The sequence below is a fragment of the Pyrus communis genome, chromosome 7 (genome assembly GCF_963583255.1).
Source record: "Pyrus communis chromosome 7, drPyrComm1.1, whole genome shotgun sequence".
Lineage (NCBI taxonomy): Eukaryota > Viridiplantae > Streptophyta > Magnoliopsida > Rosales > Rosaceae > Pyrus > Pyrus communis.
In genome coordinates this window covers 25,368,195-25,440,283 of record NC_084809.1, presented here as the reverse complement: position 1 = coordinate 25,440,283, position 72,089 = coordinate 25,368,195, and the positions used below count along the sequence as shown (strand labels likewise).

The window sequence follows — 72,089 nt, the reverse complement described above, 5'->3', positions numbered from 1 at the left end:
CATCATGTAAAATGACATGTCCCCATGTAGAAACTTGACAATTTCATTTTCATTAGCAGAACGTGGGTAATCAATTGCATCCGCTTAATAAATACTGATGCTAAACCATTTTGAGTATGGATATAAGGAACTTCTGGTCCTTATTTAATAGTTTGTAGACTGAGACTCTTAGGCTTTTATTGCAATTAAGTTGAGGCACTGCAGCACTTCAAACTTACTGTACTCATCAAGGAACTTTATGTCATGATCTTGAGGATCAAGGAACTTCATGCCCGATCTTTTTGTACGATGGAACTTCGGGTCCAATCATTTTATATGATGAGGATCAAGAAACTGCAGGTTGTGATCTAATCAAGGAACTTCGGGTCCTGTATTTACTCATTGTAACAAAAGATAATTACAATATGTAAATTAAAGCAATAGGCGGTAATTCCAGCCATAATAAATAAATTGCATATAAGTAAATAAAGTTTGTGACAAGGGCTTTAATTCAGCACCAAGATAAATAAATTGCTTTAAAGTAAATAGAACTTGTGAAAAGATTTTAAACTAACACCATTCACATAAATAAATTGTAGTAAAGAGCTTGTAATGTTGTGGTTGGTGGAGTTTGACAATTCCACTTATGGATGTGTTCGAAATTTGTTGCCCTCACAACAACCTTTCTATCTCCTTTTTCTTTTATTATTTCTTCTTATTCATTTACATGCTATCATTCCAAAAACTTTTGCTTTTTTTTCTTTCAATTTTTTAATTTATTTGTTTTCTTCCTTGGTTTCCACATGGTGCCTGATGCAACATTATTTTTCCTTTTATTTTATTATTTATTTTCTTTGTTATATTTTCAAAAGGTCTCATTGCTTTTGCCTTATCATCCAGCTCCTCCACATAATACTTCTTCCTTTGCTTAGAAAGCTAAGCACTTTCTTTGTTTGTCTCTACCAGTCTCGAAACCCAGGACCAGCTGGGTTGTTGTGGAGGTCACACATAACCAATTCAATCCAATAAGGTTACCAGAGATTGGTGTTATTCTTGCATGGCCTAGAGAACATGGCATCGCAAAGCAAGAACTTCCCTATAGGAACATAGATGATAGCGAAGTTGATGGAGGTACAAGAGAGGGAGACTTGTGTGGAGTCAGTCCTGCCATCACCATTTCAGACAACCGAGTATTCATGGGAGTTCTCGAAATCCGTCGAAAATGACGTGATCTGGGTTTTCAAGTCTGATGAGATTCTTTTGGATCTTTGTAAACCAGTTGTCAGGTACGAGTTTTCTTATCTCGTGACGACTATAGGTCGTTGTAAATTTCAATTCTCACCAGAATTCGGTGGGGCCCTTCTGGCGCGGTGGGAGAGACGAAAAAATGGACATACCTTTGCTTGTTTTGCTGTACCTTTGTTTGTCCGAATTTATGGCGTTATGCTTTCCACTAACATGAGAGCTTCTTGTGCTGATAACATGTTGTAAAATCGACGGTGTGTGCAGTGGAATAAATAAAACATGACACAAAATTTACGAGGTTCCTCTACAGTCAGTGTGACTGGAGTACGTCCTTGGGGCAGCGGTAGTGCTTCCATTATAATTTAGAATAATAAGAGTACAAAATAACTCTTTCTTTATTATCCCCTCTCTTATTCCTTTCTTTTCTCTCTTACTCTTCTTCTCTTTTCTCTCTTCCTCTTTCTTCTTTCACAATCTCTTCCGTAAACCTCTTCTTAATCTCTCATTCATTTTATAAGCAAATAGAACACTATTCACTTTACAAATTTTCCACAAATGAATAGTGAAAATACTATGCATAAATAGTAACAGACTATTCATGTGGGCCATCCACATTATTCACAACAACATTAAATAATTTAGGAACATTTTCGTCATGTAAACATTATTTTTTAAATAATTATGATTTGGGGTTAATATCCGTTAGGGTGATTGGAATACCCTCGAGCTCAATTGGGTTACCCTCTTTTTCTTCTGCTTCATTTCCTTTGCTCCGTTTGTATCGGCTTCCTCTGCCTCTGTTTCTTTTGGTTCTGCTGCTAATGCTGCTTCTTCTTCCTCTGCTGCGTGCAGATCTTCTTCTCCTCCTCCTTAATTCTTCTACTCGAAAAACTTCATTTCATCATAACTTTTTCATACGGCAGCGAAATCGCGCAAGGTCGGAGCTTATAAATTTGTATCAGAACCCTCTTCCATCTAATATGATGCCCACACCTCAAAATCAACTATGCTCAAAGATTGGAGCCTAGAACAGTGACTGTTTTTGGCGGAATTTGTTCTCGGCCCAAGAGAGAAAGTTGATCCTCTCCTGACAATCTTTCTACTTATACTTGAGTTCGTTGAGTGAATTAATTTTTATTTTTTTTGTAGTTTTTGGTTTGTGGGTTTTTAATTTTTTTTCTGCACGTAAAGGAAGAACCCAGAAGAGATATGTTCACTAAAGGACTTGATAGGAGCGCCCTTAATTGGGTTAGAGAGGTTTGTGAAGAAAATTCACTACCCTCTTTCTTTTTTCGAATTAAAAAAAAGGGTAAATGACAAAAAACTACCTCAATTATTGATCTCACGACACTTTCATACCTCATCTTTTAAAATTGACAATGTCATACCACATCTTTAGAATTTGGTCCAATGTTATACCTCCGTTAGCTTGGCCGTGAATTTCTTAATTAAGTGCTGACGCGGCTTGATTCGGATCCCACTTTCTATTAAAAAATTAATAAAAAATTAAAAATAATATTTTACCATTAAAAAAAAAAAAAAAACCTAAACATCCATCTTCCCCGACCCTTTCCCCTTCCCCACAACCCAAATCCAAAACCCAGATCCTTTCTCCTTCCCCTTCCCTGCAACCCCCGACCCCTTTCCCACCCATGCCAACATCTCCCCAACCAGGCCAACATCTCCCCCCCAGACCCACCTCCCGCCAACCCCGTTTGAAAGCCCGTACTCACAATCTCGTTTTCCAACAAAACTGAGTGGATCCAGTTCGCCAACTCAGACCAGGCCGCCGTGAAGCAGATGGCGGTTCAAAAAGTGAGTTCAAACGAAGAGAAGAAGAAGCATTACCGAGGGGCCCGACAAAGACCATGGGGCAAGTACGCGGTGGAGATCCGGGATCCAAACCGCAGAAGCTTCCGGGTCTGGCTAGGGATCTTCAACATGGCGATTGGAGTAACTAATGCTTATGATTGAACAACGTTCAAGCTCCGGGGTGCCAAAGCAATCCTCAACTTCCCGCATAACCAGCTGTCCCAATTTTGATCTCAAACACACGCTAGCTTCCCTCGCACCCTTCAACCACCCACTTATCTTCACTGTCGTCGTCGTCTTTCTCTTCGACCGCTACCACTTCATTGGTCCCCGTTAGTAGGTCAATGTAGTGTCGCTGGAAATGTTTCGGAGAAGGGATGATCGACTGATGTACCTGCAGATCCTAATCCATCTCATTTTCTCTGTTTTCCCCAATTTTGAAATCTCAAGACACTTGTGATCGACGCCGTGAGCTCAGGCCTCTTTGTTGTTGTCGTTTGTACAAACCCTACAAACGGTTTCAGATTGCAGGCGAGGGTCCTTGACGAAATTGACTTGTGAGTCGGGGAGGCGATTTTAGAAAGAGAGAGGGGATGGGGGAAGAAATTACGATTGTCGTCGGTGGAGGAAGGTTAGAGGAGACTGGTAAAAGGATTTAATTTAAAATTTGGGTGAAAAAGGGTTGGTGTGGGTCGAAGGGAAGGCCGGATCCCTTAGGCCATTTTTTATTTATTTTTTATTTTTTAATTTTTAATTTTTAAAAAATATATTATTATTTTTTTAATCTAGTTGGATTAGTGAGTGAGTCCCGTCTCTAGCCACGTCAGCATTTAACAGAAAAAGTAACAGAAAAACTGACGGAGGTCTGACATTGACACAAATTCGTAAGATGAGGTATGACATTGTCATTTTTAAAAGATGAGGTATGAAAGTGTCGTGAGACCAATATTTGAGGTAGTTTTTTGTAATTTACCCTAAAAAAAAAAAAATATAAAGTAGGGTTTAATTTTTATTGTTGTTTGATTTAGTCCTCAGCAGTATTCGTGGTATTTTAGTTCTCTAGTGCAAGGCAAATGGATCAAGGTTTGTTCCCTTTCACTAATTTCGTTTCAACTTCTGTTTAATTTAGATCATCAGCTTAATTTCAAGGATTAATTACTCAAAATTTGATGAAACCCTACTTGTAGTTGTGCTATATTTCATCGTCAAATGTTTATACAATCTCTGTGTGGTGCATATATATTTAATTTCTCTCTTCTCCTTTGTAATTTTGGTAGGGTTTAGGGTTTGGATTGTTTGGTTAAAGATTGGATCTTTTTACATGTTCAGCTTGCACTACTTCTTTCTTTGCGTCGATCGTCTGTCGTGTGAAGAGTTTCTTTTTCTGGCTGATTGCACTGTTTCAAATGGTTTTTTTTTTTTTTTTTTTTTTTTTTTTTTTTTTGGTCTTTTCTTTGAATGGGAAGAAAATTTTCAGATCGATGGCAAATAAGTACAGGCAAAAGTTGCTTGCTGTTCTTACCAATTGCAAGTTAGTGAACAGACTAATAAAAAGTCAAAAGTTAGCTAGAGTTGTTGTAGTAATAATTCTTTTACTTTTCCTTTGTGGTAACTTCAGTTAGGTGTTGTTATATATACTCTATAAAATTATTATCTTGAGTTAATGAGAAAAGATTTCATTTTCCTCAATATGGTATCTCTCGCCACAGTCTAACAACCTCGATCCTTTTCCCCAAAATTTTCCCACCTACCAAACAGTCATTTTCTCACCTATCAAGTAGCTCGACTTCAGCTATCATTTTCTCAATTCTTGCTCCGATTTTTGTATCTATGATCTTTAATGGCGGAACACTCTGGCTCATCTTCTCCGGCGATCGCACCTCCTCGATCTCCTCCTGCGATCGTAAATCTGAATTCTTCTTCGCTTCTCTTAAACCCTAATTCTTCATTTCAGGCTTCGATCAATTGGATTACGATCCAAAACATTGGTAGTATGGCTCAAACAAAGCTTAAACGCCACAATTATCTTGTCTGAAAATCTCTTTTCGATCCGATCTTCCGCCGCTACAAGCTTACCAGAATTGTTAATGGATCTGAGCCACCACCGCCTCAATTTCTTGCTGATCTATCTAGTAATCTCACCTCTATTCCAAATCCAGCCTTCGAGCAGTGGTATGAGAAAGACCAAAACATTATCATTTGGATAAATTCTACTATCTCAGAAGATCTCATTCCGTTCATTGTTGGAGTCCAATCTGTCCGTGAGCTTTGGCAAAATCTTGAACGTCGCTTTGGTGGAGTCTCTCGATCACACATTCATCAACTTCGTTCTAGTCTTCAATCCATGACAAAAGGATCATCTTTAATCTCTGAATATTTGTAGCGTATCAAGGAAGTTACAGATGCTTTTGCTGCTGCTGAAGCACCAGTTGATGACAATGATCTTCTACTCATAATTCTCAATGGCCTTCCTGATAAATATCTCATTTGTGGACTCTGTTCAATTCTGTTTGGCTGATACCACCATTGATGATCTTCATGGCTTTCTTCTCAGTAAAGAGATGGCTCTTTCCAGAAAGAAGTAAAATCATGGTTCTTTTTCCAATTATCAGTATCAAGCTTTCAATTCCATCCAGGCATCCACTCAACCTCTACTGCTGCCTACACAAAATGTTCCTCAGGTGCAAGCTTACAATGCTCAAACTCAGCCAAACAAAAATAATTTTCAGAGGAATAACTCACAGCGCAATTATTCCAATTGCAACAAATTCAATCGCTACATTAATACCAATCGCGGAGGAAATCGTGGTGGCAATCGTGGTGGACATTACTACAACAATAATTACAATTCTCCATGCCCTGTTCCTTGTCAAATTTGTGAGGATCCTGGTCATCGTGCTATCGATTGTGTTAATCGTATGAATCCAAACTTCAAAGGGCGCATTCCACCTGCCAAACTTGCAATGTGTGCCAACACCACCACCTCTTCTTTTCCACCATGGTTGCTTGACTCTGGTGCAAGCTCTCACATGACAAACAATGTTCACAATCTGCAAAACCCTCAGCCATACACTGGTCCTGACAAAGTCTACATTGGAGATGGCCAAGGTTTGCCAATTCTCCACTCAGGTTCTTCGTTTATTCAAACACCTTCTGCTACCTTTAAATTGAACAATGTTTTGCATGTTCCTCATCTGCAACATGATCTCATCTCTGCCAAAATGTTGGATAATTGGTGTTCCTTAACACTAAATCCTTTTGACTTTAATGTCAAGGATCTTACTACGGGGATGATGCTTTTTAGAGGTCCTGTTCGCAGTGGTCTTTATCCCTTCTCTGTGTCTTCTCTTTCTACATGAAGATTCTCTGCAAATCCTGCAATAAAAGCAACTACTCAAATCTGGCATCAATGTTTGAGGCATCCAACGTTCAAGACTTTTCGATTTGTTGTATCAAAGTCTATCTTGCCTATTACTAATAATGTTACTCAGTTTCATTGTTCAAATTGCATCTTGGGCAAATGTGCTAGATTACCTTTTCATGATTCTATATGTACTACTTCTAGAGCTTTAGAACTGGTACATGCTGATGTTTGGGGACCAGCACCCTTACTCTCTGTGAGTGGTTATCGGTTCTATGTAATTTTCGTTGATGATTTCACGAAATATACTTGGTTGTATCCTTTGAAGCATAAATCAGATGTCTTTCATACATTTGTACAGTTTCATGCTCTTGTAGAGAACTTGTGTGGAACCAAAATTGGTACTTTACGATCTGATTCAGGGGGTGAATTCCTCAGTTTTGCCTTCAAAACACATCTTGCTACACATGGTATTCAACAACATCTTAGTTGTCCCTACACTTCTCAGCAAAATGGATGTGCTAAAAAGAAGCATATACATTTTGTAGAGACAGCTAGAACTTTATTGGTTGCATCAAACATTCCTCATCAATTTTGGGTCGAAGCCTTTCTCGCTGCAGTCTATTTAATCAATAGACCTCCACTTGTCTCCAAACCTTCACTATGGGAACAACTCTTCAACAAGTCACCAGATTACACTCACCTTAAGGTTTTTGGGTGTGCATGCTACCCTTGGCTAAAACCTTATACTAACTCCAAACTTGAGGCTAAGAGCAAGGTGTGTGTGTTCATTGGTTATAGTCTAGTCCACAAAGGATATAGATGTTTAGATCTTTTAACCAACAGAGTCTACATTTCTCGACATATTTACTTTGATGAAAGCTCATTCCTCTTTCATCAATCTACCTCTATGTCAACGTCTACATTCCCTTCCACAACCACCACTTCATTATCTTCATTCTTTCTTACTTTTCCAAATTTAAATCCTTCATCAACCTACCAGTCTCCCTCCTCTTACCCTTCCACCCACAAAAGTCACTCATGTTCCTTCACCCTCCATTAGTACTTCTCCTACAGTACCCTTACCATCACATCCACCACTTCCCATTACCTCTACTCATCCTATGCAAACTAGATCCAAATCTGGAATTTATAAACCAAAAGCATACACTGCAACCAAACATCCCTTGCCATTTACCCTGAATCTTGAGTATGTCATTTCTACCTATTTGCAAGCCTCTAAATTTCCCCATTAGAGGATAGCTATGCAAGAAGAATTCAATGCCTTGCAAAGTGCTAGAACTTGGGCATTGGTTCCATCTAACCCATCTCAAAATCTAGTTAGGTGTAAATGGGTATTTCGAATTAAAAGAAAGCTTGATGGCTTTGTGGATAGGTACAAGGCCAGATTAGTGGCCAAAGGGTATAATCAGTAGGAAGGAATCGATTATAGTGATACTTTTTGTCCAGTGGCAAAGCCAGTCACCATCAGAATCCTACTCACTTTGGCAGTTCAATCTAATTGGTTTCTGCATCAATTGGATGTTAACAATGCTTTCTTACATGGCAATTTGAAGGAAAATGTGTTCACGACTCAACCATCTGGATTCATTGATCAAGATCACCCCAATCATGTCTGTCATTTAAAGAAATCTCTCTATGGATTGAAACAAGCTCCACGAGCTTGGTTTGAGAAACTATAGTCTGCATTAATTTCTATAGGATTTCAAGCCTCTCAATCAGATCACAGTTTATTTGTCAGATCACAGTTTATTTGTCATTCACAAACCAGTTCTAGTTCTTGTCCTTATCTATGTGGATGATATACTTGTGACTGGACCTTCTTCAACTGCTTGCAGTGATGTGATATCTCAGTTAAGTGTTCAATTTCATGTCAAAGACTTAGGAGATCTTCATTACTTCCTTGGGCTAGAAGTACAAAGGTCTTCTGCAGGCATCAGTCTAAATATGTATTAAACTTGCTTAAAAAGACAAAAATGGATGGAGCAAAGCCCTATGTTACTCCTCTCGGTTCTGCCAAACTTGACCACACTAGTGCATTGCTTGAAGATCCCGCAGAATATAGACAAATTGTTGGGGCTCTTCAATATCTCACTTGGACAAGGCCTGATCTTTCCTTTGCTGTTAACCTTGTTTGCCAATTTATGCATTCTCCAAGGGATCAACATCTTCAAGCTGTAAATGGATATTGAGATATTTCAAAGGCTCTTTTGGACATGGTTTGTGGTTTCCCCAAGTTTCTTCCTCTCTTACACTCAAAGCCTTTTTTGATGCTGACTGGGCCGGTTGCTCTTGAGATAGACGATCAACTGGTGGTTTCTGTATCTTTCTTAGTCTTTCACTTAGTAGTTGGAGTGCCAATCAACATGTTGTTGCCCGTTCCTCCACAGAAGCTGAGTATAGGTCTTTAGCTCTTACAGCTGCCAAAATCACTTTGATATGTCAATTGTTTACTGATATTGGTTTTCAGTTATCTAGTTTACCTCAGATTTGGTGTGACAACATCTCTGCGATTGCTTTAGCCTCAAATCCTGTTTTCCATGCTTAGACCAAACATGTCGAAATTGACTACCATTTTATTAGGGAGCTTGTTCTTGCCAAGCTTTTCACAGTTTAGTTTGTATGTAGTCAAGATCAGCTAGTGGACATTCACACCAAATCTCTTCCTCGACAATGGTTTCTTGATCTAAGATCCAAGCTTTCACTTCAACCTTCTCTGTTTAGCTTGAGGAGGTGTGAAGAGACTAATAGAGAGTCAAAAGTTATTTAGAGTTACTATAGTAATAATTCTTTTACTTTTCCTCTGTGGTAACTTCAGTTAGGTGTTGTTATATATACTCTGTAAAATTATTATCTTGAGTTAATGAAAAAAGATTTCATTTTCCTTAATAGTTAGGATCCCCTGAAAACGATGCTCTGCCTTTCGACAAATTAAGCATTTATGCAAATTGGAAGTGGTTCAAATTCGAAAAGTAATAAGAATCAAAATGATACTTAAGGTTGCCCTGCGATACTGCTAGTTTGAAAGAGCGCTATTTAACCTTCCCATCCATCTCAAAGCAGACATTCCTCGAGAGTTGACAGGTAAGGAAACAAATTATTTTGTTTTGTGATGAGTCTTAGATTAGGGAATTTACCTCATTATCCATTAGAAAATATGTAGTCTGAAAAGGAACAAGCATAAGATGGTTGCAGTACATCATTTTTCACATGGCATTCTGTTTAAAGATTCCAAAAGAACTGGAACCAAACATATTTGTTCGGAAATCAGAGTCTCATTTGTTAGTTGGTCATTGCTTTCACTTCTTCGATCTTCATCTGTAATTGAACTCAACCTCATGTCCTAATTATTTGTGCAATCCATGTATTCATCACCTAACTATTTTCCAAAGCTTGGTTTGTGTTATTTTTCTCTTACAATGCTACAATGCATCATATGTCATGTCCTAATTAGTATGCATCTTTTAAAAAATCGAATCCATACCGTTTTGTACCAAAACAAAACCAATTCTGAAAAGTTTGGTACAACTTCGGCACACCCTTACATACTGAACTGAACCCTACCAAATTGTAATTTGGTTTGTGTTTAGACAGAGTAATGATTGAGATAAAGGAAGGATGTGGCTCAAGATTTCTTGATTTTATGTTAAATGGTACATTTGGTATTTTAGATCTATTTGGGCTATATTGATTATTGTCACCGCTTTCAGGAATGACGTTCTCATTGCAGGATTTGGTCGTAAAGGTACAGTACATTTGGGACTCCACAATCCGTGTGTTCAGCTTCCGGACTTCCAGTCCATATTGAGAGAGAACGAATTTTCAAAAGATCCAATGTTTGGAATTTTTTTTTGGCCATCATTGACGATGTAAAGATAACTCCATTCTGGATTTCAACATTTGTGGTTTCATTTATATTTATGGATCTTCACAATGACAGACATTACCAAATGTGGGTATTTATCTACCATACTACGTCTTCAGTCATGGACAATTGCACGTGGCTTTATCAAGGGGAGTATTGTCGCCTTCAACAAAAATCTTGATGAAGAAAGGAGAATTACATGGTCACGAAGGAGACTTCACAAGAAATGTTGTGCACAAAGATATTTTGCTTCCATCAAATATGTGATAAGGTTACATGATTCTTTTAATATTTAATTCACTTTTTAAATGCACGTAGATAAATACTTTTAAATTGTATAAATCACTGTGAACACGGAAAATTCCTGAAACAAGAAACAAGAATACGTGTACAAAATAATATTTTTGGTGTTTAATGATTTTGGGGTTACGATCTCTCTCAAATTTGGTCATCTGATTCTATCTTCATAGGGTGTAGGTTTGTGGATGAGTTGTTGATCCAAAGGGCCGTCGGGGCTTGATCTAAGGATGAACAGTTGATGAACGGATCTTCAAGGGGCGTTGGGCTTGATCTTGAAGAATGGGTGTATGGGTTTGTTGAGGTTGTTGATCCAAAGGGCCGTTGGGGCATGATCTTAGGATGAACAGTTGATGAATGGATCTTCAAGGGGCGTTGGGCTTGATCTTGAAGAATGGGTGTATGGATTTCTTCAAGGGCTTTTGGGCTTGATCTTGAAGGTTGATGGATGAGCAGATCTTCAAGGGCTTTTGGGCTTAGTCTTGAAGAACGATTGGATGTGTGGATTTGTTGAGGTTGTTGATCCAAAGGGCCGTTGGGGCTTGGGGCCGTCGGGGCTTGATCTTGAGTTGGTGGGAGTTCTTCAAGGGCCGTTGGGGCTTGATCTTGAAGGAGGATTTGACGAAGAACGAAGAGTGCTTTCTTGATCCTTCGGGATTTTCTTGAGAGCTTTAGAACTTTAAGGCTTCAAGGTTTTGGTCCCCCCCCGTGGGGAGTATTCTCTTCCATTTTGGGAGTAGAGAAATGTATTTGTGAATTGGTTCCCATTCCTCTTGATGGAGAAGCCTATTTATAGGTTTTGAGAGTGAATCACCACCATTCATTTTTTTGGTGAAGTGAGTGGAGGTTGTAGGTGAAGTAAGTGGAGGTTGTAGGTGAAGTGAGTGGAGGTTGTAGGTGAAGTAAGTGGATGTTGTAGGTGAAGTAAGTGTGTGAGGTTGGTGAAGTAAATAAATGTTGTAATTTTAATACATTGGTTAACATTTATTTTACTGAAATTTCGATGTCTACAATCACGCGTAAAACAACATCATTATAAAAGAGTCTTCCGCACGCGTTTGAGCGCGTGCAGGGAGGCTAGTGCTATATGATAAGCTATGCGTGGATGAAGTAATTTATGCTTTACTGTGCTATCACTTGATATGCTCAAGGGGCGGACTATCGTGCTTCATGTAGCCCTACCCCTACCACCATTTTGTAAAGTTGGAGACTACATTCCCATCCTTGAAAAAAATTTATTTTTAATTAAGCCTCTTGAAACTCGATTTTGATCTCATTTTGCCCATTATAACTCAAAAGTCACTACTTTATTTTTTGAAACTCAAAGTTCGCTTGACCTTACTATGTCTTCATTTCTTTTGTCAAATTCGCTCAATTTTGGTTCCACTTTGCCCTTGTAACTTGATTTTGATCTCACTTTGTCACTTGAAACTTAAAGTCGTTATTTTACTCCATAAAACTCAAAATTCGCTCCACTTTGCTTTGCTATCCATGGAATTGGAGCAAATTTTATTATGTGGGTCTGATTTGAATGCACCAGACTAATCAAATTTTTTTTTAATTTTTTTTTCCAGATCTCTGCAACTCAAGCACAACAAGCCAAAAAAAATCACAATCCTTAATTTCTTCTTTTAAACATTATTTTATGACTAATGGATTTTATCACATTGTGGAAATTTATAATCAAATTCATCTCTACTATGTGTTAAAATTCAACAATTTATACTGGAGATAAAATGACGACTTTTGAGTTTCATGGGACAAAGAGGGATGAAAATTGAGTTCCAGGGGACAAAGTGAGATCCAAATGGAGTTCCAGGGAGCGTAGCTAAAAATAAGCCTATAATATTACATTTTTACCCATTCATATCAATAACTTTAACAGCTATTTGTTAGAAGAAACGAAAGCATGATAAAATAGAACAAATTTTATGTTTCAGAGAGTAAAGTGGTTAATTTTGAGTTACAAGAAGTAAAGTAGAATCAAAATTGAATTTTAGAGTCACAGACTCACCGCTGAAAATAAGCCTTATACAAATACCAAAATTGTAAGTATCTGTCGCTTGTGCTACAAAAATTTGATGATGCACTAACTAGATGGTGAGGAAGAAGAGGGGTGTACCGTGTACGTGAGAACGAAGGAGGAAAAAGGGGGATCTAGATTCTAGATGGCGAGGAAGATGAAATGTTGTCTTTAATTTTTTTTAATCTTCTTATTATTATTTTTAAATTGTTTTTAATGGTTTTTATTATTTTAAAACAATTTTTTTTAAAATTTTTTTTATCATTATTAACGTGGCATTGTGGAACTCTCATGTCTGTCATGTCAGTGCAGTAGCAAAATAATGGACGAAAATAGTAATGGACTAATCAAATTCATTTGCAACAACCAATTCCAAGGATTTTTGACTAATTTTAAAATTAAGAGATCAAAATGAGGAGTTAAGTTAATTTCAGGAGCATTTGTGATAAAAATTATTTTCTTTTTAATGTTACTTTTTAGGTTTTAAAATAGTCATTTTATTTAGAGTATATAAGTAATTAATATGAAATTTTTATGCGAGTTGTAATCAACAAAATGTGCGAGGTAAATACAATAACACTAAAAATAAAATGATGAAACAATACTATAACATTTTTTGTCCAATATCATTTGTATGTATATGTTCGTAATCAAATAAATGGAACAATGTATAGATGTGATTAAAATATCATTGAAATTTAACTACACCATACATGATATATTATACAACAAATTATTGATCAAAACCAAGTAGCAAAGGGGCAACCCGCAACAAAGGTTCCAATGTATTAGGTAAGAATTTTCTAGCAAACAGGAAACACACTGAAGTTGTATTGCCATTGTACGTGCATTTTGATCCGAACCGAATCCGATTCAAAAGCTCATTCGAAATATCAATCCATCCAAATTTTCCAGGATGAGGACCACCTCTTGACCAATCCACCCAAGTAACGCTTCTCTTCGAACTCAACTCAGTGTACAACAAGTTCACAAGTGTTGGAATATAGTGCTCATCAATGTAACAGGGAGGGTTGCAGTACTGTTGAAAGATCGGATAATATTTCCGATCCGAAACAATGTGGACGGCAAGCTCACGGTGCACTTCGAACCACTGAGACCCCTTTCTCCAATTTGTGATGTTTATCATGGGGTACATTTGAGGGTTGTATCGACCCCGGCCTGGCTTTCTAGGGTCATCAAATGAGTTCAGGAAGCTTTGGTTTGAGTTGATGAGGTAGTCATATGCTGTTGAGAAGTTGAATAAAGGAATGCAGGATTCAGAAAGCAGCACAAATCTTTGGTTGGAGATGTCAAGAAGTCCATTTGCTAAGAGGCGTCTCTCGGCATCTAACATTGATGATGTTCCCCAATAGACCGGCTGCAACCAAATGAATAGTATTGATCTCAAATGATTGTTACTTGGATAATCCAATGTGATGTATGTATAGCAAAGATTGTTTAATTTCTTTCTTCTATCTTAGTCAGACTTCAGAATACAGAAACTTAATCTTCACCACAATAATCTAGAATATGAGTTCATAGTGGCGAGTTTGGGTTAATTGTAACTTTCAACAAGATGACACATTATGACTTGAAAATGACATGAAGTTTGTAGGTTTGGGTTGATTTTTGCTTTACACAGAGACAAATATATGACACTATCCACACTCTGAACAACAATAATTCATGAAGATCTCTCTTTTTTAAAACAAAAATGACACAGAATTATGCATTTTTATGATATGTGAATGTCTAGTAATTTAATCTGAGTGATTTTTTGAAAAAGAAAACACTAGCTAGAAACATGTCTGATACCAATATCTAAAATGAAAAATGTTTGCAATATACATTACTATCAATCACAAGCATGACATGTTGACAGGACTTGGATATATGAATGCTACAGTTCGAAAATAATATCGATGTTAGATCAATGAGTAGTAATTGCATAAATGATCTGTATGCATATTAATTTGATCAAACATGTTAAAAAACTTCAGTTACAGAAACAGAATCTTTACCACGATGGTGGTTTAAGTTTTCTTGCCAGTTGGGGGATTTTAGGTTCAACTCACATAAACGGCGAGTTTGAAACCAAAGTTAATGTTAGCTCATTGTGTACTTAGCCCAAGCCCTCTCCAATATAATTGTATGAGAAATAATGAAAGGAGCTAACCTGGCTATGAATTCTTCTACCGTGGAAGACAGAATCTTCAGGCACTGATTCATTGAAATCAGGGTGTGCGTGCACATAAATGGAGTATAGTCCTTCATGTCCCTTGAAAAACTTCTCCCACAAGGGAGACAAAGGTAGAGGTCCCTTTGTCAAGAACATGAAAGCGACTTTCGGAACAAGCTTGTAAGGAAAATATTGAATTCTAGGAACCATTGATGCTCTCCGAAACAACTCCTCGTCACTCATATTGTGTACGAGGAGGTTTTGTTCTGTCAGTGAAACACTTGTATAGTTAGATGTCCCATTCATGGAGAAAGATGGTATTAGAAATGGTGGTGGTGGTGGTAGAGGCGGCGAGGGGAGCAGTTTTGGTGATGGTGGAGGAGGCAGCGGTGGGAACAGTTCTGGTGATGGTGGAGGAGGTGGCGGTGGGATCAGTTTTGGTAATGGTGGTGGCAACAATTGAGGTGGGAACAGTTTTGGTGATGGTGGTGGAGGCGGCGGTGGGATCAATTTTGGTAATGGTGGTGGCAACAATTGAGCTTGATGTGATGATGATTGTAAGGGAAAGATATTGTTAATGGAATTTAGGGAGGCTTGAAAAGTAGTGAGTGAGAAGCTCTGGAAATATAAGGTAACTATTATACCTAGTGACAAACCTATACCAAAGAATAGGAAATGAAGGACATGGTTTGACTGGATTAGGGTTCGAAAGGGCTGGAAAGTTGATTTAATTTGGGGTTGCTCGTGACTCGCCATTGTCATTGGGCAGATAGGAAAGAAAGAGATCGATCGAGGAAGGAGTTTCCTGACTAGCTCATCAAACTGCTAATAACAAAGTCAAGCTGAACGCTCTTGCAAGTAGGCTTTGTGGGGATATATAGCATGTTCTTAGTGGACTTTCTACATCGTGCTTCAAAGTTAATTAAGCAGGAGATTAATAACAAATTAGCCGTAAGTAATCAGTAAAGACCCTTTCGGAGTTTATATCAGTTGGAAATTAAGTTGTCCAAGAACTTGAAGCAACTTCTAACTTGTGTAATCTATGGGTGTTGACAAACCATTCCTTCAACACCAGGCAAAGTAATCAGATAATTTTTTTTTAAATAACCTATGCTTGTTTTTGAATTGACGTCCCATGAAACACCAAATGATACTTGGTTTTGTCCAGAGGTTTATGCCACCTAGCCCCATATAACAAACAAAAGAGAAGCATAGAGAGGACCAGCAATTTGTTGCTAATCCAAATTATAAATTATAATTAAAAGTTAAAATCCGCCAAATATTAACAGGGGCCGGGACCGAAAACCTATTGGCAAATGTTAATCTCTTTGTATTTTGAAAGGTCGAACACGTTGGTTGGAGTTGACAAATTACAATGGGTTTGGTCGTGGTCCAGCAATTCACTATAAATAGTGGAAATCACCAAACAATATGGCACACATCACCCAGAACGACAAGGATTGTTTGCCCTCACACTTCTGGTGTCCTCTCGTGCCCTCCTGTTTGTGTGGTCACGGCTAAGCTACGTCAACATTTTATATTACTAATAATTTTTGTCTTATTATCTCTACAAAATATATATATATATATATATATATAAAATGTTGACGTGACTTAACCGTGACCACACAAAACAGAAGGGCACGGAAGGACACCGAAAGTGGGAGGGCAGAGAATCCTTGTCCCACCCCGAAAGCACTGCTTAAATTAAGCAGCCTCTTTTCTGCTCTTTCTTTTGAAGGGTGACCGGGTTTTAGGTTCTCAATCTTACTTCTTATTCTACAAGTGGGATTTGGTCAACGTCCAACAATTCACTATAAAATATTGAATTAGCTACTATATGTTTATATTGACTAATTAATATACATGCATAATTTTAGGCAAGTGATAAAATAATTATACTAATTTCATTTAAATTTTAAAGAGGGGAGAGCTTTTCATATCTGTAAGTTTGTAACGCATTTTGTTTGAAAATGAAGATTTTTACTTCAGAGTATTCTACCATTTTTGCATATGCATTCAAGAAGCACAAAAAGGAGTTACTACATTTGTAGTCAGATGCAACATTATGTAAACCATAGAAATGATTATATTAAAGGGTAAATTACGTTTTACACCCTTAGGTTTGGAGTCGATTTCAATTTCTTACAATATCTTTAAAACATTTCACTTTCATACCTCATCTACTATTTTATTTCAATATATTACATCCGTTACATTTTTCATCCATTGATCCGTTAAGAGTTGACGTGGTTGCCAAATTTGTGCCACATGACAAATATTTTTTTATTCATTAAAAATATTATAATAATTTACCTTATTTATATATATATATATATAAAAAAAAAAAACCCCAACCCAGAACCCAACTTCCCCCACCCCACCTCCCTTTCCTCCACCATCTTCACCTCCCTCGCAACCCCCCACCCCACCCCCACCTCCCCCATAACCCCCCACATTCTCCCTCTCCTCCCTCTTCACCTCCCTGACCTTCGTCCCCTCCCTTCACCACCAAAACCTCAACTTCTCCCTCTTCGTCACTTTCCCCGACCGCAAGCCCCTCCTCGAAGTAAAACCAAAGACGCACGACGAAGATTGAGAACTCAATTCGAAATCATGTGAGGCGTGTGTGTTGATCTGCCATCGAGTTGTAGGAGGGCTATGGTTGTCATGGTGGTAGGTAGGCTGGGGAGTGCGATAGAGAAATGGGTTATGGTGGGTCGGGTCAGGAGGGAAACCAAGGATCTGGAAGAGCTGGTGGTAGGGTCACCGGAAAGTGGTGTAGCATATCCAGACACGCTCGTGGATCATGACGTCGTAGGGCAGGCAGAGAATGAATTAGGAAGGGGAGATCTTGCAGGAGTCACAAAGCTTGGAGGGAGGAAAGGGAGGGGACGAAGGTTAGGGAAGATGGGTTGTCGACGAGTTCGCGATGGAGTGGGGGGGGGGGTTGCGGGGGCGTCGGCCTTGGAGAGAGGAGGGAGAGAGGGTTGTTTAGGGGTTGCAGGGGAGGTAGGGGTAGGGGGATAGGGTGTTAGGGTTGCAGGGAAGGGGAAAGGCTTAGGAAGAATATAGGTTTTTATTTATTTATTTTATTTATAATTATTTTTTTTAATGTTAATTTTAATAAATAGGATAAATTATTATAATATTTTAAATAAATAAAAAATTATTTTTTATGCCATGTAGCACAAATTTGGCAGCCACGTCAGCTCTTAACGGATCAATGGATGAAAAATGTAACAGATGTACTATATTGAAATAAAATAATAGGTGAGATATGAAAGTCAAATGTTTTAAAGATGTTGTAAGGAATTAAAATCAATCCCAAACTTGAGGGGGGTAAAATGTAATTTACCCTATATTAAAATTCCACTCTCTTAATATGATGGTTTGCTTGAAGCACAAAGTAACAAGTTTTTTCAATTAATTAAACATCTCTTCAAAGTTATTTAGTACTATTGTGCTATCTTCCGCATTACTTAATCCCACATGTTTATGATTCTTGTCAAGCTGTTAATCCAATTTTTGTAAACTAAACTAGTAAGAGGGCCGGTAATGGTGTGACAATATGTCCCTAATTTTAAAATTTCATTAATTTTAAGAGAGTGAATTGACGAAAGTACTCCTAGAGGTGAAATTGTTGACTTTCATTGACTGTCTTTTCGTGACCCATACGAGTTATTATGTTATCATATTCTCGAAGTACTCGATGGTATCAATGTGTAGGCGCAAGCAGAATCGAAACTAGAGTTACGGTTAACGTTTTATGGATTTACGATGTTCAATGGCATTTTGGTAAATTCATTATTCTAGATAAATACCCTTTATTATTTTAATAATTTTCGTGTAGAATTTTGTGCATGGTAGGACCCACCCATGTGGGTCTCCTATTCCCTTTGTCCCCGTGCCATTTCTTCTCCCATACTCTCTCAGATTCCCTCACTCGCATCTCTCTCATCTCTCTTCCCTCGCTTCTCATTTCAAACTCCCTCCCTTTGTGCTCTCTATGCAATGTAGGGCAAGCGAGCCCATCGCTGCTTACTACGTTCTCCGGTGAGCCCTCAGGTTACCATACCATTCTATCTCTCTCGTCTGTTCTCTCTCTTTCTTGACCTCTCTCCTTAACCCTCTTTTCTCTATATGAAACACCGAGGAGTTGCAGTGGCCACACCACCGCCAGCCACTCACGAGGATGGCCATTCTGGCGAGCCAGATCACACCACCTTGTCGTTTTCCCTCACAAAATCTCTCCCTCATCATTTTCCTTCTTGGTTCACTGATGCACATCACCACCGCCATCCAATATCGCGAACTCCGGTGAGATTTCCAGTCCTCCCATCAACGTAAGCCTCGGATCACCTCTTCCCTTCCTCCTATAATGATTTAGAAGTAATGTTGACGTTGGATGTCTGATTTGGTAAGGTTGATGCAAAAACATCTCGGGGAAGAACTTCCCCAGATTTTGGAAAATTTGGACCATGGTCGTCAAGCCACTTTCAGGCTACTTTTCCAGCCAATGCCGACCACGTCTTGGCCTACTCTTGCTATGGATTTGTTTCTCTCGTGCTGAGCTTCATTTTCATATAAATTATGTTGTTTTTTATGGAGAATCGAGCTCGAAATGAGCTCCTAAAGTTGGAGGAAAAACACGAAAAAGTCTGGAAAACTTACGATGAAGGTGCGTGAGGTGTGCGTGGGTTGCCACTTTCTTCGGCACGTGTGGCGCGTGAGGCGGTGCGTGGAGAAACCCGAGGTCCGTCTATAGGTTTCTCGACGTGCTGAATCTGAATCCGCTGTCCCTTTTTTTGAAATTCGACCGTTTTAAAATAGTTTCGTTATTAGTCGTACTTTGTACGAAAATGCGTAATTACGTTAGAACATTATATTTACGTAAATGGTTTTGTTTCTAAGGGAAACGCATTGCAAGGATCTTCGATGCCTACGAGGTGGTTTCGACCGACAACATAATCTGTGAGTGGATCTTTTCTTTGATATATATTTGTTTAGTTTTCATATATACATCTAATAATGAATTTTCTATATGACTGCCATAATTAAATTAACGTTTATGGAAATTGACATAACGATGAGAATTGGAAAATCATTATAAATCTTACGGGATGCCTTAATTAAATTTATGGTTATGAATAGTATTATGTAGACTAGAATTATCGAATCACTGTGGCATGACTATATTTATGTTATATGCTCATCGTTTGCTGCACCGGTGTTAGTACTCGCCCGGACCAGGGCCAGTCTTTCATGTGTATGTTCACATCGCACTGTACGCTCACTTTGGATCCATTGTAGGTGCCAATCTTGTCCTAGATTGCTATAGGCAATTAAGACTCGTGTGTGATGTACATAAATCTTCACGTGATTGTAGTACTAGAACGTAAATCATTATTTCACCCAATCATGTTCATGTTAGAATACCTTTGCATGAACTCGTGTGTCAACACGTGTCGATGAGCACTCGATATGATATGTTTATTTATGCGAGAATATGTGATTACGGACGTTATGTGTTTATTTATGAAAGTTTCTTACAAAAGTTTATTTACGAAAGTTTGGAAACTATACTTGTTTTACGGTGAGGGGTTATTAGGTTTTCAAAAAGGTTTCTATAAAACTTTATTTTTAGGCCCACTCACCCTTATTTTTCGCCCTTCTAGGTTTTAGTGCTGAGCTTTCCTGTCGGTGATGATTCTTGGCAAATCTTGGTATAGGTGGTTACCTTCAATGGTATAATTCTCATCCTACATTACTGTACTTTACTTATGCTCTGACATTACGTGTGAAATGGGTTCATTCCTGCTCACAAACGCACTCTTACATTTAGGCACTTTTAGTTAAATTCACTCATATTTTTTCACATCACTACACATTATGGCTTCGTCATTCTCTTGGTGACGACCAGCACAGCTCGATTCCGAATCTAGATGAAAAGAAATAATATGAAGTATTATAGGATTCGCGATTTAAGTATCTAGCCACAATTCTCTAATCATTTTAAGTGATATATAATTAATTCTTGTTCTTGGAATGATATGCACAAATGTCAGAAAGAAATAATATGAAGTATTATAGGATTCGCGATTTAAGTATCTTGCCACAATTCTCTAATCATTTTAAGTGATATATAATTACTTCTTGTTCTTGGAATGATCTGCACAAATGTCGAAAGAAATAATATGTAGTATTATAGGATTCGCGATTTTACATATTTGTAAGACTTAATTTTAAATTATAGTCTGCTCGGATACCATTTTAAATTGTAAGCATTCAAACTAATAACAATTAGAGGAAGTGACTGAAGATTATTTAAACCACCTAGGTAGAACTTTCTAAGTCCACTAGAAATTCCCCGGCAAACCACAAATCCTGTTCCTCCTTGCTCTCCAGGGAGTCCACCCCACTTACTCAATCCAAGTGCCCATTCCATATCTACTTCATTAGTATCGGCTGCCCGCGGTGGCTTGGGTCCCAAAGGCACATCTTGAGCACATCAGCAACATTCACCCCACCAACATTTTGATCAGGTGACTCAGTGAAACTCGGCTCCTTGGCCCTCCAGCCCCTGATGGGACTCCTCCTTTCTATCTTCCTCTTCTTCTTCTTCTTCTTCTTCTTCTTTTTTTTTATTTATTTTTTATTTATTTTTTACCTCCTCCTCCTCCACCTTATCTTCCCTTACCTCCTCCTTCTTCATTTGAAGCTCTTTTGCCATTCACCGGGTCAAAACTCCATGCCCACTTTGGAATCCGTCGGCCTTCATCATCATCGTCATCTTTCTTTCTGAGCTTTTTTTGTTTCCTCCTTTGCTTGATGATCTCACTGTCTCCTTATATTCATTTTCTTTTGTTTGTCACAGAGAGAGAGAGAGAGAGAGAGAGAGAGAGAGAGAGAGAGACGACAGAGACAGCGACAGAGTGATTGAGTCTGGATGAGTTTGCTGGGTATGTAGCAGCTATATAGAGAAGACGATAGCTTAATTTGAGCTTCTTTGAGCACAAAAGGGAGTGAAAAGGATTCCTCTCTTATATACACGACTCGCCTTGTCAAAACTGCATGGCCACTATGGAAACCATTAGCATTCAACATCATCCTTCTTTCTGAGCTATTTTTGTTTCCGGCCTTGCTTGAAGCTCTCTTTCCATTCTCCTCCTTCATTTGAAGCTCTCTTGCCATTCTTCTTGATGAGCTGCGTTGATCTTCCTCTTTGCACTTCCTCGCCCAAATGTGTTTCCTTCTGCTGACTGACCTGTAATGCATTTGCGACAAAACAATGAAGTACATGCATAATCAAAGTATTTATAAAATGTTTCGCAGACCTAAAAAAAAAAAAAATGAAACACATAAAACTTGATGAGATATATTGGTCATACCATACGATCAAGTAATCTGGTAAATCATCGATTCGATAGAAGATGGATGCCATCATTCTTAATATGCACATCTTTTGAAATAAAGCTTCATCTCGATGATCAAAAGGTCTTCCTGAAATTTTCTGCAACAAAAACAAAAATAAACTAGATATACATAGTGATGATTGTTTAACTCGTATTCTGAATGGCCTCGTTGTTATTAAATCATTAGTTTCTAATATTCTATAAGTAGATACAGTAGCCTAATTAACTTATTCAGAGGGTGAAACATGGCTAGCATTTCCGTAATGTTATGGACATATATAATGAATCATATCAGCTATTGAGATATGCGTTTCACAACATTTTATAAATTTGGTAAAATTAGCTAGGTACGGAATTTATTATGTTGGTCTGGCGTTGAGCGTGGTTCTTTGTTTCGTTTTTGGATTCTTGACCCTTTTTTGTCACAAAAATGATAATAATTAATGATATGAGTACTATGAAGAAAATCTAATTAGTTTGTATAAAAAAAGTTCCATGAAACATTCAACTTACCTACAAATATCACGAGCAACAAACTAAAACCGACCACAGACCAAGGGTGAAAGATTTGAGGGATGAGTGACTTTCAGAGAGCAAGCTTTTCCAGATGTGAACGGCATGAGGGAAGAACGTCAGAGACTATGACCCAGTTTGTGTTGGTATTTTACAGTTTACTAACTCAATACCAAAATATGTGGGTGATAAGTTTACAAACTCTATCACACCTCTTGCACTTTGCACTCTCAAATAAAATTGGACAAAGAAAGAAATAGAGAAAGGAGGGAAGCAACAAGCTTTGGCAAAACACTTGGACTTTGATATATGAAAAAGGTTTACAAACTATTGGAATAAGAAAGCTTACAAGCTTCTTCACAATTGGAAGTGGGATTTGGATGGGATGGGATGATTTACAATGCTTGAGAGCTTGGGTATTTATAGCAAACCAAATGATTAAACTAAGATTATTTATTACCACACAAAACACATTAATTGCACCTAATAATTTTTATTCAACCATACCTAACATTGCCTAACTTTCCATGCCTAACTTTGACATTGATTTTCAACAATAGCAACCTGTTTTGATTTGAATTTCCAACACACCTCCTCAAATCAAAACGCCTTCATTCCTAGCATTTCACGCAGTAGCCGGAATGTTTCAATTGGCAATGGCTTTGTGAAGATGTCTGCCACTTGTTCCTTGGTGTGACAGTAGACAAGTTCAATTGTCTTTTGCTTCACATGGTCCCTTAGAAAATGGAACCTGGTATCAATGTGCTTGCTCCTTCCATGTTGAACAGGATTCTTTGCAAGTTTGATTGCAGACACGTTATCTACGTGAATCACAGTCGATTCCACTTGTGGATGACACACTGACTTCAACAGATTTCTTAACCAAATTGCCTCACACACGGTTGAGGCTACAGCAACATACTCGGCTTCACATGATGACAAAGCAACAATTGATTGCTTCTTTGAAGTCCATGAGAAAGCTGTTGATCCTAGAAAAAACACATAGCCAGTTGTGCTTTTCATCTTGGTCACCTCCCCAATCACTATCTGAATAACCAAATAATTTTGCATCTTCACCAAAATTATAAAATAGACCATAGTTTAGAGTACCTCTTATGTACCTCAAAATTCTCTTGGCGGCCAGCCAATGAGACTCCCTTGGTGTTTCCATGTATCGACTCACGAGTCCAACACCATAAACTATATCAGGTCTTGTGATTGTAAGGTACCTTAGGCTTCCAACGAGGCTTTTGTACACTGTTGAGTTTACAAACTCACCCTCTCTTCCTTTGGACAGCTTCAATCCAGTTGCGACTGGGGTATTGACAGTGTTGCACTTGTCCATATTGAACTTCTTCAATATGTCTCTCATGTACCTTTGTTGAGAGATGTAGATACCATCACTTTCTTGCTTCACTTCTATGCCAAGAAAGTATGACATTAATCCATTGTCAGTCATCTCAAATTCACTGAACATGGATTGCTTGAACTCATGGAACATTGCCTCATTGTTTCCTGTAAACAATAAATCATCTACATAGAGACAAATAATTAAGAACTCCCCTTTTTCACCATTCTTCATGTAAACTGAATGCTCGTATGGACATTTCTGAAATCCATTTTGGTGAAGGTAGTTGTCGATCCTTGAGTTCCAAGCTCGTGGTGCTTGCTTGAGGCCGTACAAAGCCTTCTTCAAACGATACACCTTATCTTCTTCTCCTTGTACTTGGAAGCCTTCCGGTTGTTCCACGTACACTTCTTCCTCAAGTACTCCATTAAGGAAGGCTGACTTGACATCTAGTTGATAAATTTTCCATTTATGATGTGCGGCAAGAGAGATTAGCAATCTTACCGTGTCAAGTCTCGCAACTGGAGCATAGACTTCATCATAGTCCACTCCATACTTCTGTTTGTAGCCCTTTGCTATAAGCCTTGATTTGTATCGATCCACACTCCCATCTGCAGTGCGTTTGATCTTGTAAACCCACTTGACACCAATAGCCTTCTGATTTGGTGGGAGCTTTGTCAGCTCCCAAGTGTCATTCTTCTCGATGGCATGGATCTCTTCTTCCATGGCTTTCTTCCAACAATCTTCTTCCACAACTTCATTGAATGAGAAAGGCTCGTGGTCTGCATACAAGCAGAAAAGGTTGGTTTCTTCTTCTTCTTCTTCTTGTCCATAAATCTCTGTGAGACTCCTTAACCTCACTGGAGTTGAGGAGCTGCTTTCCTCACTAGATGTAGGACCACTCCTTGCAATTCTGTGCACTGGAGTTGTTGTGATTGTTTGAGCAGGCTGTTGCTCAATCGGTGGTACAACTTCTGGTTCTTCAAAATCAGTGGAGACGATCTTCTCTTTACTGACTTCTTTGTTGTTCCACGTCCATGTCTCTTCCTCACTGAAGATGACATCTCTACTAACCACTAGTTTGCCAGTTAGTGGGTTGTAGAGCTTGTATGCCTTGGACTCTTCACTATAGCCCACAAACACACACTTCTCACCTCTATCATCAAGTTTCCTCCTCTTGGCTTCTGGAACTTGAGCATATGCAACACACCCAAAAATTCTTAGGTGTGTAACATTCGGCTTGTATCCACTCCAAGCCTCTTGTGGTGTCATCCTCTTGACACTTTTTGTTGGACATCGATTCAACAAATAAATCGAACAAGCTACAGCTTCTGCCCATAACTCTTTTGGCAAATTCTTCTCCTTAAGCATGGACCTTGTCATGTCAAGGATGGTTCGATTCTTTCTTTCGGTTATCCCATTTTGCTGTGGGGTATAGGCAGCAGTAAGTTGATGCCTAATTCCTTGCTCCTTGCAGTATGCTTGGAAAGCATTGGAGGTGTACTCTCCACCTCTATCTGATCTCACAACCATAAGCTTGTGGTTACTTTCTGCCTCTGTGAGTGCCTTGAACTCCTTGAAAATTTTTAGGGCAGCCGACTTCTCCTTGAGAAAATAGACCCAAGTCTTTCTACTGAAATCATCAATGAAGGTAATAAAATACCTATTACCTCCATAAGACATGGGATCCAATGGACCACATATATCTGTGTGCACCAACTGCAGTGGTGCCTTTGCTCTCCATGTATCACCAACAGGGAACGATAGTCGTGCTTGCTTGCCAAGCACACAACCTTCACATACTTGGCGTGTGGCTTCAATCTGGGGTAGACCACGAACCATTCCTCCACTTGACAGCAACTTTAGGCCATTGAAATTAAGATGGCCAAATCGAAGATGCCATTTCCATGACTCATCTTCCATTACATCGATGTTGCAGCTTCCAATCTTTGTGTTCAAATTCAACGGAAACATCCGGTTCTTTGACATTCGAACACGTGCAATAAGCTTTCTCCTTGCATTCCTGAGAGTGAGAAGCATGTTCTCCATATGTATAATGTACCTTTTCTGGAGCAGTTGACCAATGCTCAGAATGTTGCTCTTCATACCTGGTATGTAGTAGGTATCGGAGATGTATTCTTCTCTTCCATCCTTCTGGATGATCTTGATCTTCCCTTTGCCTTCAACTGGCAACTTTGAGGAGTCACCAAGACTTACAGATCCATAGGCCCCTTCTTTAAGTTCGGCAAAAAACTCATTCTTTCCACACATGTGATTGCTTGCACCAGAGTCCAAATACCAAACATCTTGTTGGCTACTGGAATCATGGTGTGCTAGTAAGACTGTAAGTTCTTCATCAGTATTTCCACTTGATTCTGCCATGTTGACATGCTCACCATTTTTATGTGAACATTCATTGGCATAATGTCCATATTGCTTACAGTTGTGACACTGGATATGCGCCTTTCCTCGAGTAGATCTCCACTCCTGAGACTGACCTTGATTTTGTGCATAGCCTCGACCTCTTCCTCGGGCTCGTCCTCGGCTACGGTTGGATGAGCTCCCACGACGTGAGTTCCACTGCCCACGACCTTTATTTGGTTTGTCAATATTCAACTTTGACTCCAAAGCTTGCTCTAGCGTTGTGGGGCTTGCATTCTTCTGAATGCGTTGCTCGTGAACTAGGAGGGATCCTAGTAGCTCTTCTGCGCTCATCACCTCAAAATCCTTGGATTCCTCAATGGCAGTCACCACATGCTCAAACTTAGATGTGAGTGACCGGAGTATCTTCTCCACAACTCGTACTTCATCGAGTCTCTCGCCATTTCTCCTCATCTGATTTACTATCACAATGAGCCTTGAGTGATAGTCGGAGATGCTCTCTCCTTCATTCATATGAGCAGTTTCAAAATCTGCTCGAAGTGATTGTAACCTCACTTTCTTGACTCGATCTACTCCTTTGTAGATTGTACTGAGTGTATCCCATACTTGCTTGCTCGTTGTTGCTTCTGCAACCTTCTCGAACGTTGAATCTTCCAAACCCTGGTATAGAAGATACAGCGCCTTTTGGTCCTTCTTTCGTAAGTCCTTGAGAGTGTTCCTTTGATCCGCAGTATATACGGCTTCTTGCTCGGCAGTGGGTACAACATACCCACTACTGACAACTTCCCATAGCTCCTGTGATCCAAACAATGCTTTGAATTGGATGCACCATCTTTCATAATTTTCTTTCTTCAATGTGGGAACTTGGAGTTGCACTAAGTTGGACGCCATAACTGCTGCACCTGCCAGAGTGGTATTCTGGCTCTGATACCAATTGTTGGTATTTTACAGTTTACTAACTCAATACCAAAATATGTGGGTGATAAGTTTACAAACTCTATCACACCTCTTGCACTTTGCACTCTCAAATAAAATTGGACAAAGAAAGAAATAGAGAAAGGAGGGAAGCAACAAGCTTTGGCAAAACACTTGGACTTTGATATATGAAAAAGGTTTACAAACTATTGGAATAAGAAAGCTTACAAGCTTCTTCACAATTGGAAGTGGGATTTGGATGGGATGGGATGATTTACAATGCTTGAGAGCTTGGGTATTTATAGCAAACCAAATGATTAAACTAAGATTATTTATTACCACACAAAACACATTAATTGCACCTAATAATTTTTATTCAACCATACCTAACATTGCATAACTTTCCATGCCTAACTTTGACATTGATTTTCAACAATAGCAACCTGTTTTGATTTGAATTTCCAACAGTTTGGTACTGTGAGGTAAAATAATCAGATTTAGAGCAAACCTGTTAAGTGTTTGGTAAATTGTAATCAGCTTTGGGCCAAATGCCCATATAGGTGTTTGGCAAATATGTTATTGTAGAAGTGATTGAAAATATGAAGCTTACCTACATATACCATGAGGAACAAAAGCAACAAACTGCAATCGTCTAACCACAGGTCAAGAGTGAAAGATCTGAATGATGAATGATAAAAGGAATGAAGATTAAGGATTGGTAGGAAGCAGAGATGATGACTTAATGGAGCGAGCTTTGCTAGAAATCTTCAGTGGCGGAAATGAAGTGGATGAGGAGATAGACTAAGACGAATGCGAGCATTATATTTATAGGCCTGTATGCACATTGTTCACTCTTCGGTTTCTAAACATATTATTTTTCACGTGAAGTATCAGTGACGAAATAATTCACGATATGATAATTTAGTTTAACTAATCGTACTGTACGTGCCCTAATCTCGGCGAGGTAAAGTCTATATATGTAGCTACTAGCTGAGAGATTTTGAATACAGTGCAACATATATGACAACTTCCATTTCTAGCAAGTTATTGTTAAAGCACTTAGGGCTTCTTTAATTTGATAACTTTTGGTAATGCCAAAAAAGATAATAAAAGCAAGATATGTGCTAGAATGGTGGGTTTATATATAGTATGATTAGTATCTGGAGGCATGGAGAAGTGATATATATTTTTTTAACAAATGATATTATCTACACTAAGGGGAGGGGGTGGGCTTAGCCTCACAATAGCTAGTAATAGCATGGTTCAAATTCGTCTTTGGCGATAATTGAACCTAACACCTCTCACTTGCAAGTGAAGAGGAATACCTAAGTGATATGGAGAAACGATATTTGTGCTGATTGGATTGCCAAAATTACCTGTTTTGCAGCATTGTTATGGGTTTATACATGAGCTTGATGGCCCTCTTGATGGTATCAGTAATGATCTAAAGGACCACCGGTTGGAGGCGAAATGTTTTCAATTTTCAAGTTAATTAGAAATCTCATTAATAACTATTAAATTTCTATACTTAAACATGATGTCTAAAATGTAACTAATTCTGTATGAAGTCTGGTGCTTACAAAAATATGAGTTTCTTAATTATTGTATGATTATTAAGTAATCATGTACTTAATTATAAATAAAAATAAAAACCATTTCATCATCACACACATAGTACACAATGAAATGATGTATTTTGGTTTGGTCTACTATGAATCTATGATATTCAAATTTTTTACTCAAGTGGTGACCGCGTGTAAATGGTGCAATTAGCCTAGCTAACTTGCAAAGCGTTGTATTGAGAAATGTAACTTGCAACGCACGTAAGTTGCTTTCGTGGTAAGGTTGTTTAAAATTTGATTGTTGGAAGACCAAATTAATGTGTTCGGGAATATTTAGCCTGCTATGCTATTATAGTTTTGATTAATGGATGATTTAGGTGTCGTAGATCTACCTATCGGTCGGGTATTAACATTTTCTTGTAGATAAACAGCAGCATATAGGAGGATGATGCAACACTAACACTAAGAAAATACTGAAACAAGTAATTGAATAACTAATAGTCATTTGACAACAAGGTAATAAATCAAAAGCATTGATAATAAACCACCAGCACAACATATCTTTAGCCTCTTACGGCCTGGGTTTCGGGGACGAATTATCTCCAAAATTCCAAAGGCTTCCGTCCCATGCGTTATTGTGCCCTAGATCATCCCCCGCATCATCATTATTTACAGAAGGAAAAGATAGATTGTCAAAAAAATCACCGTATGGATTCCCAAGTCCACTAGAAAAGTCCCCGTCAAACCACAAATACTGCTCCTCCTTGCTTCTCCAGGGAGTCCACCCATACTGACTCAAATTAAGTACCGATGCCATGTCTTCTTCACTAGTATCGGCCGCTGGTGGTGGCTGTGGTCCGACAGGCACATCTTCAGCAGCAGCATTCACCCCATCAGCATTTTGATCAGGTGATTCAATGACTGTCGGCTCCTTGGCCTCCACCCCCTCCTGGGTCTCCTCCTTTTTCTCTTCCTCTTGCTCATCTTTTTTCTTCAACTCCTCCTCAACCTTATCTGCCATCACCTCCTCCTTCTTCAGGCGAAGCTCTCTTGCCATTCGCCTTGTCAAAACTCCATGACGACTATGGAGTCCATCAGCATTCGTCATTTTTCTTTCTGAGCTCATTGTCTTCTTATTCATTTTCTGTTTATCACAGAGAGAGAGAGAGAGTCTGGATGAGTTTACTGCGTATAAAGTAGCTATGGAGAGAAGATAGCGTAATCTGAGCTTCTTTGAGCAGAGAAGGGAGTGAAAGTGATTGCTCTCTTATACACACACAGCTCACCTAGCTGTTAGGGTTTTAAAAAGATATATTTCTTACTGGAGTTTCTAGAGTAAGTCTTTTCTCGAGAAAATGATATCCCTTATCCAAATATGTCGCGATACTTTAGACTGGATATGTAGCTGTTTAATTGCTTAAGTTCTCCGATTCAAATTCCTACGAAGCAATAGTATTATCTCGAGATATAACGTGATAAAAACAGTGGACATGCAGCAATGCCACGCGGACTTTCTCCATGCAGAAAATTACAGTTTCTCTTTTCAACATTTCAGTTTCTTTGGGTTGTAGTGAGTGCTTTAAATGTTCACGTTTCCCCCCCTCTTTTTCTTGTCTTTTTTTCCCATCTGTGCGTGTTTTGCATGCAGCCACACTGTAATTACGTTTCAAATGGCAGTTTCATTGTGTATTTAATTGCATCAGTGTCACTAGGAGTTAAAAAAAAAAAAAAAAGTAACGTTCTCATCTTCCGTTAATTGATTTGAGTTTTGGCTTCTTTTTTTCACTTCTCTGGAGGATGAATTCCAAAGCAGACAGAAATTTCTGTCTCACCTTCAATGGAAAACATCTATCAACTAAATGGATTTGTAAAGTGATATGACTTGCTGGTAAATATAATTTGTCAATGGGATTTAAGTGTTGGATACCTAATAATCATTAAATCTAATACTGTGGAATACAACTTACATGGAATGAGTTCACTGTCACTGTTTCATATATGTCATTCTCTAGACTATGGTTCCCAAGTCCGAGTTATGGAAGCCGGGGTTCTGGGGCCTGATCCTGGGGGCCAAGGTCCCAAATTCGAATCGATCAATGAGTTTTGTCTAGGTCGAGAGCATAGGAGTCCCATTCTGAGTCAAGCCAGAAATCCACGTTACTATTATGGTGCAACTTAGAAATGGAACTTTGACATCTCCAAATTTTATGCATAATCCCCTCTCCGTTGTAAATCCCATTTTAAACTCGTCAAACAAGATAGTACGTGAACTAATTGATCGATTCTGCTTGAAGCAATTTAGAACTACTTGCAGTGATGTATGTCTTTAGTGACTTAAGATGTCAAATCTGGAACATTAGATTTAGCTAGTCTTGATCTAAATTTTTTTTTAAATTTTTTTGGACAAAGCGATGTCGAATTTGTACAAATGTTGTGGTATTCAGACGTAAAATCACAAGGAATACATATTAGTACTTGAAAGGGGACATATTACAGAAGAAAAAAAAAACGACCGAACTATCATTTACGTCAGGATTTTCTCTCCCAACTAAAGATCCTTCCGAACGAACGACAGAAAACTTAAAGGTCAGCTTGGCAGACCGAAACAAATAAGGCAGCAAAACAAGTGCCATATGATATGGTAAGGCAGCAAAGAAACTCAAGCTCAAACATTTCTGACCAGGACTGGAGAATTAGAAATCAAATGAAAAGGTAAGAGACTTGTAGCTTAGTTGATTAAAAGTATTCTCGCTTACACCATTTGCAAAACATTGAGAATTATCCTCAATTTCTCCAAAAGTTACCAATGTCATGAAATGCCAAATCAGAAAAAAGAATACAAAAGGGTTCACTCCTTCCTAGAAATACCAACGTCAAAGTGTTTTCAGTGCACTTCAACAGTATTTTCAATTTAATTAAAATTCCAACAACCCACAACCAATTCTAATCAGAATACAAACCAAAATTTAGCATCGCGAGAATCAAAATTCCATCTGTAATCCCAAAAAATTGCAGTACAAGACCACCAAATAAAAACTTGCATCAGGAAACTGAAACAAAAAAAATACAGAGACGAGTTGAAGGGAGAGAGCCTAGATAGAGAGTGACCATAGCCAAAAGTTGCAGAGAAACATTTCCCATTTGGGCGTTTTGGTGTTAGATAGAGCCCACTACCAAGCAAAAACGAATGCACACAAAATCAACCCGAATTCCATAAGAACAGAATTTGGTCATGACACAAAATAAATGACACCAAATAAGCTTTATCCATACCAACACGATACAACATAATTGACACCGTATAAGCTTTACTGCAGAACATAACACTTATATCCATAAAATTAATGTTAATCCGCAAAAGATATAACACAATCTCTCAAGACTAGTGGCCAAAGAACAGATTGTTTTGACATTAAAAATCTAGCAAAAATGCTTGAGACATTTTTCACACCTTTCATAGTGTGAAACCAATGCCCAACTCCCAGTTATTCAAGTGGCATAGAGTTTCCCACCTTAAGATCAGTTCTACTTTTCGATTGCAGATGGGGATGGAGGGTGAAGAAGAGCAGCAGCATAACATGATTGTACGGTACCAGCATGGTGTCGTCGAAGAAAATTACAACATCAAATTCTTCTCCAAATTTGAAAAAATATTAGCTTACCATTTCATGTTTGCTACTTTACAATTTACAAGAGGTACTTGGATAATTCTAAGAAATGGACATCAAAATAATAACTACCATGATAACATTTGTAAGGTGGATGCTCTTTGAAAGTGTAACATGATCACCCAAGTCAAGCACCTTCGGGCACATCTTCGAAATTAATAGAAAGATTCGAGAGGCATTTGCGAAATGTTGCCACGGATCCTCTACATGTTTGCTTTCCTTTCCCACCTTTCCTTTGTGTCAAGCCTAGCAACACAGTAGCATTAGATAAAAATTCCAATATACGAAATAATATCTTTGGTGAATGATAACATTTATTACTACTTTTGTTATATATATGGATATTACTAAGCATGCATATCATACCCCCAATGTAACTTGTGCCTCTTCTTTTGAGCCCGGACTGCTATATCCTCATGCTGTACAACAGAACTGGTTTCATTCTTGTGGTTCTCAGAGTCACAGACGGTTGAAGTTTCAAGTGTTATGACTGAATCTTGGTTTGCAGTATCTCTAGCAGTCAGGTCTATGCTGTGAGATTTTCCTCTACTATCTGTAATTCCTCTAAAATTAGACACAAAAAATAAACTTGTACAGGAGAGATAACAAACATGACTGAGGAAACCAAGGAACCTTTTGGTTTCTTTCCCATCTTTGATTTTGATTTGATCTGTAACCTCCTCTGGTGCAGCTCCTATAATGTTCATGAGTTTAAGTATGTAGAAGCAATTCAAGTGCTAAACAAAGATAAACGAAAGAATACCGGATAAGTGGAGAAAGTAATTAATGCCCCTTCAGCATCGTAAGTTCCCTCCAGCGTCTATTGTTACTACCCCAAAGGCTGAGGATCTTTTAATAAGCAGTCCAAAACCTCAGGTGACAAGATAGGAAACCAGAGACCAGAAAGTATCATGAACTTTTAGCAGATACATAAATACTTGCAGTTTCCTAACTTGTGAGGTTGTAAATGGGTCCTGTCTAATTGTGCGCGCTAATTCAGGAGATAATTTTACTTGTACCACGAACACTCTGCCACATTTTGTACTATTGAGTTCTAGGGTAGTTAAGTTAAAACAAATACATGTGAAATAATTTGAGTGGAATGGTAGGACCACATGGTAATGTTCCTGGCACACCGAAAAATCTCTCCTAGTTAAGGCTTGTGCCCCCTCACCCGTCTTCCCACCCAAGACAGACACGAGGGACCCAAATGAAGGGAGGCTTTACCCCTTGTGTCGGTCTTGGGTGAGCGAATGGTGACTAGGCACAGCTGCCAGCACCCAAGAATCCTTCCTAGTTCAGAGGTGGTCAGCACCCACTGATTTCCGTTAGACGTGTCTGATTTAATCATTCTACAACACAAATATTGAGATTCAAACTCATTGACGGCAATCAATGGGTGGTGAGTATACCACCACCACTAAAGAGTGGTGAACAAAAATTCATCTTTTAATGAAGATTATAACATATTCAGGAGCGGTTAAATCAACAATTACCCGACCCAATGAAAGCTCAGAGGCAGCCTAACAATCAAAACAAACTAAAACGGTGAAAAGATGGTAGAACTAGCAGCAGTCTCAAGGACCCAATTAAACTGATTGTTCGATCAGAGCTTCAAACAACAGAACAAACAATGCACAAACAAAACAGAGACCAAAGTGGCCGTCTTCCCACCCAAGATAGACACAGGGGACCCGAATGAAGGGAGGGTTTATCCCTTGTGTCGGTCTTGGGTGAGCAAATGGTGACTTGGCACAGCTGCCAGCACCCAAGAATCTTTCCTAGTTCAGAGGTGGTCAGCACCCACTGATTTCCGTGAGGCGTGTCTGATTTAATCATTCTACTACAAAAATATTGAGATTCAAACTCATCGATGGCAATCAATGGGTGGTGAGTATACCACCACCACCAAAGAGTGGTGAGCAAAAAATCATCTTTTAATGAAGATTATAACATATTAAGGAGCGGTTAAATCAACAATTACCCAACCTAATGAAAGCTCAGAGGCAGCCTAACAATCAAAACAAACTAAAATGGTGAAATGATGATAGAACTAGCAGCAGCTACAGGGACCCAATTAAACTGATTGTTCGATCAGAGCTTCAAATAATAGAACAAAAAATGCACAAACAAAACAGAGACCAAAGTGGCGGTGGTGGCGGTGGTGGCGAGAGTACCTGGAACTTGGATAGCTGGGTTTGGGTGAGGGATTTGGGCTTGTAATTGGGCTGCAGACACGGCGTGGATGCGATTGCTGCTTCCTTTCTCTCGTCTTCCTTGTCTCCTTCCTTTCCCATCCCCGCTTTTCTTCCGCTTCCTTATTTTCTTTGGGTTTCGTACGCCCTTCCTGTAATACGCGGATGCTTATTACATTTTCCGGGTAATCGGAGTACTTGAACCACCCGTTAGAGTCCTTTTTGGGTATTTATGTTGCCCAAAATTAGTCTGTAATTATAAAAATGTTAGTTTTTATAAAAATTTTCATATACATCTATATTCCACTTACATGGACATAAATAGCTTCAGTTTATATGAATAATTAATTTTTTTTTTTTTGACAGATGATATCATTAGGCCTGGCAAATGGGTCGTGTCTGTCGTGTTCGTGTCGTTTTCGTGTAACATCTGTTATCTTAACGGGTCGTGTCGTGTCACACCCGTTATCTTAACGGGTCCTTAACAGGTCGTGTCACTTTACCCAACGGGTAAAGTGACCTGACCCGTTATGACCCGTTATGACCCGTTAAAAAAAAAATATTTTTTTAAAATTTGCACATACCACACATTGCGACATAAATATTACTTGAAAACATTAAAACATTTCTCGTTCAAGTACTATATCTACACTCGAAAATGAAAGCCTAATAAAAAAAATAATACATACACTACTAATCTATTACAAATATTAATGTGCAAGGATAAAGAGTTTTTGTTTTTAAGATTGTCCCGTTACTTGATCTCTGAATGTTTGTTTTTTTTGTGATTTTTTGCTGATGTGATCTCCAAGCATATACAAACAATTTTGACGGTTTGGATCGTTGAAATTAGTTTTGGAGAATTCGTAAAACGATAGATTGACTAACACTTAGAGTTTATTTATACTTTCATTAAGTATAACATAAGATTTTGTGGTATCCACTTGTGTAAATATTTTAAATTGAAGATCGAATTCATTCATTGTATTCATATAGGGTCAAGGAGTGTAGTTATAAAAAATCATCAAAATCGGAGTTAAAATAACCGTTAAATTATGATTTTTCGTTTATAACCGTTGAAAAGCTTTGTCCCGTTACTTGATCTCTGGATGTTTTTTTTTTGTGATTTTTTGCTAATGTGATCTCCAAGCATATACAAACAATTTTGACGGTTTGGATCGTTGAAATTAATTTTGGAGAATTCGTAAAACGATAGATTGACTAACACTTAGAGTTTATTTATACTTTTATTAAGTATAATATAAGATTTTGTGGTATCCACTTGTGTAAATATTTTAAATTGAAGATCGAATTCATTCATTGTATTCATATAGGGTCAAGGAGTGTAGTTATAAAAAAATCATCAAAATCGGAGTTAAAATAACCGTTAAATCGTGATTTTTCGTTTATAACCGTTGAAAAGCTTTGTCCCGTTACTTGATCTTTGAATGTTTTTTTTTTTGTGATTTTTTGTTGATGTGATCTCCAAGCATATACAAACAATTTTGACGGTTTGGATCGTTGAAATTAGTTTTGGAGAATTCGTAAAACGATAGATTGACTAATACTTAGAGTTTATTTATACTTTTATTAAGTATAACATAAGATTTTGTGGTATCCACTTGTGTAAATATTTTAAATTGAAGATCGAATTCATTCATTGTATTCATATAGGATCAAGGAGTGTAGTTATAAAAAATCATCAAAATCGGAGTTAAAATAACCGTTAAATCGTGATTTTTCGTTTATAACCGTTGAAAAGCTTTGTCCCGTTACTTGATCTCTGAATGTTTATTTTTTATGATTTTTTGTTGATGTGATCTCAAAGCATATACAAACAAGTTTGACGGTTGGGATCGTTGAAATTAGTTTTGGAGAATTCGTATGCCATCAATCAAGTTCCGTGTGTGTGTGTGTGTATATATATATATATATTTATTAAGTAGATTTAAATCTATTTATTTTGTACGTATAAATTATAATTGACTGGTACACGGAATAGTACATACATCACGTGTCACGTGTGTCATTATAAAAATAGTGAGATATGTCATGACAGTCATGTGTGTGATTAAAAGTTAATAACTTAAAAAAAAAAAAAATTTCTCACCACTTCTATTAATTTTCATTTTTCCCTCTCTTTTTTGTTTCCTTTTCAACTTTTTCTTATCATTTTCACTTTTCCCTCCAATATCTTTCCCTAATTCCCTCACTTTTTTGTTTTATTTTCAACTTTTCTTAACATTTTCATTTTCCCTCCATTTTTTTTTTCAAAAAGGGCGGCAAGTTGGCAAATGGCAATGGCAAGAAATTGATTATTGAAATTTGAGAATGGAAACAAATCACATCTGAGTCCTGACGCATCAAATTTCAATGGATGCAAAATCATGCAAATATGCAATGCATGATGATGCATATTAAATTATTAATTAATAATTATTATAGTTTTTATAAAATTTAATATATATATATAATTAGTATAGATAGACTTAATATTTTGGGAGTATAATTATTATAGTATATATAATTATTATAATTATTATAAATTTTATAATTAATTTAATATATATATATATATATTTATTATAATTTTTAGGGGTATAAAATTGTAAAATTAATGTATATAATTATTACAGTATTTTTTTAGGGTTATAAAAATATAAAAATAATATTCTGCTTATCGTGTATCGTGTTTACCCACGTGTATACCCGACCCAACCCGTTATCTTAACAGGTGCTTATCGGGTTACCCGATAAGACCCGATTCGTTATCGTGTCGACCCAAACACCTGTTAATTTCGTGTCGTGTCGTGTCGTGTCGGGTTATCGGGTCGTGTCAGAAATTGCCAGGCCTATATCATCTACAGATTCTACACCAAGTAAAAAAACTTCTTGTGCAATAATCAAGAGTTTCTCTCACTAATATTTGTTTTCTTGTTTTTTCCTTTCTTTTTTAAACGAAGCAAATGTTTCTCTCAACTTTATTTTTTAATAAATAATAATAAAAAAAAGCTTTAGTGAGAGCTCTAGTTGCTGGCATTCTTGCAGCAATATTTTAATTTGTGCTTAATCTGTTTACTCTTTACAATGTTCTTAATCCTCTTTTTGTGGTAAAACCTAATTAATTAGCATGAGAATTCTGTTGGTTAATTTCCTTAATTTTTGTCTTGCTCAACATTTATGCTTTTCTTAAGTAAAAAGCTAGTATGTAATATCGTACTTCAAGGGCAGCTTGGAATTATGAAGAAAGATTGAGAGAAACCTTTGTTCTTCATTTGGAAAAGAAACGAACAAAAAAGAAGAAAATATTATTGAGAGCAACACTTGATTATAGCACAAGAAGTTTTTTAGTTAACAATTAGTTAGTCATATAAACTGAGGGTATTTATGTCTATTTAAGTGGAATTTTAGATATATTTGAAAGTTTTTATAAAAACTGACATTTTTGAAATTAAGGGTTAATTTTTGGTTATATTTGATAAATTTTCATTTCTTTAAGCCTCACAATGAGCTAACAATAATATGGTTCAAATTCGTCTTTGGCGAAAATCGAATCTAAGACCTCTAACTTACAAGTGAACAGGAATACTACTAGACCATAATACTAAAAGACTATTCATAGATTTTATTTTGAGGTATTTGTTGGTTTGCCCTTGAACTTGTACAGAGGTCAATTTCCCATAAAATTTTATAAATAACCAATTCCCCCCTAGCGTTAGATTTTAAAATTTTCACCCAATTTTCATCCATCCAATTTTTCATTCTTTTTACCCCATATAGTTGTCATGCGTTGTAAGCGCGATCAAAATGGATGAAAAATTGGATGGAATTTTTTTAAATCTAACGTCAAGGGAAGAATTGGCTATTTATAAAAGTTCAGGTGTGAAATAGCGTCTTCGGATTTCACTATTTAAAATTACATATTTCATATTCTTTGATTCTACGCGTTTATAATTATGGCGTATAATTTTTTTTTTTTTTAATAAGTAAAAGGACAAAAACGCCTTTAATGAATTAAATGGACTTTTCGAGGACATATTTAATTCCTATATGTTTTGTCACTTTTATTTACATATTTGGATAAAGTTCAACCTCACGAGTGCGTAGGCGAAAACAGTTCGATAAACGGAGCTATAACGAATCAGATATCAACGAGTAAAGACAGGGGTGAAATGGTCATTTAACCATTATCTGGAAGGCTCTAGATTTGCTGGAGCACTAATTTGGTGCCATGTATGTGGCTAGGATGGATAAATGAGGAGAGAAATGAGGGAAATGAGGGAGAGAATGGCCAATCAGGAAAGGAAATGAGGGAAGAGAGAATGAGGAGAACCAGTGGGATCCCCTTGACTCAGTTTCCTTCTGCGACCCGACACAACTCCTACTCTTATTCTGACGCCTTTTTAGGTAGTTTTTCCTGCGATTCACAGCCATCCACTACCTGGAAACAACTCAACGTCAACCCCTCTTCCATATTCAACCAAAAATCGAAGAGATGGGCCTCGGTTGCATGATGAATTGCACTGGAGGGGTGCGATGGTTCGTCGCCGGCAATCCACCATTACTGAAGGTGATTCCTTCAATCATCACCACCAAAATACTCCTCTTGAGCCCAGGAACAATCCCCAAACAAGTTTGGGGGCACGCGGAGCACCAGAGAGTACGAATTGAAGTGTATCCATTTCAAGGGTTTCCAGTGAATTGAGGAGATTTTAGGTGTTTTTCAGGCCGAATTGGACCTCCACCCAGGTATCAAACTTATTCCTTTCTTCACGATCCTTATTTTGGTATAATTTGAGAATTTTTGGAGTTAGGTGAACTTTTCGGCGAGTTGGGACGGCCAGCCGTCGCTTGCGGAGCTGCTGGCCCGAGGACCCACTTGACCCTTTTAGGCTAAATTTGATACCTCAATTTCATATGTGACATCCTATGGACGAAATCCCATCATTCAAACATAGTTTTGTTAGGGTCTGCCTCTTGATCATTATAACCATCAACGATCTGACCGTTCGATCATCACCAAACTTTAATGTGTTATAGCACGTAATATTTGAGGACATTAGAAATTGATGGATTGGAAATCCATGGGTGGATGTTCCGGATCGAATTATGTAGGGTTGTGGACCCCATCGTTGACCAAGAGTTGACTTTTGGTCAACATGTTTCGAATCTTTCTTAAATACTAAAATTAGTACTACTGGAGACTAAGTGAAGTCTAGTGGGCCTACATTGGTTAGTGAGTGCCTATAATATATGTGATGTGGTTATTACCTTGATTTCGTATTTAGTATCCTTGTGGATATTACTTGATTTTATAAATGTGATTTCTATTTAAATGTGATATTTAGCCATCTATCTATGTTCATTAAATGTGATTTGACTTGTGTAATGAAGGTGTTTGTGAAATGTGATTTGAAGTGCTTATTGAATTGTTTGATGAAATGTGAGGGCTAGTAGTGAACCTTTAACCCTTTGTCATGGGGTTTGTTGCTTCGAAGCTTGTTACATATCTCATTCCATTGTTTCATTTCTTGTATTGTTGAGTCGTTCTAAATTGAGTAACTTGATTCATGTCTGGTTTCTTTGAGTCGTCGATATGTTTCTTGGACTTCCGCTCAGTTCCGTTGAGTGGTCCGGAATTGGGTTTTGCTGGGGTTTCGTTGAGTGGCCCGGTTCCCCGCTCTGTCTGGATTTTGTTGAGTGGTCCGGAATCCCTCGTGCTCTGCAATTTCGTTGAGTGGTCCGGAATCATATCTTGCTTTGGATTTCATTGAGTGGTCCAATATCCATTGTACTCCGCGATTCCGTTGAGTGGTCTAGAATCGTATCCACTTGGATTCCGTTGAGAGGTCCAAAATCCCTTCTACTTTGCGATTTCGTTAAGTGGTCTAGAATTGTATCTTGGTTTGGATTCCGTTGAGTGGTCTGAAATCCCGATTGGTATTTTGGTTCCGTTGAGTGGTCTGGAACTTGATGTTGTTAGATTTCGTTGAGTGCTCCGAAATCACATCATTGACTTCGTTGATTTGTTGGATTCAATCTAAATTGAGAAAGCTTCAAAGATGTAGGCTTTGGCCAAACTGTGTTGTTCTAGACTTGGATTTTGGTGTATTGTATGTGTTATTGACTAATATGATTGTGGAATGATGTTGGAAAGCACATGTGTGTGTGAATGACAAGATGACAACTCTTGTTTGGTTTATGATTGATGTGTAGTGTGGTACTCTATGTTTTCTGCTAGAAAGTGTTTTACGAAAAGTTCAGAGTTTAACAAATGGTGAACAACAAATGGCTTGATCCTTATTTAGGGTACGTAGGTAGTCTAAAGAGGAGGTTAGATGCAGCCATAAAATAAATGAAAAATTACTACATAATTGGACCATGAGTGGTGTTTTGTCCATGTCTCAGAGGCGGGGCATGATAGATATACGGGTAAATGGTGAAGTCACGTGTCGTGGACGTATGTTGGGATCGGGGCTTGACATCAGGGGGTAATCGGCTAAAATTAAAGTTCAAGGAGAAATTGACTAATTATAAAAGCTCAAGAGGGTAATCGACTAAAATTAAAGTTCAAAGGAGAAATTGACAGCTTTATACAAGTTCGAATGGCAAACTGACAAATATGCCTTTTTGTTTTGTTATTTATTTATGTTTGGATTTTTTAATTAATTTTTTATACAGCCATATATTTAAACAAAGCAAATAAATTGAAATCAAGATTGTCATTCGTAAAATTCGAACATACCTCTCACTTACAAATGAATAATAATACAACTAGACCCTAATATTAAGTGACATGTTTTCAAATTGTTATTAGCAATCAAAATATAACAAATTTGCAGGTCTAAAAGATCGGATCACTTGATGATCCTCATACAAAACTAGTTCACCCAATACACACACGCTCGTATTTTGGCCCATCAATCACCCCCTAGACCCACCTTATGTGTCTTTAACCGAATAGTCACTTGGTCCGGTCGTTCTAAGTTTAAAGTATGTTGTCAAAGTAGTCTTCATTGTACGAACATCTACACCTTTATCGTCTAGGATTATCTTAGATTGAATAACTTATTAGATTTAGTGAATCTTGAATGAAAAAAATTTAATGATAACTTACACATTGAATCACAGAATAAACTTATCCCTCGTCATTCAATACTAAGGGTCAGTTTGGGATTGTTGTGTTTTTATTTTTTAAAGTTATTTATGCTGTACTTTAAGAATAATCATCGGCAAAATAAAACAGTTGAACGTTTGGTAAACTATATTTTTAAAAGTGATGTAATTGTATATAATGAAAAAATGGACATGGTAGTCAAGAGTGGTCACAAATTTGGCAATGACAGCGGTGGTGAGGGTAGTGGTGGTGATGGTGGCAGCGACAGCAGTGGTGATGCATCGACAAAGGTGGGTGTACGGTGGTGGTGTCAATAGTGGGGTGTGGTGGTTGGGGTGTAAAGGTAACAATGGTGGTAAGGGCGATGACAATGGTACTGGGAGTTGTAGTTGTGGTTGTGGTGGTGGCGGTTGTGGTTATGATGGTGGTGGTGGTGGCGGCGGCAATGATGGCGGTGGAGGTGGTAAAAAAATGATGGCGGCAGCGGTAGTGGCAATGGTGGTGGTGTGGTTATGATGGTGGTGATGGTAGCAGTGGTGTTAGATTAGCTTTGTAATGGTAGATCATGGCGGTCATTTCGTTTACGAATGGGTAAAATGTGCGTAGAAGGTTACATAATGTCATTTAAAAAAATTAATGGGTGTATTACATGAATTGAAAATATTCGTTGAAGCCTCTGCTACTCTTGTTATGAAACCATGTTGCTTTTAAACTGGAGGTCATTGCTTTTAAAATAAACAAGATATTTTATTTTTACCCAACACTTTTTTATTGTTTAACTTTGAAGTGAAGCAATTTTTGGTAAAAAAATAAAAATTCCATATGGCCTCTCCTCATCCGATACCAAGACAAGCATTTCTATTACATGTTTTAAAGGTATGGGGTAAGGCTCTCCACAAACTTTTTTTTACTTCCCACATACTCACTCAATTTTTGACCGTCAGATCGAATGAATTGAAGAAAATCGAAGGACAAAAATTAAGAAGGATCTAAAAATTTGACAATTACGAACAAGAGTGTCAAAATTCCTGGTAGAAACTAACATATATTATTCACAATTTCACATAGCCCTCATCACCGAGGTGGTAGTGCATTACAGCTATGGAAATCCATGGACGCAACATTTTATCTGGTTACAATCAAGGTTCAGTCTCTAAATACAAGACTTCGAGGGGTGGGAATGAACTAGTCCGCATAGCATGAGGAGGCGATGGTGTCTTTGTTTAGGCCAAAATCCGAAGCTGCTGGAGATTTTTTCTTGTCCGGTTTGAATCATATCATAATCAAGTGACAACGCTAAGAGCACGCTCTATTTCCTCCAGTGAACGCCCTTTTGTTTCAACGATATTCCCAGCTATGTACACGACAGCCAGAAGACAGACGCCAGCGAATCCAAAATACACTCTGCCGATTCCAAACTTAGTTACAAAGCTCAAGAAATAGAGGCCTATGGCGAAGTTTGAAATCTGATGAAACATATAGACACTCAGTTAATATATGGGACAAGAGAGGTGAATCTATGAAGAATAAAAAGCACATCCAACATATTCTTGCGCAAACAAAATAATCAATGTGAGCATGATATGCATCTTTTTCCCTTTTTTTTTTTTTTTTTTTTTTTTTTTTTTTCGGTTGCATGATATCAGTTTCTTCATTCATTTTCATTCCGCTGAAAACACGTAAACGTTTACACACATGCAGATATGTACCTAGTATCTACACACAGATAGGCACAGATATATACATTCCCAATGAAGGTCTAGACAATAAGAGTCATTTAAAAGCGAAATCAGTATCCCTTTGCAATCAAGTTCTTTTGGTTTGGATAATTATCCAATAATTTGTCTTGCTTTCTCCATCTAAATTATAAATAAAAGGCATGATGAGGTAATTAATTGAAAATCGTAGTCCATAGGGAATCAACTATTGCCAATAAGGTGTTGAAATAAACAAACAAACAAACAAGACTTTCTTAATACCACTAAAAAAAGGGCGACCATAAGCCAACAAGGCTCCCCGCTTTGCAAGGGTTGCCCGCGGGTGTTTGGAACGTCTATCGTAATAACATATTTCCTAACACCAATGTATACACGAAAATTCCTATATCCAATGAAACAAGAACACGTATATAAAATAGTATTAAGTGAAATTTCAGTGTCTACAACCACTTACCCAGTGCATGCCCAATGACAAAGAAACTGCTTTTGCTCTGATTCTTGAAGCAAAAATCTCTGGTAGAAGAAGAGCAGGCACAGGGCCAGCGCCAAGTGCAAAGGACAACACATAGCTGGTAATACAAAATGAAAACCATGGTTAGATAGGAAATTAAATTTTAAACGGGAAAAGAGTACGGAGATGTATCTATTAGTGGAAGCCTTTAACTTACAGAAAAGTTCCAGTGACAGAAAGGGGGGCAGAATATGGATCCAGGGCCTTCCATGTAAAGGACAATGAAAGCAGCAACATCGAAGCAGCCTTAACAAATAAAAAAGGAGTTCTCGGTATACACAAGAGAGAAACAAGGAACGTAAAACCATTCATCATAATTCAGTTAAAGCAGCATAGTAAAAGTGTTTTCTGAATATATTTGGACCATGAAAATCATTTTGTTGCAAACACCACCTACTGATGAAGCCACTTAAGTTCAGTTTAACAGGACATAGAGGAAAAATCACTTGTCCCATTTTCCCGTGAATTTTCCAAGTAAATAAAATTTCAAGGCCTCATGACATAACAGTGTGATCTCATTGCTATGTATGCAGACAATGAACGTGAAACTGAAGGGTACACACGTAGTGCACTTGGGTTAGTGCAGATTGCAGACAAAATACATATAATCATTTAAAAGTGATGCAATCAATGTGCTCTAATTGCAATCCTTCTACTTATCCGAATACAGAACCCTACAAGCCCCAGATACGTTCATAGCTTTCTTGCAGCCACTAGTCTCAAATTGCTAAAATGGTCTGGCTAGCCAACCCGCAATGTACCATTCATTTACGTCAAACAAAGAGAGAGACTGGTAATGAAATAACCCTACCATCCCACCGAAGCTTCCGAGTAGAAGACTTTTCCTGCCCTGTTTGTCCATCAATGAGGATGCAATAGCTGTGCCTGAAATGAGACAATTTTTGGTTCTTTGTCCGTCAAACAAAGAGAGAACATACCATGGCAAAAAATATATTTCTTTTTCCGAACTTCAAGAACAAAGATAGTAAGAGCCAAACCCAAGACATTTGCTATTCCAACCAGAGCACTTGCTGCAACGTCAGATGTAATGCCAGCACTGCGGAAGACAGAAGTAGAATAATAGACCGCAGCATTTATCCCAGCCATCTGTTGTAAGAAGAAAAGTGACACGCCCACACGAACAACTGCATAAAGACATGTCAGCAGAGAAAAAGAACGCATCACATCTCAAGCATCACTCCTGTGAAATTTAGGCAAACCTTTCCAATAGCGGCTACTAAACAAATCAAACCAGCCCGCTTCAGGTTCAACAGAACCTTGGGTTGCTGATCTCAAGTCATCCATGACCTCGGTAACTCTTTCTTTTCCAAATAGCGTTTTTATAGCTTTTTCAGCTTCAGAAAATTTTCCTTGCTGCAAAAAAAAAAAAAAAAAAAAAAAAAAAAAAAAAAAAAGATTAGCGTAGCATTTTCATTGACAATAATCATGAAAGGAAAATCAAATCAAACTAACAGCTAAAGAGAATGCAATGAAAAAGCAGTTATAAAATCTGTGCTGATGTTTGATCAAACTGTGTTGAAAACCTGGAAAAGCCATCTTGGACTTTCTGGTGAAACGACCATTCCTAATGCCAAAAGAACAGATGGTACTACTGCAATACCAAACATCGTTCTCCACCTGATAAAATAAATAACAGAGTATAAAGAGAGAGGGAGAACTGATATTTAAAGATCAAGAAGACTTATACTACTGCTCCCCGTCAAAGAACAGTAGTACCAAAGTTCATAAACAGGGTTTTATATATTCACTTTTTGCCAGTTGAAGGCACAATGATTTAGTATACACTGAAGATATTCGTCCTCTGCCAAGAGAATATCCTTATGAGATCACAAGATTCTGAAAATGGATTAAAGCAACTAAGATTGTGTCAATCTAGCGAGGAAGTTATATTAGCCCCAGAAACATAAGATCAGAGTTGCCAACCAAATTTAAAAAATCCAACCCATTAGACTTTTATTTTAGCCCATTTGAATAAGAAGAATTTCCTATTTCTCTACTGGTTTCTGGCTTCAGCAAAGGGGCTCTTTACCAGAAAATTATATGTCAGACTCAAATAACAGAGGATAAGTATCCAAATCTGAGCCTAATTAGCCAAGTTATCACCTAAGATTTGTACTGCCTCCCTTTCTTGATAATGTCAAATTTCATTCGGATATGAGCGACGTTTACGAATACATGTGCTTTAGCGTGAACATGCACGCGTGCGCACACAAACAACACATCCACATATGTCTGTGCCCACACATAAACAAAACCGCTAAAAAGAAAAGAAAAGATGCAATGATGAAATACCATAAGGGATTTGCTGCTAATGGTAATCCAGCCACCATTGCTACAAGAATCCCAATACATATAAAAAGCTGATTTATAGATCCAAGGGTACCACGAATTTCAGTTGGAGAGATCTGAACATTTAGAAAATATGGTTGGTAAGTGGTACATTTACAATGCCAAATGCCAACAGATTGAGGGTGGGAATATATAAACAAAAATAGTACCTCAGATATATAAAGTGGAACAATAGCAGATGTGATGCCAATTCCAATGCCAGCAAGTAAGCGGCCAACTATCATCGTTTGCACACTCTGGGCTGTGGCACTGAAATATTTAAGAAGTCTATTTATTAATTTCTAATATTCATATCACTGATCACAGCCTTATACTCGTTGGCAGTAGACAGACCACAAAAATGCTCCAATTGCTAGCGGAATTGCATTTAGTTGAAAAGTCTTAGTTCTGCCGAACTTGTCAGCCAATGATCCACCAGTTAATGATCCAACTGTGGCACCTGCTAGAAGTGTGCTAACCACCCACCCTGCAAAAGAGATGTATATTGGTGTAACAATGAACTAAACAATCATTAGAGAAAATAGCATAAGCAAAACAATCCCGAAATCTGTAGTTGAGGCGACATTATATATGTTGCACTTAAGTTAATGCACCGAGTCTATAGCATAGCTAAAACAATTCATTTACAAAATGATGATAATACTAGATAACATATTCCTTTCTTAATTTGGAAATGTAGTCCTCAAGCAATATGAAGATGGTGCAAATTTGTTTCGTGACACACTAAGATTAGATGACAAACAAGGAAACAAAAAGGTACCATTACTTGATTCAAGCTGTTATTCACATATTTAAACGACCAAATAGTGGACTTGCCTTGCAATACCGCATTTTCCGCAATACCAAGATCAATTGATAGGTACTCAAGAGCACCATTTACCACCCTGCAGAAAATACAGACAGATGCCACACTAAGCCTCAGACACTATCAAGTTATATGCTGATTTGCGGAACTAGAAAGAGAAATAACAAGACCTCTCAGGACTTGCAGATCCTGTGACCGACTGAAAAACAATATCTTTACTTGATACAACCTAAATGACTCAGTAAGAATAGAGAAGTCCAGAACAAATCAAGGAATATGTCTTTTAGCAATCAAGTTAAACCGTACCCCAGATGATAACCAAACAAAATGGCACCAAGACAAGCAACACCAACATACGGCAACACTGTTCCAGAAGACTTCCCCTGAGGCTTGGAGGGTATAAGATTCTCAACGTCCCCATCTGCATTTTATAATACTGGTAAGAACAATATAAATCAAATTTCAAAGCATAATGGCCGAGTTAGGTATTGGATCCGGTTATTGACCCCTAGAAAACTGATACATTCCAGGGATAATGCTAAAAATCCTAATTAAACATCATCAAAGAAGCATCCAGATTGACTAAATAATATTAGTTACATAGAGACAGTTCTATGATGTGGAAAATGAATTTTTCATGGAATGAGCATAAGCAATAGAACTACAGATTTAGAACTCAGTTTTTTTTATATAACTTTAGTAGACCAATCTCACGTAAATATATTAACCCAAGTGGCCAAAAATTTTATCCCTAGATTATTAAAGAATGAATTTAGACTATCTTTTTTAAAATTAATTTAAAAAAAAAAAAATTATGTAGACTATCCTAAATTAATTTTATGAACATTTTAACCAAAAAATATTTAAATTCCGATAAACATTGAAAAATCACTAAACCAACACATGAAACTCATGAAATACTATAGAAAAATATGAAACACATGATAGACATGTATAACACACAAGACACATGAGCAAACACATGGTTTTGGAAGATGGTAGAAAGAAAAATTGGAAGAATTGTAGGAGAAAATGAGTTTTGGGTGGATGTTTCAACAAATATATAGGTAATTATAGAGTTTTTTTTAGTGAATTTTGAGTTAAATAATGTTTTATAATTATTTTAACCTTTGAATTTAAATATGGGCTATTAGATCCTTTTTTTACTGTTAGATTTGATCATATTCAATCTCAATCTTTGAATTCAATAAATTTATAAATATAAAACAAAAATATTAACTAAATTAAATGTGGATTGTTGGATAACCAACATCTCATTTGAATGTGAGCCATTGATCAATCAAAAGGGTCGTTGAGCTCAATTTTATTGGCAGACAAGTGGGAGACACATTCATGTGGGTGGGAGCTCCACCACTAATCTTGACCTAAATCCTATCCTAAATTTGACCTTTTTTTTTAGGTTTTAGGTTTTAATTAATGGTTTTTTTTGGGTTGATTGTGTTGGGGGGGGGGGGGGGGGGGGTGGGTTTGGGGGTTGTGTTGGGTGAGTTTTACGCCTTGGGTTGGAGTTCGTCTCAAAAGATAGCATATACGCTAAAATGGTGATCAAAAGCAAAAACAATGCACATAAAAGCGAGAACGAATAAGCATGATTGACAAACCAGAAGCCTGAGCCTGGACTGATCTGGCTTTCAAAGTGGCCACGGAAATTCCATCAGACCCCATTGTAAGACCTGCAATCTTGGCTCCCGTCACCTGTGCCGCGGAAGGGAGGCTCAATCCACCACAGCAAGTTCTCCTCTCTGCAATAAACAGATTCCTCCGCCCTGTTCTTGTTCGGTTTCTCAATTCTCCAAAACCCAATACCCTTTTTTGGTTTTGCACGTCAAACCCCAACTTCCCATTTACTGAACCATAGGTTGACGCTTGCATTTTTACCTGGTAAATCGTGAGTGATTAATTACCCCATTGCCAAAAAGTCAATATAACCAATGCCCATTAAAATTTTACAGCAAAACACTCAAAATCCATATCAAATAACCTATTTCAGCGCAGAAATTATCAAAAGTACGGCAAAGTCATTGAAGAACAAGTAGAACAGAGCATAAAAAAAAAATTCAAGAAATCGATCAGAAACTAACCAATATTGCTGGTAAATGAATTGTACCAATGCCATTATTTGAATGATCTGTAATAATTACCAGATTGAAATCGAGCGTATGATGAGCAAAACCCAGAAAGCGATCGACGAATCTGTGATGCTCTGCTTTGAAACTGGGTTCTTTGTGAGAGAGTAGCGTGAAGTCGGCACACGGTGAATTGTAAAAAGGTGGTGGCACTATTTACGTACTAAGCAGTTTGCCACCAAAAACAACAAAGCGGGTGAAGAATTCAACACCGTTACACTACTTTCCCATTTCTGATATTTATTTATTTATTTTTTGTCTTTTCCCCTCAAATTTGGCAAGCTATTTCTTTTCAGTTCATAGTTGCTGAACTGATATTTTTTAGTATGTGGTTTGTATTTGTTGTCAGTATTTAATTGATATTGATCAATACATTGTTGATAATTGATTTTGACCTATTCAACGATTAAAATTTAATTTTAGATCGCTTTAGTCAACAGAAAAATGTATCATTTGTACTATATTATAATTGTATTTTGCACCCCTTGTAATTATTTCAGATCATATTATTATGAAATGTTAATTATATAGCAAAGTTCAGGGGACAACATAAATATATTATTGTACTATCTTCTTTAAAATATTGACATCAAATATAAAAATTATAAGCATATACAAGATAACACTTCTGAGATATTTTATACATTTTTTTTTTTCGCATGTCTTAGCAATTTAATTTAGGAAATTTCTGTTTTGAGTAATAGTTTGTGGAAGAAATGAGTTTGGTTTTTAATTTTAATTGGAGTTTGATTTTTTTATTTGTTTTTGGATGATAAGGAGGCGGGATTTCGGATCAGATTTGAGTGCGTAGGGATATCGCGGATTGTACGTGGAGCCAGAGGAGTAGCTTGTGGCATTCGTTATGTGGCCTTGTTCTCTCTCGTCTCCATCCCAACTAGGAAGTACACACAAGACGCATTCACTGATGCACAAAAGTAATTGTTTATGTGGGTTATATGATTATTACTTAAAACTCTTAAAATAAAGTTCAACGGAAGAAAATTTTATCGATAAAATAAAAGAAGTTACATTAGTTAGGGATGACATAAACACATAAACCTAACTCCTTATAATACAAAAAAAAAAAATGATTTTAAAAATACATAAAAAAAGAAGGGGACATAAACATGGGAGTTTTAACGAAAAGCCCATGGTACTGTTCACTTTAACGAAAAACCACATTTTTATACTAAAAAGTCAATCCTGGTACTATTTACTTTATCCTTTATTTTGTCATTATCATTAAAACTCAAAGTTTTCAAGTCATTTTCATTAGTTTTTCTTAAACATTACCCTTCTATAAACGAAAAACAATAAAGATACAAGGAAAAGAGGTTTGCCATGGAACCTAACCCCTTTGTAGCAAAAACCTAAAGGTCTGAATTTGCAAAACATATCAAACAACATCACATGATTACGATAAAAAAGAAAGTGAGACAAATCTGTATGGCAAGGTGTACATTAATTGGGAAGTAGAAACCATGAAAGACAACATACTCTGAAAACAAAGTTGAGCCACCAACAGAGGAGAATCATGCCGTACCAAAGTTGGAGAAGATAAGCCTATATTAGCAAACTTGTCTGCATCAACATTTCCTTCGCAATATATGTGAGAGGTGTAGAAAGTCATCTTCCAAATACAGTCCAAACAAATGAATCATTGTGTACAAAGAGGCCACGGAAGACCAAAATCAATCCATTGAAGAGCAGAAATAATACTGGAAAAGTCATTTTTCAACCAAAGACAATGTCAAGCGGCTTTACTTTCAATCCAAAGCATTTTTGTTTTTTAAATTTTGTCAACAAACAATTTTAGTCGAAACTGAAGTGTTTTTTACTTCATAAAAAAACGTTTTTAACTCTTTGAAAAGTACATTTAAACGAGCTATATAATCAAAATTTTGAAGCTTTTTAACTCTTTGAAAAGTGCATTCAAACGAGTTATACGGTCAATGGCTACTTCTCTCAGTATATTACTGTTGTTACTGGCTTCCAACTTAAGAATCCTCAAAACGCATTCCATCTCCGTTCTCATCTTCATACATGTACCCTTTCAACCCAAAAAAGACTTGTAACCCCAATGGCTGCTCTCACCATTACTTACCCCTACCACCGACATCTCACACACATTTAGAAAACTCAAGGACCAAGGCAAAGTGGCATTTACCCCTACATCACCGCCGGTGATCCTGATCTTTCAACCACGGCTCAAGCTTTGAAGATGCTCGATTCGTGTGGATCAAACATGATTGAATTAGGCGTGATGCTCGATTCGTGTAGATCAAACGTGATTGGATTAGGAGTGCCATACTCGGATCCAGTACTCGATGGTCCAGTTATTGAGGCTTCAGCTACTCGTTCAGTCGTTCCTTTGCAAGGGGGACGAATTTCAACGCAATTATGTCAATGTTGAAGGAGGTGGTGCCACAATTGTCCTGTCCCATTGTTCTATTTTCGTACCTCAACCCAATTCTTAAGCATGGTGTTGAAAAGTTCATGTATGGATGTTGGGGTGTTGTGCCTTGGCCCGTTCGTTAGTGCGGAACCGAGATTCAGATTACAACCTCACCAAAATCACACACAGTTGAACAAAATAAAATACAAGAAATAAAGACACCGAGAAATTTACGAGGTTCGGCAAAAACCTGCCTACGTCCTCGGAGAGATATTGCTCTTCACTGAGAAAAACAGTACAAGTTACACATGAGTTAAATCGACATAACCCAATCCCATATCCCTTGTACACCCACTCACAGAATTTTCCCAAGAGCCTCACTCTACCCCAAGAGTTCTTTCACAAGAGATCTTTCACTCTAACTCTCTTGATTTCTCTCACCCTTACCCATGGTAGAGCCAAATGCTCTCACCATCTCTTTGGATGCTTTACATCTCTTCATCCCTCTACAACTCTCTCTTCACCCGTGCCCTTTCTTATGCCAAATAATTATGGCTTTGAAAAAGCCACAAAACATGGCTTTGAAAAAGCCACAAAACATGGAGCAATTTAAGCCACAAAACAAGCCACAAAACAAGGAAACATAATCCTCATCATGATGTTCCCTCATCACTATTGTTTTGTTTCCTAGCCTAATTTGGCCACTATCCAACAATCTCCACCTTGGCCAAATTGTACCAAAGTCCATTGGCCTTACGTACCAGCATGCACACTCTGAATCCACCTCGTTGGTCCTGTTCCGATTCAGTTACTGCCAATGCATGTGCAGCTGCTGCAAGCTGAAAATCACCATTTAGCTTCATACAGGATCTCAACACATCCTCGTCTCCTCCAGCAGGTTTTCCTCCTCTTCATTGTCTGCAACCTAGAAACTCGTCAGCGCGCCTATTTCCAGCAACAACCCATCGAGCCAGACAAAATTCCCACACTTCCTCCTACCTCAGGACCTTCTCATCACCTGTGAATCCCATAGCTCCACCTACTGCAAAACCCCTGCAACACTTGAGACTAAACATCACCAGGAGAAGTGTTGCTTCAAGTACCTAGAGGGCATACTCAAAGTCTTCCACCACAAACTTGCTAACCCGGCCTTGCACCCGTAGCACTGTGGACCCTTGCCTCCAGAACCGGATCCGAACCTGCTGTCTCTCTCAGATCCTCTTTCCAATTTTCTTCCACGATTTCAACCTTGAATAGCTTAAGCAGTCTTGTTCCCACCATCATCCATGGTCTCTTGTGTGTATCATTCCACACCAAAGAAGCTTGCACCTGCTCCAAACTTACTGTTTCTTTTCTTGCAGTAAAGTTTCACAAGGTTCTCGTACAAATCTGAAAGTGAGGTAAGAAGAAAGAGGTCTTTGTCTTCTTCCTCAACATCAACTTTCGCAGTTGATCCAAGCATCCCTAAACACGGCTTCCATTTCTTCAGGCTTCCATTACTCTCCTTTACCAAGAGCAAAACCGCCTCTCCCTTTAAACTGCTCAACTGAAAATTCCATGGTGAACAACAAATCTGGACCTCCCACGAACCAAAGCCCCCAACGATGCTCTGATACCAATTGTTGTGCCTTGGCCCTTTCGTTAGTGTGGAACCGAGATTCAGATTACAACCTCACCAAAATCACACACAGTTGAACAAAATAAAATACAAGAAATAAAGACACCGAGAAATTTACGAGGTTCGGCAAAAACCTGCCTACGTCCTCGGAGAGATATTGCTCTTCACTGAGAAAAACAGTACAAGTTACACATGAGTTAAATCGACATAACCCAATCCCATATCCCTTGTACACCCACTCACAGAATTTTCCCAAGAGCCTCACTCTACCCCAAGAGTTCTTTCACAAGAGATCTTTCACTCTAGCTCTCTTGATTTCTCTCACCCTTACCCATGGTAGAGCCAAATGCTCTCACCATCTCTTTGGATGCTTTACATCTCTTCATCCCTCTACAACTCTCTCTTCACCCGTGCCCCTTCTTATGCCAAATAATTATGGCTTTGAAAAAGCCACAAAACATGGAGCAATTTAAGCCACAAAACAAGCCACAAAACAAGGAAACATAATCCTCATCATGATGTTCCCTCATCACTATTGTTTTGTTTCCTAGCCTAATTTGGCCACTATCCAACATGGGGTGCATGGGCTTGTGGTTGCAGACGCTCCATTTGAAGCAACAAAAAGTTTGAGAAACGAAGCTGTGAAAAATAAGATCGAATTGGCACTAATAACTACACCTACTACTCCAACGGATAGAATGAAGGACATTGTTGAAGCTTCAGAAGGGTTTGTATTGTTGAGAGTTGTTGATAAGTCTGGTTGTTCTCTTTGTTATAGGACTCAACCACTTAGTTTGTTTTGGTTTTAAATGAATTCCTATTATCTAGGAAGACTTGTTCTACGTAGACTATTTCCTCATGCACGTTATCACTTTCTGAGTAGTGTGGATCGTGGACTGTTTTTAGGGTTTCATTACTTCTTTAAGGCTATATAATAGCCAAACTTTCCTTTCAATAAATAAGTCATTCCTCCAGATTGTTTGAGTTATTTGTAGTATTACTTTGACTTATTTGCAGTATTACTCTTTGTATATTTGTTCTTGTTCCTAACAGTTGTCCTACATCGATGAGGGACAAGGTTTGCTATGTGCTTATTTTGGGATACTCCCCATATTGCCAATTGGTTTTATAGTGGAACCCCGATTTCATTATGGTATCAGAGTGGGTTGTCCTCATGTGAAGCCAAACGGCCACGCGCACTTCACGTCACCCAGTTGTAGTTCATGTGTAGGCTTAAAAATCCACCACACGTGTGGGGGCGTGTTGAGAGTTGTCCTACATCGGTGAGGGACAAGGTTTGCTATGTGCTTGTCTTGAGCTACTCCCCATATTGCCAATTGGTTTTATGATGGAACCCTGATTTCATCATGTATACCTTGTAAGTTGTAAGCTCCATCGGAGTTACTGGTGCACGTGAATCGGTGAATGAACAAGTTCCAACCCCATTAAGGAAATTAGAGAGGCAACAAACAAGCCTGTGGCATTGGCTTTGGGCTGTCAAAGCCTGAACATGTGAAGAAAGTAGCTGAGTGGGGGCTGCTGGTGTTATTGTTGGTAGTGCCATTGTGAAGGTGTTGGCCGAAGCTAAATCTCCCTAGGAAGTGTTGGAAGAACTTGAAACTTTCATCAAATCTGCATTATTGTAGTGTACGGGTATTTTTGGTATTTTATGTCTTCAATTTTTCTTGTAAGATAAGGATTTATGTTGCTTGCCTATCAGGTTAGGTTAATTCTTTACTTTTTTATGTACATAAGATGTGTATCCTTCTTGGTAATTTATTTTATTTTATTTTATTTTTAATGTGGAGGAAATGAGAATATAGGAGGAAACAAAAGTTTTTTAACGAGAAAAATGAATTTCCTCTAAACATATGTGAGGACATATCGTCGTTGATAATTTAATTTTCTCACTGCTGTTTGTTAGGGGGTCTGCTCATATTACGGTTGATTATTTTCTCAGTGAATTTTCCTTGCTTAAGAAGTACTCACTAAAATACTTATTAATTTGTTGGTGTGTGTGTAACAACACTTTAAGGGCAGTCTGAGATTTGATTCTACTGTCGTTAAAACAATTAATTAAGCCTTAACTTTTTATCTTCTGATTAGCCACCTTAATTTTTTTGTTGGGTAAATAACTAACCACGTATTTGGCTGATACCACAGTTCATGTAATCAAACCCAAGTAAATATAAAATGAAACCTCCAATCTGAAACGATACAACACAGGCCAGGAGTTCTAGTTAGGGAGTTTAACAGGATAATTTTGTGAACGCATTCGCCTTGCGTTTAAGCACAACAAAAAAGATAACCGACTTCTTTGACTCAAATATTGAGATTTGCTCTTCAATTTTTTGCTGATACAAGCCGAAGAGTTCATCTAAGATTTCTTCTCCAAATTGTTGCTTGATGAGTCCCTCTGTGGCAGCTCTCATCGTGGATGCACTACGTTTTGCTATAGAGAGAGCGCCATGTTCCGGGACATGATAAACTAGGGTTTCCAAAGCCTCTATGCTGAAGCATCCATTTCGTTCTACAATGACTTCCAGTTCTTGAGGAGAAACGCAGTATGAAGGGATGTTAAATGAATCTACCTTCTCTTCACTAACTACTCCCTGTTTGAAGGAACAACACCATATTATAGCCCAAATGCCCTCCAATATAACAAAATAAAAACACAATCTTAATTATATAGCCATCTATATAGAATTAAGACACATATCAGTTTAGTTAGCACAAATTAACTAAATTTGTTCTTCCGATTATAACAGATAAATAATTAGAGTTTACATAACAAAGTATGATATATTATTGTGATGTAGTTAATTTAACTACAATATCAAACATGGTAGTGATGTATGAGTATTGGTTACCTTCCTAGCCATGTGTAGGAGTTTGAGACCCTCTTGTTCTACATTGGTCAACAATATTTTTTCACTAGCCTTTATATAGGCTTATTCCTTTTTCTTAGTAATTAGAACTTTGATCATTTAGAAATGGATTGAAGGCTTGGGTCTTATGGTTGTGTGGATTAAGCTTGATGATTATACTATAATATTAATATTAATTAATAAGAAAATCCCAAAAGGGAAGGAGGAGATCCGGATTGGGTGAGAAGAGAAGGGGACAAGAATCCCAAGTGGGTCCTATGGTTCGCAAATTAATAACATAAAAGATGAATACTAAATATCCGACAAAAGAAGTATAATAAAAGTGGGATGGAGTTTCACATTAATATCTGTTTGTGTTCCCTCTCTGTTTTATTTCTTTTAACTAACCATGATAATGAAACTCAAATTATTATTGGTTAATTCATGATCAATTGGCATTTAAAATAAATTAAAAGTCCTTGTCCTCAAGGCATATAAAATAACTCATTATGGACTTAACCCCTCCATAAACAATCTGTTGATTAAGAAGCTCATATAAATTGTGGCACAAGTAAACAACTCAAACACCTAAACCAATCTACAATCTGTTGGTCTTGGCCAGCAGTGGCACGCTCGGCACTCTATTAGCTTTATAAGAGAGCCTGAGAGCCTAGCAAAGGCCCCACAATATCAGGCCGGACACATATGCTTATCAAACAATTCTTTAGCTGCTTCTACATATCCATATTTCACGTAACCATTATTCATTATTGTTGCAGAAAACAACATTGTTCGATTCTTGACCATCATCTAGGTCTTCCACGAGCCCAAAAGATTAGTTCCGGTTCAAAAAGACCAAAGTTGCTGTTTATTATACACTTGCTGCTCCAGCTCTCCAAATCCGTTTCTATGCCCTTATTTATACTGACAAGTTCCGAATCGCTCTGAAGCCTGATGATGATAACACTCTGTTTGGACCCGTTCTGAAGCCATATGTTCTTTAGCTGCTTCTACGTATCCATATTTCACGTAACCATCATTCATCATGCTGCAGTAAACAACATTGTTCGTTCTTCACCCTCATCTAGCTCGTATGTAGTCAAACTAAGATAAAAGTGGTGTTTAAATAGAACTACTACAGATTCCTAATCAACCGTAATTATTGTAGACATTGTAACTTAAATCGTGCAATTTTAATTTGAAGAGACTACTTTTAAAACATGTGGAACCATATTTTTGTAGGACAATTTGGAACTACATCTTCAACCCATTGCATTCCAGGTTCTTATCCTCTTCCCTCCCCTGACATAAACAAGATTTTTCCCTTTTGTTTTTTCATTAGTTTTCTGTTGGACACATCATGGAACTCATGAGTGGGTTTCATTTGTGCATTAGTAACGGATTTTTTTGACGATTTTGCAATAAGAATCAAAGTGAATGCAAAATGTATAAAGATCAAACGGGCAAGGTGCGTCATATTTTCAAAGGGCAATCTGAGATATAATCATATTGCGAGGGGACATTATGACACTTGCAGACACACTGTCGAGTATAGGTAGCTAATATCTTTCCATTGTTATACAGAGTGAAGCTCACTTAAAATCTACTCTTCAATACCAAATAACCAACAAACAGATAGTTTCAGGAATACAAACAAATAAACAATGAATGTTCTAATCAATTTGTGTTGCGTTTAAGCACAACAAAAAGAACAACTGCCTTCTTTGACTCAGCTATTGACATTTGCTCTTCAAGTTTCTGGTGATACAAGCTGAAGAGATCATCTAAGATTTCTTCTCCAAATTGTTGCTTGATCAGTCCCTCTGTGAAAGCTCTCATAGCAGGAGCACTGGGAGCGCCACTCAATACATGCTGAGGTAAGGTTTCCAATATCTCTATGCTAAAGCATCCATTTCGTTCCACAATGACTTCCAGTTCTTGGGGAGACACGAAGTAGGAAGGGATGTTAAATGAATCTACTTTTTCTTCACTAATTACCCCCTATATATATAAACGAAAAACATATAGTATTAATCATGCACCCATAAATATCTAAGATACGATCTTCTGAAATACTGCATAAAGCAACAATACTTGCAACATCAAATATGTGACATAAAACTCTCCAGTTACTTTGACATTGATCAATTTTTAAACATTCAAAATCCGTTAAAATACTTCTGCTCAGAAAGAGAAAAAGCTTATAACGAAACGAATTTAATAGACCGGTGTGTATGAAGGTTGATGAATATTGCTTACCTTCCTAGCCATCTCCAGGAGGCTAGATCCAAAAATGTTAAAACCCACAATTTCAATACAGTTAAGAGGGCGTCCTAATAGGTTAAGCACAATCAGTCCTCGATGCACAGTCTCTAGTGCTCTGGCACGGAGGAAACACTCCATGTCCTCGGCATATTGAGCTTGATATGCCTTCAATACTTCGTCTTGGTTATTTGAGTAGTGGATTCGTCCTTTATTCCAAGCACGACTGTTTTTGTCCATTACATCTTTTGGTACTCTAGAAAGCCAATGAAGGGCTAATGAAGAGTGAAAAATGTTAATGGAAGCCTTGGGAAACAAGCGACCGTGGAAAGAACCTGGCACACCCGCTGCATAATAGTTCCTGTTCTGAGGGAGGGAATTGAAGAGTATGTTAAAATCATTTAGGGTTTTATCACTGAAGAAAACTTGAAATTCGGGGATTTCAGAATTCGGCCCTCCGCTTTGATACTCAAATTTCACAGCTTCAAGTATATTTTCAACAGAAAAAAATGTATTAGGCCCAACCGAACAACCCAAATCTGCAATATGGAAGCTGTTGAATGGTAAAAAGATGTCCAATTCAAGATTTTCTTTAATAGCCTTGCTTAGAAGTTCTTTGGTAGCATCAACAACTACTCTCTGCAAAAGCACAAATCACATTACAGTGCTAATATAGTTCAGATTTTGCTACTTTCTTGGAATTTCCTAATTACAACAGAAAGGACTACAAAAGAAGTTTTTCACTTTTCCAAGTTAAGTGATGAAGAAAACACATCGTAAGAATTTCCAAGTAGTAAAGGTTACAATAGCCTGAATAAAAAAAAATAAAAAAAAAACAGAAGATTTTTCATTCATCAATTAGCAGAACCTGTTCTGTAGAGTTCTTGGCATAGCTGTTGGGGCCATCTCCACTATTCATTGGATATGCCTCAGAAACATTACTGGAATCCTCCATTGCAGCTGCCCTCTCTCTCTCTCTTTCTCTCTCTCTATTTTTCCTCTCTCTCTCTCTCTCTCTCTCTCTCTCTATTTGTTTATATGGGGGCTGTGGGTGGTATCTGGGAGTCACTCCACAAATATAATCCAAAGACAAGAAGAAGAGAATAATGGGGAAAAGTCATTGATAGTTGGTAAAGATGCCGTTTCTGATCCGTTAGATAAGTACAAAATAATATAAAAATATATTAGATGGAAGAACCACATGTATCATGAGTAGGGAGTATCACAGTATATTAAAATTTGGCTGACCAAATTTCAGCCGAAAATTTAAAATAATTTAGAAAACCCCACAATTTGGACTGAAGCACCAGTACCGAAATACCTAAAAAATTTCAAAAAAAAAAAAAAAAAAAGAAGTAATGAATTAGATGATCATCAGCCTGTAAGCACCTATATTTGTAGAGGCTGCTGTTTCTCTTCGCATGGTGTACATCCATTCGGCAGCACACTTTTAAATCAGCCACAATTCTTCATTAGGACTTGTCAACTTTCTGTAAATTATAATGGCCATCAGTTTGACTTAGATGCAATATCAATGGCTATTAAGTATTTAATTATTGAAAGGCATCCATTATAAGACACAACTTGTCAATTATATAGAAACGGTGGCTGCTGTACAGTTTGAATGCAGATGAATTCAACCGTTCCAAACTACTGAACTATAAGCTTTGCAGCTGCAAGGATTGACGGTTTGCAGATTGGAAAGAACTGCTTTTCAGGTTTAGAGTTGAAGAAATGTCTTTAAGTTTGAGTTTGTAATTGTTTGTAATGGATGGTCACAATGAAAACAATGAAATGGTGTTTATTGTGCCACCTGTTTAAGTTGCCCATGTTCAACTCACGTTTCTAGTTGTTAGCTGAGGTGTGAGCTAGGAACGGCTATAGTTGCTCACACACTCTTCATGCTTCATTATACTCAAACCACAAGGAATCCAATGAAGATTTCACAGTGACATTTCCACTTTGATTCCTTCTTCTTCTTCGATTTTCTCTCTGCAACTCAGAGATCAAATTCTCTTTGATTTTCAGCTGCTAATGATAGTTAAAACAAACATTATACAACCTCAAAATCCCCTAACACAAACTGCAGATTATAAGAAACTGACTCTTTGTATTTCATTACTTAATGTGTAAGAATTACAACTCAATATATATACAGTTCTCTAACAAAGCTTAGTACCTAATTACACATAATTAGGTCTCTAATACAGAGATTAGTTACAAAACTGTTACATCTATAAATGACAGCTGTACAAGCTGTTAGCTATGACTACTTATCCCTTTACACCCCCTCAAGCTAATCGGAGGAGAACCCAGAGAAAGCTTGGATTGAAGGAAATGAAATCGTGCCTTGGGTAAGGACTTAGTATGAATATCTGCAACCTGGTGTTCAGTGGGGACATAGAGCACCTTGACCAAACCTGCAAGAACAAGCTCCCGAATGTAATGGTAATCGATCTCCACATGCTTAGTGCGCGCATGAAAGACAGGATTGGAAGCCAAAGAAATTGCAGAAACATTGTCACACCACAGGATAGGGGGATGAGAAAGAGGGAAAGTAATGTCATGGAAAATCTTGCAGATCCATGTAAGTTCTGCAGCAGTAAGTGCAAGAGAGCGATATTCGGCCTCAGTGGAAGAACGGGCAACAGTGGGCTGCTTTTTAGCACTCCAACTGATAAGATTGGAGCCGAAGTAGATACAATAGCCAGAAGTAGAGCGACGATCAAAAACACAGCCAGCCCAATCCGCATCAGAGAAAGCGGTGAGCTGCAGAGATCCCTTTTTGAACCAGATGCCTTGATCAATAGTGCCTTTGAGAAACCGAAGAATGCGTTTAACAGCCTGAAAATGAGTGTCACGAGGACAGTGAAGAAACTGACAGACTTGGTTCACAGCAAAGGATAAATCTGGCCGAGTCCAGGTGAGATACTGAAAAGCACCAACGATGGACCGGTACTCCTTTGGATCAGGCAGCAGGGTTCCAATGTGATCTAATTTAGTAGTACCAAGAGGAGTGGCACAAGGCTTGCACCCTTCCATATTTGTCTTGATAAGCAGATCCATAGCGTATTTGCCCTGAGACATGAAAATACCATCAGAGGATCGATGGACTTCAAGACCAAGAAAATAATGGAGAGGTCCTAAGTCCTTAACAGGAAACAGGGTACTGAGCTGTTGAATAAAAGTTTGACACTGAGAGGCATCGGGACCAGTAACAAGTATGTCATCGACATACACCAAGACCATCACCAGAGAAGGAGCAGAGCGCACAAACAAAGAGCAATCAGACTGAGAATTAACAAAGCCAAGAGAAAGCAAGGTGTGACCAAGTTTGTCATACCAGGCCCGAGGGGCTTGTTTTAAGCCATAAAGAGATCTATTTAGCTTGCAGACAAAGGAAGGCTTAGAGGCATTAACAAAACCAGGAGGTTGTTGCATAAACACCTCCTCTTTCAGGGAACCATGAAGAAACGCATTACTAATATCCAACTGATGAAGAAACCAATCATTTTGGACAGCAAGGGTTAATAAAATGCGAATGGTGACTGGTTTGGCAACAGGACTGAAGGTTTCTGTAAAATCAAGACCGGCTTGCTGGTGAAAGCCCTTGGCTACAAGGCGAGCCTTGTACCGATCAATCGTGCCATCAGGTTTCCTTTTAATCCGGAACACCCATTTGCAGCCCACAATATTGTGGTGAGGAGAGGAAGGGACTAAGGTCCAAGTGCCTGTATTTTGGAGAGCAGCAAATTCATCGGACATGGCTTGAACCCAATGAGTATGTTTAGAGGCCTGGTGGTAAGTGGTAGGCACAAAGGAATCAAGGTTGAGGGGATGTTTAGTGGCAGAAAGAGCTTTGGGTTTGAAAACTCCTGCTTTAGACCGTGTGATCATAGGATGAGAGTTAGTGGGAATAGAAGACTGAAGAGGAGAAGAAGAAGGAGGTGGCAGAGGAAAAGACGGATTAATTGGAGAAGAAGAAGATGACATATGGGAGGGTGCAGCAGCAACTGGCTGAGATGAAGAGATGATAGAAGAGACTGAAGGGTGCTGAAGAGGAGAAGGAGAGACAGAAGGATGGGGAATGGTAGGAAAAGGAAGAGTGAAGGAAAGAGATGAATCAGAGGCAGTGGAGGATGGCAGGGATGAGGGAGACAGCTGCCTGGTATCATGAAAGGGAAAATGGTCTTCATTGAACAGGACATGCCGAGAAATATAAAGACGTTGAGAGTGGAGATCTAAACAGCGATAACCTTTGTGCTAAAGACTGTAACCCAGAAAGACACAATGCTTGCTCTTGCCTTCCAGTTTCGAGGAAGCATAGGGTTTGAGCCAAGGATAGCAGCTGCAGCCAAAAATCTTTAACTTGGAATAATCTGGAGATTTGTGAAAAAGAAGTTCCCAAGGAGAAGTATCCAACCGAGAAATAGGCAGCCGATTAATAAGATACAAAGCAGTGGAAAATGCTTCAACCCAAAATCTGTGTGGAACCCGAGAAGAAACCAAAAGAGTTCTTGCAGTCTCAGTAAGATGTCGATGCTTCCGTTCAACACATCCATTTTGTTCGGGAGTGTGAGGACAGCTATATTGATGAGAGATGCCATTGCTGGAGAGAAATGAATTGAACACAGAACTGGTGAATTCACCCCCTGAATCAGATCTCAAGATTTTTATTTTATTACCAATCAAGTTCTCAACATAGGCCTTGAAGATGACAAAGAGAGAATAGACCTCAGATTTAGCTTTCATAGGAAACAGCCATGTGTATTTAGTAAAATCATCCACAATCAACAAGTAGAATCTGTAACCAGTAACAGAAAGGACTGGAGACGGACCCCAAACATCACAATGGAGTAACTCTAAACTAGTTGAAGTAGAACTAGTGCTAGGAGAAAAAGACAGCTTATGGTTTTTGCCTATTGCACAATCTGTGCAAAAAAAAGATACAGACTTGTCACCAATGGAGGGAAGACACTGCTTATTTAAAACTTTCCGAAACATAGCAGAGGAAGGATGACCAAGTCTGTGATGCCATGTCTTCAACGAAGCTTTAGTGGTAAGAAGAGCAGTATGTGACGAAGAAGCAGGAGAGAGACCTTGAAGGGGATAGAATCCGTCTGTAACTGGCCCTCTAAAAAGCGTCCTCCCCGAAGAGCGATCCTTGATTTCAGAACCATCAGAATCAAGGGTCAAAGAACAATAGTTATCTTTTAAGAATTGATAAGCAGAGAGTAAGTTGAATTTCATCATGGGAACATGAAGGATATTATTCAAGCGGAAAGAGGCATGTGGAGTTGTGACAATAGAGTTACCAGTATGATGGATAGCCATACCTTGACCATCACCAACATACACCTTGTCTTCGCCATAATAAGGATGTGGAGACCTAATGGCAGAAATGTCATTAACAATATGAGACGTAGCACCCGAGTCCATCAACCAAGTGGGAGCAGATTGCTTAGAGGTAGTGTGAGCACACATAGCAGCAAGCTTGGCAGGAGGGATTTTGCCGGCAAAAGAATGATTCATCCGGTCATAGCAATCAAGAGCATCATGATCAAATGAATGACAGATCTGGCAAGAAATGCGACCACCAGAATTGGGACGATGTCCAGAGTTGTTGCCACCAAAATCAGTACGACTGCCAGAATTGGATCTGTATTGACCACGAGGTCCACCATAATTGTTGAATTGAGGACGATTGTTGAAGTTCTTAGAGAAATTACCACGATGATTTCGCTGAGAGAAATTTCCACGATTACCACGATTGTTGTTGTGAAACCTGGATGGCACAGATGACTGGTGAGCAGCAAAAGCTTGGGGAAAAGGATAGAACTGGGATGGTGTAGGAAGGAGAGGAGGTTGAGACTGCGCAGCAAACGCCTGAAACGGCTCAGAAGCAGGGGAAGCCATAGTTTTCTTCTTGCGATTCATGAAAACTTCCTTGTTAAGCAATAAGCCATGAAGTTCATCCAGAGTGGTGGTAGAAATCCTGAGCATGAGAGAGTCAATGAACGACTCATACGCATCAGGTAAGCCATTGAGAGTGACAGCAATTAAATCATGATCAGAGACCGGAGCTCCAGCAGCCATTAAGGAGTCAGCAAGACCTTTGATACGCTGCAGATAATCGGAGATAGAAAGATCGCCTTTGTGAACGGAGTGAAGGCGAGAGCGGAGCTGATGAATGTGAGCTGCAGACACACCACCAAATCGATGCTCAAGATTTAACCAGAGATCGCGAGATGAGGTGACACCAACAGTGAACGGAACAATATCCTCAGAGGGAGTAGAATTCAACCAGATCAGGATATTCTGATCTTTCTCATACCACGTTTCGAAGGCAGGATTTGGAACACCAGTGCTGCAACCAGATTCATCAAGAGTAAACGGCGGTGGGCAAACCTCCGAGCCATCAATAATACCGGTGAGTTTGTAACGACGAAAAATTGGAGCGAATAGATCACACTGTTCCACAATGCTTCCGCCGCCTTCGTTTCATCATTCATTCATCACGAATTTCTATATCCCACTTTATGTTATGAAAGTCTTTTAACATTAAGATTGTCACACCCCCGATCCCAAGATACGTTCAGGATCGACATGTGACGTCACCATCTACCTGTGCATCCACCATGCCTCGCCTCTGAAACATGGACATGACACAACTCAAGGTCCATGGCGTAGAACCTTTTGTTTACTTTATGGGTGCATCTAACCTTTGTATTAGACTGCCTACGTACCCTCAAACAGGATCAAGCCATTCATAGTTCACCGAATCATGCCTTCCGTTATGGCAATGCATGATATGAATTCCAGTGATACAAGTAAGTTCAATACAATATATATATATATATATATATATATATATATATGCATACGGTATCCTTAATAAGAAACAATTCCATCCCTTTCAGGTTTTATACATATATTCGTTCCAACTTCAGACGTGTGCAACAGGTCTATAATCTTAAACAAATGGAGACCTTAAATAGATATTTCATACATAGGACAATTACCATATATGCTTTTTCAACATTTATACCCAAAAGGTCAAACTGTTTCATATGTTAAAATAGGCATCTATAAAGTTCGGAAAGCATTGGTTTGTCCAGGGCATATAATCTAATACTGCATAAAAGTAGTAAGAAGTAAAATATATGTTAACAAACTGCTCGAGTCCACTACTACAGAAAGCTCTATTAAAGACCAGAAGCAATATTTAGTATAAACAGTCGTATAGCTTCAGTCTTATTCTCCAATTTAAACTCTAAAAGTCATGCATCCTTGCGGATATTCATATGTATATAAACCACCAGAAGAGGACCTAATGAGTTCGACAAACGAAATATAGAGTAGCTATGGAAAGACTACAGAAAATATGAGAATCTTTACCGATAATTAGCATGTCATAGGTTTGGCAAATGAAATCATGCTTTCGTCTGATGGTTTGGATCAACCTCAATCCCTTTCTTCTAATCTGGTTGCAGACAAGGAGGAATGAAGCAAATTTCCTATCTTTCCTACTAGGATGAAAACTGAACCTAAAAACAGCCTCTATTACTCGAAGCCATAGAGGGAAACTAACAGAAAAAGGAAACGGAGGAGCTCTGCTATAACTTGTTATTCAATCTCATCTCTGATACACACACACACACACACACACATACCTTTCTCTCTCTCTCTCTCTCTCTCTCTCTTCTTTGCACCTTGAGAATTTTTTATATGAAAGAGTTCAACTAACAGCTGAGATATGCAGAATAACATTTTACAACCCCCTTTGTGCTATCAATAAAAGAAACAAATGCCAGTGTAGACAATCAGACACATTTGCTTGCCATTCTTCCTCCCATCAAGTAAAAAGAGAAAATAAGTATATAAACAATGTAAATCAATTCACTGCCCATATGTGTGTTCATACCAGGAAGAAAATAACCATTGCGCTACAGCAATAACCTTAAGGCTAATCAATAGAACTAATATCGTCTAGCTACATTGTACCACATGTTAACAGATCTAACAAGCATTATGCACATGTATAGTTCATTGTATTCATATATGATCAAGGAATGTAGCTGTAACAAAATCATCAAAATCGGAATTAAAACTACCATTAAATCGTAATTTTTTGGTTATAACCATCGAAAAGTTTTGTCCCGTTACTTGATCTTTGAATGTTTGTTTGTTGCGATTTTTGACTTATGCGATCTCGAAGTATATACAAACAAGTTTGATAGTTCAATTGTTGAAACTAGTTTCGTAAAATGCGTATCCCATCAAAACAATAGATTCACTAACACTTGAAGTTTATTTATACTTCTATTAAGTATAACATAAGATTTTGTGGTATCCACTAGTGTAAATATTTTAAATTGAAAATCGAATTCACTTATTGTATTCATATAGGGAGTCAAGGGGTGTAGCTGTAAAAAATCATCAAAATCGAAGTTAAAACTACTGTTAAATCGTGATTTTTCGTTTATAACCGTGAAAAAGTTTTGTCCCGTTACTTGATCTCTGAATGTTTATTTTTTTGTGATTTTTGGCATATGCGATCTCGAAGTATATATAAACAAATTTGACAGTTGTATCATTGAAACTAGTTTCGTAGAATGCGTATTCCATCAAAACAATAGATTCACTAACACTTTGAGTTTATTTATACTTTCATTAAGTATAATATAAGATTTTGTGGTATCCACTAGTGTAAATATTTTAAATTGAAGATCAAATTCACTCATTGTATTCATATAGGGTCAAGGGGTGAAGCTGTAAAAAAACCATCAAAATCGGAGTTAAAACTACCGTTAAATCGTGATTTTTGGTTTATAACTGTCGAAAAGTTTTGTCCTGTTACTTGACCTCTGAATGTTTGTTTTTTGTGATTTTTTGCGTATGTGATCTCAAAGTATATACAAACAAGTTTGACGATTTAATCATTGAAACTAGTTTCGTAGATTGCGTATCCCATCAAAATGATATATATTTATTAAGTAGCTTTAAATTTATTTATTTTGTATGTATAACACTTAAGAAATTGAATGGTATATATATTTATTAAGTAGCTTTAAATTTATTATTTTAGTTCGGATCGGATTTTTGTTAGAAAAATATATTATTGTGGGTTTTATGTAAAAAAAAATATTGAATTTGAAGAGAGTAAAGTCACATTGTTAGTAAATTATATAATTTTTTTTTTAAATATAACTAGCGCGACGCCACAGTGTGGTCGTTGCACAAAGAGCCTTTGCGCGATGTCATAATGTATACATGCGTCATGCAAATTGTTCAAATTTTGGCAGTACAATTGAAGAAAATAGGCTTTTTTTTTAAAAAAAAAAAAAAAAAACATTTGGACAAAATGGGGGTGCAATTGAAGAAAAGAGTCCAGACAGTAGCCACTCAATCGGTCTCTCTCGTCCCTCTTTTCGTCAAATTGTAGTATATGTATAAGTAGGGATCGTTCTGGACCGGGGATTAGGAGGGATTGTTAACCACTTGGATTTGACTCAAAAACGTAAAATAACAATATAAAACACTATACTAGACTCAAAGAATGCAAAACTAAACTTTAAAACACTAAGACAAACCAAAAGACTCAAAACAACACAAACACACTCAAATCTGCCTAAAAACCACTTTCTGGGCAGATTTGAGCACAAACACAAATTTGGACGAAATTAAGTAATAACTTGACTCAAGAACGTAAAAACACAATATAAAACACTAAACTAACTCAAAGAATGTAAAACTAAACACTTAAAACATTAAAACAAACCAAAAGACTCAAACATCACCCAAAACACTCAAAACTGCCTTAAAATCACTTTCTGGGCAGTTTTGAGCACTTTGGTGAATTTGGACGAAATTGGGAAATAAAATTGAATCAAAACACTTTAAAACATAAACTAAACAAATTCTAAACACTAAAGAACAAGAAAGTAAAGGGGGGGGGGGTTTTAAATTGACGAGAATTGAAATAACAAAACAAGTTAATAAACTAAACAGATTGTAAAACGAATTTGATGGAATGGAATGAATGGATGATAGAATGGCTAAGGGGTTCATCTCCATACATGTTATACTTGCATAATAAAATGATTTCCAATTGCATTTCAATAAACCATGAAACTCAACACCCCGGGTTAACCGTGATGCACTAATTAACCTTCAAATCTTCCTAACGTTATTGAATTGGATGGGTTAGCGCATACAACAATTCAAAACATTCCCCACAAGTCCTCAACATGAATGCATAGAAGAGATACAAGCAAGAATCATTACGCTCTATGAAAATTATAAGTGTTGACGAGGCATTTGTTACTATGGATTGCATGAAACTTATGCCAAGAATTTGTTTAACGCGATTGTTTATAAGCAACCTCCACTACTTGTGAATATAAGTTCATAACGATTAGGTGAAACTTACTTATATTCTAGCGTCATATTCATGCATGAAAATTAAGCGCGCATTCTCAATAAACATACATAAATAAGTTATCAATCAAACGGTTAAACAAATTGAATCCACAACTTATGAAACGCAATTAGAAGTATTCAAATCAAAATGCAAGCATAAACATATATTCGAATCACCCCCTAACCAAGGGGGGTTTAGTTCCTCATGGTACAAAACAAAGAGAATCAAAGAAACACCTAAACATTCCAACAACTCAAACTTGAATTGTATGAACGTTTAGGCCCTCTTATCTTCCATTCCTCATTCGTACAAAACAAAGAGCATTGAAATTAAACATTGAAATCAAAGAAACACCTAAACATTCCAACAACTCAAACTTGAATTGTATGAACGTTTAGGCACTCTTCTCTTCCTCTTCGTTGTAGCACAAGGTCTAGGGATAGTTTGATGGTGTGAATGGTTTGGGGAGTGGTGGAATATGGAAGGATGGTGTTTGGATTGTAAGGGAGGGCACGGCACAAAGGGGGTGGTTTGATGGTCTACATTTCTGCAAATGGAAGGGTTTGTGTTGTGGTATGTACAATGGATGAATTTCTGAAATGGAGGAGTGAATGAGAATGAATGCAATGGATGCTTATTTATAGGTAAAATGGGGGGAACATGACAGCTAGGTGGGAATGTGGCTGCATGTTTGAATGATTAAAGGATGCATGTGGGTTGGAATTGCATGTGCAATGAATATGTGGCTGCATGTGCAAGGGGACAATCTGAAAATGCATGTGAAAGCATGTGTTGGCTGCAATGATGAAATGGATGGGAGTGCATGTGGCTTAATTAATTAAAGGGAGTGCATGTGCAATGTTTTAAAGGATGGAATGCATGTGAATATGATGGAAATCTGATTTGATTTATGGAAGATGCATGTGGATTAAAGGTGAGTGAATGATTATGGGTGCATGTGGATGAATGTGCATGTGCAAGGTTGTTGTTGTGATAAGTGATAAGTGTGTGATATGATAAGTGAATGATATGATAAGTGAATGATATGATAAGTGAATGATAAGATAATTGAATGATATGATAAGTGGATGATAAGATAAGTGAATGATATGATAAGTGGATGATAAGATAAGTGAATGATATGATAAGTGGATGATATGATAAGTGGTGAATGATAAGTGGTGAATGATATGTAATGATATGTGGGAGTGTGGCTGAAATGAAGGAGTGGAATGTTGGAATGTTATGCACGGCTAAGGATATAGGAAAGGTTTAAATGTCCTAAAACTAAAGGGAACAAGGTTCCAACACTTTGGTCTTCAATTAGGTCTTCAATTTCGTCCAACACTTTGGCTCCAAGCATAAGCTATCCATCCTTAGCCCAAAAGTGCTCCAAAAGTCTCCAAAATGCATCTTTTTGCTCCTTTAGCCCTTTGGACCTACAAACACACGAAAATAGCTTAAAGTACTAAAATAACTAAAGAAACATAACGTAAATGCATGAGAACAAGCCATTTAAGTCGCATGAATATGCTCCTATCAAATACCCCCACACTTATCTTTTGCTAGTCCTCGAGCAAAACAAAACAAAAGAAACCAAAAACAAAACAAAACGAACAAAACACAACCTATACCTTCCAACAATCGTCTCAGGGATTTCCAATGCACATGACAAGTTAAAAATCATTATTCCCACATATTTTAGCCATCTTTACACTTAAGTACATTTTTAATCATAGTCACCACATACTAGTTCACAATTAAGCATTTAAAACCATGTTTTGAATGTAGTAACATGCCTTAGAGAATTCCCTCAATTCCTTACTAGATGTACTCTCATTTTTCACACAGATTTTCTAACTCCACACCCTACACTAGTTATATGTGAGAAGATTGATGTAAACATGAAAACGAACACTCACATATATGTATCATAAAGAGAGCAATTTCTGGAGTTAATAAGCATGTTTAGGTATGATCTCATGAATGGAATGCTACTACTTAGAAGCGAGAACCAGTGACACCATAAGCTTATACCAAGTTCAAACTCCACAAATTGAAACACATAACACTCAAGATAGAAGCATAAGGGTTGAAACGGGGCTAGGGTATTGGCTAACAATGAAAGGTGAAGGATAAACAAACATTCTTAAAGCAATAGTGAGCAAAGTATTGAATTAGGCACTTAGAATTCCCTTTAGAACGCAGAAGTCAACTTTGAACACCCAAGGGGAAGTCACACAAAACTTAGGGCCATATTCAACTTTTTTGGACCCTTTCTTCAACCATCAACGCTTGTGAGTTCATTCTCACTTATTTTCACTATTTTTCTTTCTTTTCTTCTTCTTTTTCTCACATTTTTTTTTTCTTTTTTTTTTCCGTGCCTCCTTTAAGACTTAGGCACACACATACACACAACAATTCCTTCCCCCACACTTGTTTTCTGCACGAATGTCACTCAAAAAGAATTCCTTCTAAGTTATGCTCCACTATACTTCAAGAACAAGGGTATGGAAAGTCCTATTCTAGGCTAGGTAAGGGTGATGTGGGTAACAAAGAAAATAGGCTGAAAAAGGCTCAAAGGGGTTAAAACTTACAACAAATACGAAATATGGGAAGTAAGGCTATTTGGCTATGGTGGCAACTACACAACTTCATCTTGATATATGTTATGCAATTCAATGTCATGCTTTGAATGAAACGGATATAAGTTCTAGCATTTAGTTCTATCATGATACAATTGCATTCTAAGTAGCAACCAAGCAAGGAATAATGAGATCATGCACAACTTTAGAAAGCAAAGAATCACAGAATATAACTCTCCAAAGAAGGTAATGGCTCGAGTCTCACAGGGTTGTAGCGTTTGTTTGAGTTCCTTCCTTCAAGCATGTTACCAAAAACGAATTTTTCTTTTATGATTGCATGTGAAGTCATACATTATAACCATAACCAAGCATATACCAAGAGTAAATCAAACTTTTCTCTATGTTTATAACTCTTTTTAACCGTCATGCAATTACAAACCAAATCCTTATCATTGTGTTGGAAGGTACCCTAAGACACAAACACACAAAAA

The 72,089-nt window shown here is 37.7% G+C and overlaps 4 protein-coding genes and 1 pseudogene across 6 annotated transcripts; 1 reads left to right on the top strand and 4 right to left on the bottom strand.

Annotated features, from left to right (window-relative positions):
* Positions 1-13,336: 13,336 nt before the first annotated feature.
* Positions 13,337-15,039, bottom strand: LOC137740733 (glycosyltransferase BC10). The gene is made up of 2 exons (XM_068480553.1): positions 14,780-15,039; positions 13,337-13,981 (listed from the first exon to the last, which is right to left on the bottom strand). The coding sequence occupies exons 1-2, from the start codon at positions 15,023-15,025 to the stop codon at positions 13,337-13,339; spliced, it is 891 nt and encodes a 296-aa protein (XP_068336654.1). The 5' UTR covers positions 15,026-15,039.
* A 17,252-nt stretch (positions 15,040-32,291) lies between these two features.
* On the bottom strand, positions 32,292-34,975 carry LOC137740220 (uncharacterized). 2 transcript variants are annotated; one of them, XM_068480058.1, is made up of 5 exons: positions 34,763-34,975; positions 33,219-33,279; positions 32,952-33,138; positions 32,774-32,831; positions 32,292-32,741 (listed from the first exon to the last, which is right to left on the bottom strand). In XM_068480058.1, exons 1-4 carry the CDS (start codon positions 34,880-34,882, stop codon positions 32,789-32,791), a joined length of 411 nt encoding a protein of 136 aa, XP_068336159.1. In that variant the 5' UTR covers positions 34,883-34,975; the 3' UTR covers positions 32,292-32,741; positions 32,774-32,788. The 2 variants fall into 2 exon arrangements, with proteins under 2 accessions (XP_068336159.1, XP_068336158.1); XM_068480057.1 differs by having other exon boundaries at positions 32,292-32,831.
* Positions 34,976-42,901: 7,926 nt separating this feature from the next.
* On the bottom strand, positions 42,902-49,742 carry LOC137739756 (plastidic glucose transporter 4-like). 2 transcript variants are annotated; one of them, XM_068479453.1, is made up of 14 exons: positions 49,404-49,742; positions 48,924-49,200; positions 47,608-47,722; positions 47,313-47,380; positions 46,830-46,962; positions 46,646-46,745; positions 46,440-46,552; positions 45,671-45,764; positions 45,347-45,500; positions 45,125-45,271; positions 44,938-45,011; positions 44,284-44,372; positions 44,070-44,184; positions 42,902-43,363 (listed from the first exon to the last, which is right to left on the bottom strand). In XM_068479453.1, the coding sequence occupies exons 2-14, from the start codon at positions 49,192-49,194 to the stop codon at positions 43,181-43,183; spliced, it is 1,656 nt and encodes a 551-aa protein (XP_068335554.1). In that variant the 5' UTR covers positions 49,195-49,200; positions 49,404-49,742; the 3' UTR covers positions 42,902-43,180. The 2 variants fall into 2 exon arrangements, with proteins under 2 accessions (XP_068335554.1, XP_068335553.1); XM_068479452.1 differs by having other exon boundaries at positions 49,464-49,742.
* A 1,829-nt stretch (positions 49,743-51,571) lies between these two features.
* LOC137740732 (tryptophan synthase alpha chain-like) lies at positions 51,572-55,107 on the top strand (annotated as a pseudogene).
* Positions 55,108-57,851: 2,744 nt separating this feature from the next.
* On the bottom strand, positions 57,852-59,566 carry LOC137741019 (loganic acid O-methyltransferase-like). The gene is made up of 3 exons (XM_068480828.1): positions 59,459-59,566; positions 58,588-59,229; positions 57,852-58,329 (listed from the first exon to the last, which is right to left on the bottom strand). The coding sequence occupies exons 1-3, from the start codon at positions 59,543-59,545 to the stop codon at positions 58,006-58,008; spliced, it is 1,053 nt and encodes a 350-aa protein (XP_068336929.1). The 5' UTR covers positions 59,546-59,566; the 3' UTR covers positions 57,852-58,005.
* Between the last annotated feature and the right edge of the window lie 12,523 nt (positions 59,567-72,089).

Bases quoted from the DNA above. Each gene is read 5' to 3' on its own strand.
- LOC137741019 (XM_068480828.1), bottom strand. From the start codon at position 59,545: ATGGAGGATTCCAGTAATGTTTCTGAGGCATATCCAATGAATAGTGGA. The intron at 59,230-59,458 runs GTTCTGCTAATT...GTGCTTTTGCAG, and splicing joins CCAAGAACTCTACAGAACAG to AGAGTAGTTGTTGATGCTAC. The intron at 58,330-58,587 runs GTAAGCAATATT...TTATATATATAG, and splicing joins TCCTGGAGATGGCTAGGAAG to GGGGTAATTAGTGAAGAAAA.
- LOC137739756 (XM_068479453.1), bottom strand. From the start codon at position 49,194: ATGCAAGCGTCAACCTATGGTTCAGTAAATGGGAAGTTGGGGTTTGAC. The intron at 46,553-46,645 runs GTACTATTTTTG...CTAAATGTTCAG, and splicing joins TTCCACTTTATATATCTGAG to ATCTCTCCAACTGAAATTCG. The intron at 44,373-44,937 runs GTAGGGTTATTT...TTATTTGTTAAG, and splicing joins TCGGAAGCTTCGGTGGGATG to GCTGCTTCGATGTTGCTGCT.
- LOC137740733 (XM_068480553.1), bottom strand. From the start codon at position 15,025: ATGAGTGACGAGGAGTTGTTTCGGAGAGCATCAATGGTTCCTAGAATT. The intron at 13,982-14,779 runs GTTAGCTCCTTT...ATTTGGTTGCAG, and splicing joins GTAGAAGAATTCATAGCCAG to CCGGTCTATTGGGGAACATC.
- LOC137740220 (XM_068480057.1), bottom strand. From the start codon at position 34,882: ATGGGAAAGGAAGGAGACAAGGAAGACGAGAGAAAGGAAGCAGCAATC. The intron at 33,280-34,762 runs GTACTCTCGCCA...TGAACATTATAG, and splicing joins CCCAGCTATCCAAGTTCCAG to GAGCTGCACCAGAGGAGGTT. The intron at 33,139-33,218 runs GTTCCTTGGTTT...GAGGAATTACAG, and splicing joins GATGGGAAAGAAACCAAAAG to ATAGTAGAGGAAAATCTCAC.